This window comes from Lotus japonicus, chromosome 6, assembly GCF_012489685.1.
Source record: "Lotus japonicus ecotype B-129 chromosome 6, LjGifu_v1.2".
In the NCBI taxonomy this organism is placed as follows: Eukaryota; Viridiplantae; Streptophyta; class Magnoliopsida; order Fabales; family Fabaceae; genus Lotus; species Lotus japonicus.
Genome location: NC_080046.1, coordinates 5,802,790 through 5,873,599, shown reverse-complemented (window position 1 = coordinate 5,873,599; position 70,810 = coordinate 5,802,790). Strand labels below are relative to the sequence as shown.

At 38.2% G+C, this 70,810-nt stretch overlaps 2 protein-coding genes across 3 annotated transcripts; one reads left to right on the top strand and one right to left on the bottom strand.

Moving 5' to 3' along the window:
• Positions 1-10,334: 10,334 nt before the first annotated feature.
• LOC130722313 (mediator of RNA polymerase II transcription subunit 13) lies at positions 10,335-35,875 on the bottom strand. 2 transcript variants are annotated; one of them, XM_057572999.1, is made up of 22 exons: positions 35,481-35,875; positions 33,557-33,630; positions 33,329-33,468; positions 33,113-33,199; positions 32,896-32,983; positions 32,740-32,820; positions 23,473-23,550; positions 23,312-23,388; positions 22,664-22,742; positions 22,245-22,577; positions 21,235-21,294; positions 20,509-20,752; positions 20,044-20,304; positions 17,392-18,771; positions 15,885-16,116; positions 15,667-15,814; positions 15,266-15,353; positions 15,069-15,147; positions 14,334-14,629; positions 13,066-14,131; positions 11,946-12,317; positions 10,335-11,273 (listed from the first exon to the last, which is right to left on the bottom strand). In XM_057572999.1, exons 1-22 carry the CDS (start codon positions 35,502-35,504, stop codon positions 10,705-10,707), a joined length of 5,856 nt encoding a protein of 1,951 aa, XP_057428982.1. In that variant the 5' UTR covers positions 35,505-35,875; the 3' UTR covers positions 10,335-10,704. The 2 variants fall into 2 exon arrangements, with proteins under 2 accessions (XP_057428982.1, XP_057428983.1); XM_057573000.1 differs by having other exon boundaries at positions 22,245-22,574.
• A 9,510-nt stretch (positions 35,876-45,385) lies between these two features.
• Positions 45,386-61,019, top strand: LOC130722408 (uncharacterized). Its single transcript, XM_057573130.1, has 11 exons — positions 45,386-45,671; positions 45,771-45,801; positions 45,945-45,958; positions 46,042-46,092; positions 50,248-50,317; positions 50,874-50,943; positions 51,076-51,143; positions 51,944-52,049; positions 58,519-58,558; positions 59,681-59,748; positions 60,530-61,019. Exons 1-11 carry the CDS (start codon positions 45,447-45,449, stop codon positions 60,540-60,542), a joined length of 756 nt encoding a protein of 251 aa, XP_057429113.1. The 5' UTR covers positions 45,386-45,446; the 3' UTR covers positions 60,543-61,019.
• Positions 61,020-70,810: the final 9,791 nt, after the last annotated feature.

Sequence of the window (70,810 nt, the reverse complement as noted above, 5' to 3'; positions counted from 1 at the left end):
TAAGATTATCAAATAGCAATCACACTCCACAACTAAGTCAGTATGCATGTTGCATGAAATGATATGCAGGTTAACCCAGTCAACCAACATGCAATCCGGAAAGGGATGGACATCAAACGGATCAGCCCTAACACCAGCCACGGTGGGACCATTTCGGCCCGCGTGCCTCTTACTCCAACATCAGCGGTAGTCAGATCAGCAGTAAACCCGTAGGTCTGCCATTTCGGTCTGCTACAAGAGACGTCTACAAACGCTCTTTCACGGCATTCCGGGTCTTATGACCATTTTGGAAACCGACGAGGTCTAGAGTACGTCCTGTGTTAATACCTCATTAATGTTGCATGTATGCAGGATGATTAGTCAAACAACGTCTCCGAATCTCACTCGACACGTCGCCACGTGTTCTAGGTAAATTAAAGTCTCTAAAAGCTTACCCTAAGGTAACGGTCGATTCTGCGACCAAAAGACACACTTCACAACAACACATAGCTGCTCCAACAGCACAAGAGTATCACATACTCGGGAACTATCAGTTCCCCGGACTTATCCCCAGGATAGCCCCACAACATAGCTGCTCCAACAGCACAACCACAAACGCTGCTCCAACAGCACAACAACAAACGCTGCTCCAACAGCACAACAACGACATACTCAACACTTGGATCCGACGACACTTCTCGTTTTTCCAAAATTAAGATTTGACTTCCAATGCCTTCCTTCGAGGTTGTTATCATTACTTAAAGATTTAGAGGTTATTTAAGGTCTTATGAGTTTTCTTTATAAAATAGATTCCATTTTGTCTTATCGCAAGTCTTATACATTTTCAGGATCTCCCAATCCCAAGTCGCTTCCAGAGAATGTCTCGATCCACTAAACAAAAATAAGGCCCGAACCTCGTTCGTCCTATCAACTTTCTCAAAACTCTCAAAATAAAATCGACATGACCTGCCCGCTATTCTCACCATTCAGAATCTCAGATTCCAGTGCAAAGCATATTTAAATCATCACAATCAACAACATGTCGTATATCAATAAATCTCATCATAAACACTTAGCACTTAGCATATAAAGCATGCACCACACATCCTAGATTACCCACATAGCACATAGCATGTAAGTCAATCTCAAAAACATTCAGTAGATGAATCATCTACATTGTCAGCCGAAGCCTCAGAAAACATTTTCCAATCACACACAATCCAGTGCATAAACAGTAAACAATGTCGAAAACGTCGACCCTAAGCATTAACTAGAGATTCAGTGAGAAGCCCTCACCTGAAGATTCTCCAGGACGATCTCCTAACACTTGTTCACAATCAAAGGCTTGCTCCTCTGGAAATTCCTCAAAAGCACCTTTAAAGTAAAACCACAGAATTCTATCAAAATCTATCGGAAACTAAGCTATCAATGCTCACTAAGGTTACCCGAAGTAGTACATACTCCGAGGTACGATAATCTAGCGCGAAAGGACAAGTTTTCGGAAAAGGAAATTTTCCTCCTCCCCCTTAATAGGTTCGGCCACTTTAGGTAATTAGGGAACTCGATTTTTCTTCGATCAAACTTGGTTCCTATGCTATCATTAGCCGTAACTAAGGGTATTCTGAACTCGGAAAAATTATCGGATCAAAAACTGTCGCAGGGGTATTTTGGTCATGATTTTTAACTTAGAAATTTCAAAACTGAAATCCCAAAAACCAAATTTGACAGGGACGTCACCAACGACGTTTATAACAACTAATCCTACTAGCACTAAGCTAAGGCGATAGTTTTCAGCCTAAAGGTTGAAGCTTTACTTCAAAAACTCCAAAAATGGGTATTTTAGGCTAAAATTGATTCCGGCGGAATTCCGGCGACATAACGGAAAATCTAATCCGGCAGAAGTGATCTTGGGCACATAAGGAAGAGGTTTAGAATCAGAAATGAAATATTCAGGATAGTTTTGCAAAAACCCATAAACTATCAGCTCAGAAAAGTCTACAGAAAAGCTATGGAAAAAGCGATCAGAGGTAAGGATTAGCGACTATACCTCGAAACCTTGAAGCAGCAACTGATTAATCAACGATCAAGCAAGGATTGAAGAAAAGCTCTTCTTCCTCTTCCTTCTATGGAGCTCGCGGCCTTGGAGAGAAAATGGAGGAGTTTTTGTAATTTTTCTCACCTTTCTTGCTATATATAGAGGTTGGCAAAACGCGGTAAAATGAAAGTTTCGCGAATCTGATTTTTCCGGCTTCACTCTCCATGAATTAATAGATATGTTTTGGCAAAAGAATTCCAAAACTATAAAGAGGTCTCCTTGTATTTTTGGCGACTAATGCATAATTGGTATAAAACTATTTTACCCGATAAGTTGCTTTTTGCATCGGATGTCAGAATAGAAAACTTCCTTCTGAAGAAAGATTGAAATCATCAAGAGAAATGGGTGTACGCGTGTAGAATCTTCATTTGAAGCTCTGAATAGAAATAGCCCTCATAGTCGGGTGATTCTAGGGTTTTGAAATACCAGGGATTCGATTTCGGCAAACTTCCGATGATTGGAATCGGACGTTCGTAGATTCTATAGTTTCGCCTCGAAACGATTGTGATATATGGAAAAAGAGAAGTTCTAACATTTCTCTGAAGATTTTTGGAATTAACTTCCATCGTGCCTAAAAGTGAAAACTAGCTATATACTAGGGTTTCTGACCTAGGTTAAGCGTATAACGATCGTGCTATAACTTTTATCGAGCATAATGCAATCCTTGAACTTTTCCTGAACTTTCTCCTTCATAAATATATTTCATTTAATGAACTTTTGTTCAGGTTTCCCTTCACATTACATCAACCCTAATCGTGAATAAGAAAGTTCATTCACTTAGCATAAGCTGAAAAACTTGGGCCTTACAGTCGAAGCCTCCAGAAAACATTTTCCCAGTTCAACACAACAGTCATAATCAAATGCCAATCAATTTAAACACCTTCATCTCAAACGCATGCAGTGCGATAAAAGCATGCAAGACTCAAGACGCGCTAAAGCTGAGTTACCCTTACCTTCGTGAGTAGATGTTGTGCATGGAAGTTGCGAACCTAGAACAAGGAAACACAATCGTCAACACAAGCCCCACTAGAAACAACACTATCTAATAACACTAATCGAAACCGGAAAGAAAGCTTTTAAAGCTTCAGAGTTCCTATTTAGGCACGAATTGACAACAGAACTTCGTTTGCTAAAACGCGCATAACTTGAGCTACAGAACTCGGAATGATACGAAACCGACGCCAAAATTTCGACAATCGAAAGAGCTACGCTATAGCTCAGACCATACAGACCCAAAATTATTTTTGGACAAGGTACCATAACACTAAGTTTCGGCCACTTCTAAAAATAGGGTTTCCCGAACTTTTTCTTCGATCTAATTTAATTCCTAGGTATTCTTAGGTGATATCTAGGCCAGGGAAACTCTCAGAAAAATTACAGGATCGAGAACGCGATAAAAGAATTTTTCCTCCCTCCCCCCTTGGTGAGCTCTCGGCCTCTCCCTCAAAATAAGGGTTCCGACACTTTTCTTCGACTAAACTTGGTTCCTAGGTTATATTAGGTCGTATCTAGGATAGATTGAAGCTCGGAAAAATTATCGGATCGAAAACTAACACAAGGGTATTTTGGTCCAAGTTTTAAGTTCAAAAACTCAAAATCAGAATTTTGAAAAATAAATTGGATGAGCGTGATCCTAACGACATTTATAACAACTAATCCTACTGACGCTAAGCTCAGTCGAGATTTTTCGAACCAAAAAGAGGAACATCTGTCAGAAAATGGGTATTTCCACTAAATTTGATCTCTGCGACGATTCGGCGAGATTCGGCGAAATGTAATTCGCTAAAAGTACTCTTGGGTTAGTAGAGAATAAGTTTAGACACTGAAATCAAGTTATTTGGACAGTTTTACAAAAATCTCGAAACTTTGAGCATAGAAAGACATAGAGAAAAACGACAGAATTTACGATCAGAGGTAAGGAAAAGCATCAGTACCTCGAGGCCTACGTATAGCAATTGTCAGTGCGACGATCAGTCAAGGATTGCAAAAAGCTCTTCTCCCTCTTCTCCTCAAGCTCACCCACGGCCAAAGCATGGAAAATGATGAAGATATTTCAAATTTTGGCTATTTATAGGTTGGTCAAAAACGCGGCAAAACAAATATTTCCCGATTCCGATTTTTCCTGTGCAATACTTCGTGAATTCTGAGTGGGTTTCCGATGTCAAGTTCCCAGAACTTGAATCAAGGTTTTGGAATAAATGAAACGATCCAAAAAACGGTATGAAATAATTCAACCCGAAAAACTACTTTTTGCAGCGAATGTCAGATGTAGAAACTTCCTTCTGAAGAAAGGTTTGTATCATTGAAAGGAATAAGACAACGCGGATGGAAACTTCGTTTGAAGCTCCGAATAGAAAAAGTCTTCATCTACAGTTCGTTTTAAGGTTCTTGAGTTACCAGGAACTCGGTTTCGGCAAACTTCCGAGAATCGAAATCGATCGTTCGTACAGTCCAGGGTTTCTTGTCGAAGCACTCGTCATGGAAAGGAATAAGAGAAGTTCTTATATTCCTCTGAATATTTTTGAATTCTGCTTCTACAGTGCTTTAAGAGCAGATTAGCCTTTAACTAACGTTTTCGCCCTAAGGCGGAAGTGAATAAAACTCGTGCTATAAACTATAGCGACTATAGTACCATTCTTAGTCATTTCCTGAATTTTCTTCTTCATAATACTAATCCAAACATCAAACACAAGTCAAGTTCCCCTCACGCTTACACAGAATCCTATGCGTGAGTTGGAAATTAATTATTTATTTAATTCTAAAATCCTGGATCTTACAAATGCCATGGTGCCCCATGCATACTCCCCAACCTTTTCCAAGTCCATGAACATCCCTAAATATGCAACATCCACCCTGTTGTTTGTCTTTCCACAGAAGATCGTCATCCCCACCAAACGCAGCAAGAAGGCTCTAGCAGCTTTCTTGGTCTTCCCTTCCTTAGCCATGTCCTCAGCCACCTTCAACAACCATGTATAACGAGCATAAGGTCCTAAGGACTTCCGGATCTCCTCTTCAGCAGCTGCTTGTGTAACACCAATCTGTTTATGCAATATAGTGGCTGCTTCCTCACGAGTCAGGACTGGGAGAGTGAAGAATTTTCCCTTCACAGGAATGTGTAGCAAAGAACTAACATCATCCAGTGTGATGATCATCTCCCCAAATGGCATATGGAAAGAGGATGTCTCCGGCTGCCATCACTCCACAAACGCTGTTAGCATGGTCTTGTCAACAGAGGGTAGGTTGCATGTCAACAAAGGCAATAGACCAGCAGCCTCAACCCTTCCATTTACATAAGTCGAAAAACATTTTTTCACATCGTTATGCTTCTCCTTATCATTCCCAAGCATAGCATTCCCATGGTGGTAGGTTTTCAAGACACCCCTATCAAGCACTTCAGCAGGTTTCTTGTAATGCTTCCACACCTCCAGTGATATATGTTGCTTGAAGCTCTTCAGCAAGGTATTGTCATAAGGCCCCCCCAGGAAAGAATATGTCATCATCATCATCTTCCTCACCTTGATCCGCTTGTGTATCCCCGTCCTCCTCTTCTTCCTCCTCCTCCTCCTCAGTAGAACCCTCATCCTCTTCTTCACCAGAACTCTCCTCCTCTCCTTCACCAGAACCCTGCTCTGCATCAACCATATCATCATCTTCAGGCTCCTGTACTGGTTCAGGTTCAGGCTCAGGCTCCTGTACTGCACTGGCAGCAGTCGTTGCACTACCTGCACGCCTTTTACGGGTTACCTCGTCACGCCTTTTACATGCTTCTTCTTTCTTTCGTAGGGCGGCGACTTCACGCTCCTTACGTACCGATGTCGTGGGGGGGGGGGATTCTCATTTTGTTGGCCGGGGGAAAATTCAAATTCTTTGTTCTTGCCATATCTGAACCAACATTGGAAACATAAGACTCAAAACAGAACATCTGAACTAACATTGGAAACATAAGACTCAAAACAGAACAAAAACATAAAGACATTGAAGCTTTGACAGATAAGGGTCTATGACACACTCTCAGTGTGCGTCTGTGTCGCACCTTAAAGGTGTGTATCAAGCGCACCCTTAAGGTGCGTGCATTCTGAACACGCACCTTTAAGGTGTGACACAAACGCATCTACAAAGTGCGATCAAAACCATAACATAATGGGACGAGTCGCGTAACAAACTTGGGTTTCGGGAAGAATGTTGGGTGGTTGTGTTGAAAGATTTATTACCACTCTACCTTTGAATCTCTCAAGACTCAATTGTAGTATAGTAAAGGGTTTTGTCGTATCCACAGGGAGGTGTAACACTATGTCGTTCAATAGTTAACAAACTTAAATGATGATTACACAATGAGATTGATTGATTGTTTGAACATAAAACTAAATGAAAAGAAAATAAACTAACGGAGAAAGAACAGGTATGAGGAATTGTTGGGATTATACTTCATTGTTTGACCTTTTTACATTCTAGTGATTCAAATACATAACATGTTCAAGCATATGACTCATCTACACCAATTCAACCCTACGTCATCGATGTCTCGCATGAGTGGATATCAATAACTCTCTAATCCTAAACATTGATGTCTCACATGATTAAGAAAGAAAGTTATCATGAAGTTTGGGTGTTTGGTGACTAACAAACCTAACTCTATGTCTAGCAATTAGGATTATTAGGTGATTAACTCTAGTTCGGACTCAAACGTTGTAGCTTTCGCTCACAAGTTGAATCAAACAAAATACCATAGGTGATCAATCTAAGATATAGCATGAAGATCAAGAGAAAACCACTAATTCAACAACTAAACATGTTTTATATTGAAGAGAATCACATAGAGAGCATAAGTATCATACAACTACATCAAATCCCGACAAAAGAGAGATTAGCTATCCATTTTCATGGATAGCTTTACAAATAGAGAAGAAGAATGAGAAGAACCGAAACCGTCGCGATGTCTCTCCGCCGAATCCGACCTCTGGAGCTTCTTCTCTAGCCTCCTAAGCCTCTCTCCTTGTCTCTCAAGTGTTTCTCTATTTGGGTATGTGTAGAAATGAAGAAAAATGACCAACTTTTTGATAAAATTCGAGTGCCCTGTATTTATAGTGTTTATGGCTGTTTCAGATGCTTCAAGATTGCTCCAAGCGGCTTCAAGCATGCTTTTCTTCATGGTGAAGAATTCTCCACCGTCTTAACAATGCTTCAAGCATGCTTCAAGCAATCTTCACTGGAAAAGAACATCTTTGCTGTAAAATGATTGCTTCAAGCATGCTTGAGCAACGAAGCCATCTTCACTTCTGTATTTTCCCTGCTTCAAGCAAACAAGTCCAACACATTCTGTATTTCACTTGCTTCAAGCAAACTTCAAGCATCAAGACACCATTTCTTTCCTACACAAAAAAAATAGGGATTAAACTAGTATTTGACATGAAATCTAACCTAAAACTAGATTTATTATAAACTACTAAAATGAGGGTTAAATGATATATAAATGAAGCACACAGGTCAGATAAGTGGCCAAAATAAAGGTGAAAAGTACGTAAAATTGGCACTTATCAACTCCCCCAACTTAGCACAGGGGCATTTTAGACAATTCAACAATTTTGAGGGGTCTAAATAGCTATCGGGGGGGTCTGAATAACAATTCCCAGGCAATTGCCTTAGGCCCTTATATAGTATATAATTGAGAGAAGTATTGAAAGAATGAAAAATTAGACTATATAAATATATGTATGATAATTGATAAGCGAGAATTTCCTCCCTTTCTTAAAAACCAGTCAACCAAAAAGGGAAGTTACACCAATCTCCATTATTCATTAATGTTATTTAAAATATTTTCATTTATCCCATAAGACATTAAATATTCATTAATCTTAACTTAATCACTTCCAATTCTCTTGTCATCACTTCATCTCCTTCCCTTGAAAGCGACATGATCAATTTTGTCATGATCAATAAATACTTGACCCTTCAAATTGACATGATTTGGGTGGTCGTCGCGTCGCCCTCCCTCCCACAACTCTTTGATATATTACTAAATACTAATTGTTATATAAAAAGCTAAATTAAATAATGTCATTTAGATAAAGAAACACAAATTAATATGAGAAAAAGTCAAACATTTTTCGAGTTTCAAATTTATATTTTCTTGTGTGTGAAATTAGTTTTGTTAATTTTTTCATTAATTTGTTATTTGTTTTTAGTAAATGTAATTAGGGATAGAAGTAGGTCGGGCTGACGACACGGGTCTATGGCCTATCGCCCTATCTTACATCAGGCTTAGGCCATGTCAGACCAAGTTTATAAATAAACAAGGTCAAGGCTTTTCTAAAAGCCTATTTAGTTAAAAAGGTCAGACTTAGGCTACTTAAAAAAGTCTTATAAACCTATGAGGCCGACCTATTTAAATAAATATAAAATTATTTTATTATTTCTATTATTTTTTGCATTGGATTTTTATAATAATATCTTAAATTATATCTTTATTACTTATTTATATGGTTGAACATCTTAGATTATATAAGAATTTAACGATATAAACATCTTTAGAAATGGACATATGGTCTATTTACTTTGACTTAGACGATATAATAATTTTAATATATTTTATTTTGTTAGCTTATTAGTTTGTTAGCATGTTTACAATTAAATCTGTTACTCTACTCGAATGTTTTATTGCAAAGCAGACTTTTAAATAGGCTAACAGGTCATGCCATACTTTCAAAGGCTCAGGCTCAGACCTAAAATAAATTCTATGACAGATAACAGGCAGACTCAGACCTTAAATTTTTTAAGTAGGTCAGACCTATTTAAGCAAAGTCTAGCCTAACCTAGTCTATTTTCACCCCAAAATGTAACATAAATTTTAAATAAAATCACGGCTATAAACAAAAATGAACACCTCAATGCAACACATTAGCCACAATACTAGTGTGTGTGTGTCTATATATATATATAGAGGAGACGCATTAAGTGAGAGCAACATTTATTGTGAGAGATGAGAGCATTAAACGTGACCATAGAATTATAAGTGGATGATTGAAATTTAATGTCATTTAATGATCATGTGACTTTTTAAAAAAGTCATGTGACTTTATGCTTTAATCTTGACCATTCATGTTAGATTTACACATTGTGTTTAATAACTTTAACATAACCGCTGAATCAAAACATAATTAACTAGATCAAATATTCATAAAATTTTAACATTGTTTGACAATCTCATCAGAAAACTTTGATTTAATAGAGAAGGCTTAAATATGTTTCCCCCTCCTAAAATCAGGGTTCTTTGGTTTAGGCTCCTCCAACTTTTATTTTATTTTATGTAAAACACTTTAAATGAAAAATAATACTGAGGTTTCAGCACTTATCGTCGTCTTACGTCATTTAGAGATACCTAAACCAAAGAAGCATGATTTTAGAGGGACCTATGATCATGATAAAACTTGGGTTTAGGTCCTCTAAAATCATAGCTCTTTGGTTTAGGTACATCTAAAATTATAGTTATTTGGTTTAGGTCCCACTAAAATTATGCCACGTCAGCGTCCGTTAAGTGATTCAGTCAGGGACGGATGCATGTTGGAGTGCATGAGGGCATATGCCCTCACTTGACTTTTGAAAAAATCATTAGAAAAAAATTTAAGTAGGAAAAGTACGTTGTTTTTTTATGGTTTATTTGGTAAATAATGCCCTCACTTGTGTCTCACATTGTTAAATGCCCTCACCTGAGTAGTAAAAGTCTGGTTTTTTATTACCTCTTTGGTGAAAAATGTTTTCACTTGTGTCTGCTTTGGTAAAAAAATCCATAACTTCTAATAGTATATGTTAATTTTTTTTTACGAATTTACATGTACATATTGCCCTCACCACATTAAATTTCTGAATCCGTCACTGGATTCAGTAGATAATTGACAAAAGCTAACGACAGGAGCTGAAACTTCAATATTTTTTTCAAAAAAAAAAAAAAATTAGAGGGCCTAAATCAAATAACTCTAAGAAGGACCAAAAACATATTTAAGTCAATAAAGAATATACATTTTAAAACCTTTTGGTGTAAACTCGAGATCTTACTTCAGTGAATCAAACATGCACTACTTGAATCAACCACCCATTGTTATATACATTTTAAAATTTAAGTAAAATCAATGATATCTTGACAATGTAAATGTATGATTTAATTAAAAATTGGTGGACATGATTATCTTACATACGAACTACCAACCCATGTATCATCACACTGTATAATCATATAGCAGAATTTATCACGGCCAGGAAATCAAAATTAAGCTTAAACATAAAAATAGTTATTGGCACATTATCATCTTACAAAATATAATTACAATGGGAAAGAAAGTCCTGAGGCCTCAATACTATGTCAGAGAGAGAGAGAATATGGTATTCTGTGCTTCAATGACAACTTCTATAAATCATGCTAACCTGGGCTAAAATCAGCTGATCTAAAAAGCTCATGTACATTCTCAACTATACCTAAATCTATTTCTTCCTGGAACCATCAGCAGGCTTTACATATAATTTACATACAGTCACAGTGCTTCTTGTATGATACAGTCTCCTCAGCTAAGTTTGGCTGTCTTTCCCCTTAAAACAAATGAGCAAATATTTTAATTGCTATCATTGTATGTAAACTGCAGTCAAGATTTCTCTGACTGCTTAAAGAGCTCTTTATCAGCAAAATGAAGAAGTCTTCTTAGTCTAATAACCATGTCACAGTGGAATGGAAGTGCCGTCCGTCGCTCTAAGTACGCGGGGCTGACCGTCATCCATGACAAGGCGTGAAGCTCTGCTGCAAGGGACTCCAGAACCAAGTGGGTCTGAACTTCAAAATCTTTGGCATCCCAGCTTAAACCTCTACCACCTTGTTTGTTAATTCCTCGGATGAACTTCTCTTGCTGGATGTTAGAACCTCCATAATAATCGATGAGGTTCACGGAAAGTACTGAAGGCCATTCTTCTTTCAGGTTGCTTCTATGGTCCTTTCTCATGGAGGGTACCGCTTTTGAAACCACGAATCCTGTGGAAAGTGGAAGAGCAGAACCCTTGCTATGAAGGAGATGAGCTAGAGGTGGAGACTCAGCAGTGAGGCATGTCGGGAGCTGTAGAGCTGTTGGAGGAAGGAACCGCATACTGGGAGAAGGAATTAAAATATATGCAGAAGACGTAGAACCAAGAGACTTCACTGGTGTGAAACCTTCCACGTAACCTGAATAGACATCTCACCACCATTTAATACTTGGATGATTTACTTCATAAAGAATATCCAAATATATTCAGTGCCCGTTTGGATGCAAACCAGAAAACACTTATTGGAGCTTATTCAATGTATTTTCTAGTAGATAAGCTCCAATAAGTCCGTATCCAAACGGGCCCTAATACTATTCCTTTTTAACCAAAAACAGGTGTGAACTATAAGCAAAGTTCCATCCTTTGGTCTAATGTTTTAGCCTTATACTATACAGCATACCAAACGGGCCCTTAATATACACTTGCACACACAGTATTAGTTTTCAGTTAGTTACAATGAGCTGTTGTACAGCTGCACAGTTAGTTAGAGCTGATGTTAACTTAATCATCTTCAGTTATCATTATATATTCACTTTTGTATTACATGTAATAATCAATTCGATAAGAAATAGATTCAGAATATGAATTATTTTTTCTCTTCTCTTGAATTCTATCAGTCACTTTTTCACATGTATCACCTTAGGCACAATTCCACCATCTTTTCTTCAGAGGTGCTGCTACTACTTTCTAACAAACTCATTTCTAATCTTGTGAATTGATCCATTCTTATATGTCCACAAATCCATCACAACACTCATCTCATTAAGTGATTTAATAGGGGGACAAAATTATTGAAGTAAAGATTACTCACCAGGAGAAGATGAATCAGATGGAAGAACTAGCTTTAACGTATGGTCCATAGAAACTGCAACAAAACTAATGCTTTGTGCCCAATGAAGCAAACCCCTTGAATTGTCAACCATCGAATGTCCGCCCATAAGCTGCTTCCTTGCAGCAGGTTGCCCTAAATTTGCTTTCATATAAGCAGTTGGCTTAGCATGAGGGCTGTACAAAGGACTAGGTGAAGAAGGAAGAGTTCTTTCAGGGATCAAACTCATATCTGACTGTTGCAAAGAAGAACCATTACTAGTTGCGGACACCCCATCAGACAGAGATTTCCGCAGTTGCAGGGGCCATCTCTTCATCTCAGATCCACCAACTGAATAAAGGGCTTTCTGCCATTCTGCTCGAATAAATTTCAAAGTAAAAACGTATATATAGTGGCAAATATAAGAAGAAGCGAACTTATTTAATTAGCTATATGTACAATCTATTGACCACTATCTCACAGATAAGAACCAGAAAAAAAATTATGCGGATATAAGTATGCCAATCTAGTACATATGCCATATTACCAACAACCATGCATGCTTGATATGACTCAAAGTAATAAATCTAGAGCATAAATCTTACATGGATGATTAAGATTAAAACTAATTTAAAAGGTAACATGACCACTTAAAAAGCAAAATGGTATGTGTTAATATTAACCATTCATGGTTAGATGGAGAGCCCATTTGTCTCTGATTATTTATGAAATAATAATTTATAAAGAAATAATACTTAATTGTGTATGCTTTAGATAAATTTATAAAGAAATAATCATTCTCAAATTTGATGGGTCACGCATGAATTTCAATCAATAGGAGAGGGAGGGTAGGAAAGATAATTGTAAATAGTGTCACTCGCATTCACTTTATTAAAAAGTACCATGGTGTATAATATTTTAGAAAAATTACCGACTGACCACTTAATAACATGTTTAACCAATTAAATAACATCACCAACAGGGGCTTTGCGATAATTCTCACTTAACCAGCATCCACCCTAGCTTGATTGTTCTTCAATTAACGTTTAGAAAAAGTCATATGCCACCCAAACCCATGTTTGTACCTCACAAGATAGCTGAGAAGCAGAGGCAGAAATCTTACCAAGGTACTCAAGCTCATAGAAACCTCCAATGCGGGCTATCACAAAATCTCGAGGCTTTGCAAGGCCAGAGTCACAAGATTGAAGTATCAAACAGCCTTGCTGAAGAACTTGAACAAATAGGCACTGCAACCCCTTCGTATCCTGCCTACTGCTTATTCCACCAAAAGGGAAAATATTGCAGTCAAGCAATTCTCCTCTTGAGTCTGTCCAGATGCAAACAAGCCAACGCCAGTCTTCTGTCCATCCATAGCAGCAATGCAAGCTTGGATGAGTCTTTTGATCTGACCCAGATCCATCGATGCTTGAAGCAGAATCCCCACTTCCTGCTGTACTTGTACTCTGCACATAGTTAGCACTACTATCATCCGTCAATGCCTTGGAAGATTCTGAAGTGGGGCTACCAATAACTGAAATACCATGTTCTGGAGAACCTGGTTCTGCTAGAATGAAAAGGGGTTCAAACATGTAACGAATTTCATCATGAAGAAGAATATCCCCAGATCTACTTGGATCACAGCTCAAAACCCCAGTCCGTGTTGGTTGCCAAGAATTATCCCAATTACTAGGCCTCAAGCTAGCATCAATGTCACCCTCTCTTGGAAGAGAATGTCCCATTCGAGGACCAACACAGTCTTTCCACATCCCTGAGATGGGAGAAGGCATTTGTGTTAAAACAGACTGAGATCTACTTGAAAATGCCAATTGAGAGAAATCGTTAGAGATTCCACGTGAAATGCGACGAGCCTTGTTGTATACAGTAAAGGCAGTCTCTTTTAAAATGACAAGCTCACTCACTGATGGACTTGTGACTCTGAAAATGGCATCAACTGTAACTATCTGCAAGACCAATTTCGGAATACTAAACCCAGAAAGCACAAGGATATTAGATGCTGAAGCTTCATCAACAGTAGCCAGGCCACTTAATGCCTTCACAACCTGACTATGCAAGCTAGATCTCCTCTCTCTATCTGACTGTTGGATAACTGATCCAATGGAAACAGAAGATTCAATGACAGTTTGCAAAATCGCAGTAGGATCAGGAAACGGGCACACCACATAGATTACCTAGATGTAAGGAAAATTAGAAAACCAGGATGAGAACCAAAACATCTAGGAAGGTAGATATACCCAAAAAAGTACAGAGAGAAATACACTATAAGGTTATTTTTTGATATGAAGAGCGTCATGTTTCATTCGATTAGAATAGCAGTCAGGGATACATAATAACCATTCCATCTGCAAATCAAACCAATAACAAGGCACTTACCAAACATGAACAGTTACTTCCTTCACTGGGATTTGTGGAAAAGGAGGAACTGAGATTCAAAGCTCTAAGAGCCTTTGAAAGAGACTTGAGATAACTAGTCAGGTCCCAGCCATTTGATAAAGATAAAAAATAATCACTCACTGAACCAACAAGAGATGCATTGCTGCTCTCAATCTTCATTGATTGAGGGCAATCAAGTAAAACAAAACCACAAGATGAAGACTTCGCAGACTCTATCTCCATCTGATTCCCCAAACCTTGAGGTGAATGAGTACCTAGCTTGCATGTCTCATACACTGAAAAGAATAAAAGACAAATAAGACAGATATAACAACTCAGTGTGAATAAAATTAGATCGAACTTAAATCAGCAGTCCATGGGTAAAAATGTGGCAGCATTCCGCTAGCACAACATACAGCTATTGTTAAATTCATTTAGTACATGCAGGAAGTCCAGCAACACAAACTTCTCTAAGAATATCAAAAAGAAACTATCTCCATTAGAAAAAAGTGGCTTTGTTTCCCTAAAGACAGGAGCCAACTATAGCTTCTTCACATCTTTTTTTTTTTATCCTTTTTACTGTCAATCATCCATTCATGATAAATAATTGGACATAAATACAATTTTTTCTATAGCCACTTTGCCAGAATATAAAGGATATTATATTTCAAATATCTGATTTCTAAACATTATCAAAAAGTCTTCATAGATTAATTTTAGCATAATTACCATTACCTGTTCCTAGTTGTTGGAAAAAATCAGCAGCAGCAGAAGTAAGGGGATCGATGTCAGGACATATGACATGATATGTAATCTGCAACCAACAATGCATATATTGATTTAAATGAAATCCATCCGGTAAATATGTCAGATGATGTGGTAAAAAACAAAGTTCCAATAGTGACAGCATCTAATTAGTCACTATAACTTACAGGTTTCTGCAGAGCATAAGGTTCTAGAGGAGCCTTTTCCCAGTGCTGCAGACAGTTTGCTGATGTCTTGAGCCAATCATCCTGATACCTATTGGACATGTCATGCCACATTGGTGTTAGTGGTTAACTCAACGTCAAACTTTACAGTACCAAATGAAAGCTGTATTAACTAATCTTTCGTGTGTGATGATAACTAGCAGAAAGCAACAGATCAATCTACTGGGTTATTAGTAGTAGTACTTGAAAATAAATAACTAAAACTGTTTACAGCGGGAGTCTGAGAAACCAACTCCCAGCAGATGTACATGTATATACATAAATATATACAAGCATATCCCACAATAACAGGGAGTGCTTATGCTTTCAAACTTGTCTTTAAATAAAAATGTCAAGTCACTTACCCCACAAGTATAGAAGGAAACGGAAGAGCAACGAGAGTAGGTTTTAGCCGGGAACAGGGCTGCTGCTCTGACTCTGAATTGCACATATCTTGGCCACATCTCCTTTGGGAATTCTCATCCACCTTAGAATTATCCATCATGCTGGAAACTGCTATTAGACAAAGTTTATCAGTATTCAAACAATAACTTCTATCACTTATGTAAAAGCAAAACTCTACCTTTAATACCGGATGATGACTGGGATGGGCTCATTGGATCTGAAGAATCCCGACATTCACTAATGCTGGATTCAGCAGAAATACAATCAGCAATGCTTCCGATATCAACCGATTGATTGCGTCCTTGGCACCAATCTGTCACAGATAATGGCCCTTCCAAATTGGAAAATGCAGATTTTAAAGCCATTTTTATGTCAGACTGTAACAAGTTGATCAGGGTAGATGCATGAACCTGAAATTCAGAATACCTCCAATATAAGTATAAATAATTAATAAATTGACCAATCAACAAAACCATTGGATTTACCCCAAAAGACTACCAAAATGTAGTGAAGATGGAAACTTGTTTACATCTTTTATTCTTTTTATCACAAATTTTCCTCATATCAAAGACAGATTTCTTAATTCAAAAAAAGACAGATTTCTTAATTGCTAACAGTTACAGCAAAAGCCTTTCCCAGATGTCAACTTTAAATAGCCAGTCTCTAATGCAGATAAATGAGGGTGTTCACAGAAAATTTAAAACTTCCCTAAATTGTCATGACATGGACACTTGAGTTGCTTGTTCGCTAAACAAATCAGTAAAACCAGAATATTTAAAAGATTACAGGGAAGTGTCAATGCAAATATAGAACATAAAATTGTTATAGTGGATGGCATTATGTCCTAGGTAAGAAAGAGGATCAACTAGTTATCTGAATTCTGAAGGCATTCTATGATGAAAATTTAAATTCATGCTACTCATGTTATGAATCACAGGCTAATAAGAATAGCAATGCATGAAGAGAATCCAGGCAATATTTATGTGGGAATACAAAATTTAAATTTCAAATCATATATGTATTTTTATCAGTAGTTTCTATTCCGTAACCAATAAGTAACATGCGTATCATTGTCAGAACAATGGTAATAAATAGCAATTTTCCACCCTTAAGAATGCAGTGGAAGTTAACAATTGAAAGGAGACAGTGTATGAAGATGGTGTGAAGGAGAAAGGAGATTGACTATCTCAGATTTTTCCTAACTGAATAGTTTAGAGTACAAGTATACATTGATACAGTGACAAGTGTACAGATGGTGACTGCATGGTCACAATCGTGTAGCTATAGAACTGATTGGTTGGTTTCTAACTAACCTAACTAACAACTGATCAACTAACTAGATTCTGTTATATTCAGTTAATCCCATAGCACTGCCTATGAACAATGAATTGCATCATGTAATAGAACCAACATCTTTCCTTTAGATAATTACAATCCTTTAACACCACTGAATGCATATCCACATCAAAATAAGGATTCCTAATTTTGTTCTTGCATCTAAATATTTATATACACTTGAACAAAGATAACTTCAAAACGTCCAGCTTATCTTAACATTAGTCATTTAGTTTTAAAACTGAAGACCAAATCCTAAATCCATGCCCTTAAAGAGAGAGACAAGTGGTTCATTGATTTACATGCATAGCAGAAGGACCATTTTAGAAACATGTACAATAAAAGCTTACGTCAGAAGAAAGTGGATCCACTAACTCCAAGCCAGCAATGTCCAGAGAATGAGAGGAGGAAAGAGTTCCTCCACAACCAGCATGGACCATGGAAGGCCCACAGCAAAACCCACGCCTCCACTGTTCTTGCAATGCAAGCAAACCATAAGGACCATCACCACAATCTGCATCCAAGGCCAGATCTACAAAGGAAATAGCTTGCTGGACAAGGAATGCAATCCCATCCAGAAGCTCCTGAAGTGGTTTTCTTTGACCATAAGATAGGATACCTTCTTCATTGAATGAATTATGAGAAAAGGAAGGACCAATTTCCATGTTTGGCGAATTTGAAGGTTTTACAACTTTAGAAGCACCTACAGTACGCCAAACACCAACAGGTGCATTGAGATGCCCATCCAGTATTCCTCCATCAATATCACCTGCAATTCTAACCGGTATGTTTTCTTTCTTCTTCACTTCATACTTCCCAGATATATTATCCGTGTTGGTACTTGGGTCAATAGGAAGGTGATTCACAAATGAAACCCCAGATGACCTATTCAAACCAACAGGAATGAGGTTACTGGAAGATAAAAGAACGTGTCGTGACCTGCACATTGATGCTTGCAACATTGCACACGAGATATCAGTTGCCAACAAAGTTTTCGCCGATAGAAGGGAATGCTCTGTTTCATTTGTGCCTTCAGTCATCTTCCTCAAAACAGACTTGACAACAGCATTAGAACCAATGTTTGAGAACTGAGGTGGTCCTATCCCCTCAGATTTAGCAATGCTATTATCATTGCATGTAACTGGTTTTTTATCATTTAAGTCTTTCCTGCTCTGAACAAAAGTATAATAATTTTTTGAGTGGAGACTCATACTTGCATCATGTTTTCCAGAACCTGTTTTTGTGTTGAATACCACTCCATTCTTACTCTCTGATCCTTCAACATAGGGAGAAGAGGGTGGTGCTGCACCATACAAGTAATTGTTTGAACTTGAATATGAACTGTCCGCTTTTCGGGACTTTGGAAAATATGGGCTTCTGAATAATGTTGTGGACAACTCACTAGTAGGGGTCTCAACAGCACCAAATTCAGGAGCAAATGTCATCATTGCTTCAGCTTTCATTATATGATCAAACTCCTTTGTATACAACATTTGAGTTTGATTAGTTGGCCCAGATGACATGGAATTATTCAAGTTATCTTGACTTTTGTCAAGACATTCTTCCATGACTGATGGAGGTGGTGGGTTAAAACACTCAAAGGAAGAAAACCCAACAGGCAAAAGCATTTGATCTGAAACATCCATCATCGCACCAACTGGACTGCTGTTGACATCTCCACAATCCGGAGCAGAAAACATAAGTGTCTGAGACTCTGCAGTTCCCGGGGGCTTTGCCAGATAATTGATTGTACAATAAGAATCAAGAATATACACGAGCAAGAAGAGAGAAAGAAAGATGATGTTAGAATAATAAAAGGAGCTTATAAATTTGCAGTATTCATGAGATAAGCAATAAGATTGGGTAAACTTGGGAAATAATACAACCTATACAGTTAACCTAGGAACAATTGATGCATAGATTTGACAAAATTTTACAAATCAAAGGACAATCTATACCCAAATTTTAATCACCCAGTAATTGAGAGCATGAGAAATTGGGAGCTAGCCTTACCCTCCAAAACGAAGACAAAAAGAAAATGTTGGATTCTGTTTAATAGAGTACACTCTGTTAGGCAGTTAGTCAGTTAAGCTTCTGTTATAGTTCAGTAAGCTTTAGCTTACTCTGCAAGCTATGCTTGCTCATTATAAATAGTGTAATATCTGACAGTTGTAACTACCTTCAATAGAATATTCAATATCTCAGATCTACTTTCTCTCTCCTCTCTTCTCTCTTCTCTCTTCTCTCTCTGTTCAGTTTCTGTTCTGTTATGGTATCAGAGTGTACTCTATTACTGTTGTAAAACCCTAAGAATCAAGGATTCGATAAATACCAAAATTATTGGGGGTTTTAGCTGTAAATGTGTATTTATTAGGATAATATTTTTTTTTAATTATGAGGCAGATCAGATTATTAGCAAATGTTTAGGAGTTTATTCATCTATAGTTCGTAGCTTCCAGCTTGATTGCTAGCTAGACCTTGTGTATATATTGTAATCTTTTATGATGAATAGAAATCAGATCAGAATTATTTTTGAAAAACATCTGTTTACAGAAAGCAAACTAACCAACCTCATTTGTATAACTTGAAGCTTCAAGCCCCCTTCATATTCAAAAGGGAGGCTCATGTGGTATAGCAAACAAACTATACATATTTTTATCCAAAGGAGAACCAAATTTATACAGATCCAATTGATAAACTGCTAGAATATTATTAAACTTATTTTTATTATGTAAATAAACTGAACAAAGTTAACAGTCGGCATGTAAACGTTTCTTTCTGCTTAAAGAGAAATAGGTGCTAATAGATATTGAAAGGTTGAACTGTAATATGTTACTATTTGAAGTTTGAACGTAGAATTTGCATTTTAAGAGCTTTTAATGCGTTGTGCTACTGATTAAACAGGGAAGTCACAACTTATCGAGATATATTATCAAGAGAAAAGAGTGGAAATCAAAAAAAGGAATCATCTTCATATAGAAGATATTCAGAATTTCAGATACCTCTCCAAAAGGCAAAACATCATTTTCAAAGAAGTCTCCAAAATCACCGAACTCAGATAGAAGAGCTTGAATGTCCATTTCCATGCCTCTATCTTCATCATCCCAGTCCCAGTAAGACCCAACTGATTCATTCCCTACTCTTGTAATGGCTGAATTGTTAACTTCCATTGAACCAAAATCAGACATGTATGCATCTTGCACAGGAACATTTGTAGCTGTACTTAATGACTCTGTCATAGCCATTCGAGACCTCTTAGAACCCTGCACAGAAATAAGAGTCGCTATAAGGCTGAATTGGACAATCTAAAGAGCAGCAAACAGGAAATTATGAAGATTCCCTCTTCCTTTTTGGATAATTGATTATCCTCCAAGTTCCTTATAATTCTCTTTTATTCATCTTTATAAAATTTCTTCTCTTTTCAAAAATTAAAAGAAAGTACTTTTTCTAAAGTAATAATCGTATACCAATTTGGGGCCATCATTTTCCAACTGATCAGCAGAAGATATCGTAGACTGTCGACATGTCAAAGAATCAGCATCTGCCTCTAGCTCACTTGGTCCTGTAGTCTTGAAATCACTATCACTAGAGCTGTCACTTAAGCTACTAATACTGCTACTATTGCTATTGCTGCTGCTATCATAACTATTTTGCGTGCGGGTTCCATTGATTTCACTCCAAGGATCTTCAGTAGAATCCACATTACCAGCACTGCGAAAGGCAAAAGAAAAATAAGAGTATATGAAAATTGAGCCTTTAACTAAAACCAGAGACATGTACTCTAGCACATTTATGTGGTCAAAAAATTAATAATAATTAAAGGGGTAAGATTTGGCATAGGAACATAAGTGAGAGAAGGTTTATCCATGAACTTATTGCTACTTTGTCAACATTTTTTAAGGAAAATTAAATTTTATTAACAAAAAAAAAGTACAACTTAAGAGAGAATGAGATATGCACCGAAACAGAAAGTTCTATATAATAAGAAACACAGGAAAAAATACAAGAAGGCTGTGCGGTCTCTCTGTACGTCAGAGCTACTGACTCCCGTGAAACAGCCATCAGCAGAAGACAGGAGAGAAGTCATAAACATTAACACAAGGCTCACAATCAACCTCAACAAACAAGTATGTAAGAATGCAAGAAACGTTTCAGGGGGAAAAAACATGCATGTAGAGATCGAGAGAACAAACCAGTGAACAAACGAACAGGATCCAGGCAGGGATGGACCCATCCAATTCTGCAGCCAAAATCTGTATGTTTCACATAAATAGAGTAAGAACTAAGAATCACAGGGCTCTTTCAGGTATTGACGTGCACTAGTTCAAATGACAGGACAACCACCATGACATGTTACAAATTTATCTGACAACAAAACCAAAATTGTTGCAGTTCAAGTCGCACCAATAACAGTAGCTGAAAAAACACCATGTTTGATAACTAGAATGAGAGAAAGAATGAATTTTTCTACAACACTAAGATTTCTGTTGTTAGAATATAAGTTACATCCACACACCACAAAACCTTAAGCCACTTAAGGCAATAGGTGTGTGTGGCTGTGTGCCCTTTAACATATATACTATTGTACACTTGCTAATCTACACAATGTGGGACTTCTTTGAGTCACACTTGTTATTCTCTAATATGTGTGAAGTGAAATCTGATTACAATAAGACTTCAGAGAGCAGCTTTTATACAATGAGAGTAATAATTGGTTCAGTTAGAATCAGTTACTAATACTGCGGTCAGCAACAGAAAGCCTAATGATACAACCACCACGCCTTTTCCTCCTGGGTGCGGTCAACAACATGAATCAGTCTATGTCATAATGCTCTCATACTATATGATTTTGAATACAAATGTGATTTTCACCCAGGTAAAACATGGCAAAAATATGTACTACTAGAAGGGTATAATAGTATATTAATTTTATTTTCCCTCCCCTACTCTTGCAAACTGAGCAAGAGTGTTATTTCCCCTACCCTTCCCTCTTCTTTAACCAAAGAGAATATCTAGAATTTTCCTCCCCTCCCCTCATTTGACCCAAACACTTTCATGAACAATCCCTTACTCTAAAATTTCTCTGTAATTTTCTTCTCAGTTTTAATGAACTTCTTTTACTATAAACAGTTATATTACATCAACAAAGAATCAAACAGGAAAACAATACTTGGTTCAAGCATTAATACAAGAAAAAAAATACCTTCTCAAGGAAGATCTTGCTAATGACGTCTGTAAAACTGGTACAAGCACTGCCTCAGCTGGATAGAGAAATGTTTTCTCATAATCTGACAAATGGTCTGGTGATCCCTTGTGATCACTTCGTCCCAAAACAGGAGATTCAGCAGCGTGAAGCTTGGGTAAATTTCTGACACCATTTTTGTTTAGCTGCAATGCCTTGTCAGTTCCAGGTCTAGGGAAGCCAAGACTTACTTCAACAAAACAATTCTGCCCCCTCAGCTGGCAACCAACACCCTGGGAAACATGATATGGGAGACCTATAATTCCATTTGAAACCCTAAATTTGGCAGAACTGCTATAAAAAAGAAAATAAAATGGGATTCAGTCACGGGTGATATCTTCATATATCAAATGTATATATAAGAAGTTATAAAAAAGGACCTGAGATAGCTTTGCTTGACAAGATCACTTGGAGAACAACCAGTCAGGCTGCCACGTATTCCATGAGGAGAAACAATCACTGCCACATAATAATGTAAAATAAAATAAAACATGGTGCCCAAGAAAGCCATCTGAAGAACTAAGATGAAGTAATGAACTCAGTGTTAAGGTCTAACATTGACTAGCGATATGGCTAAATAAGTCCATATATAGGGTAGAGCAATCCTCTCCCCTGAGCTAGCTTTTGGATAGAGTTAGGCCTAACCCGAATTCTAAGATGGTATCAGATTCTATACTAGATCAATTTATTGGAGACCATAGCAAAGAAAAGAACAAACAAGTGTGTAACTCAAGCTCCTTCAAATCATCTAAACATGTTACAAAGTCTCTAACAAACAAACTGTGCAACAAAGTTCTCCAATCCCCCCATACTTCGGTAACAAACAAAAGAATATCCCAAAGAAAAGGAGTCAATAAGCCAACCCTTGAAAAACCCTACCATTACTCTCTATCATTACATGCCAAACAAAAGCCACCATAACAAAAATATTCTAAGACTACCTAAATAGATGATAGCATATCAAGGAATAAGAATTCTAAGAACTAATTTCAAACAAACAAAAATCCAACCACAAAGATCATACCAACCTGGAAGTCTGTATCTTGTCTCTGTGGAATGTTTTAACAGCCTTTCTAGATCACCTGTGGAAAGTGTCCGGACATGCCTGATAAAAGGAGGGAAAACAATAAGTAAATATTTCAATGCAAGTTAAACTATTGCGAAACTAAAAAGTCTTGCACCATCATACTTTGAAGACACTATGACATGTACAAAGATTGCCTCCTCTGTTGCAGCAAATACAAATTCAACTGAGGGTTGTCCTCTCCTGTAAATATCAGAAATATGCAATAGCAGGGTCACAGTCAAAAAGTAGTGAAGAAGCTAGATTACGCACAATGGATACCAGTCAATCATCTTTAGTGGGATATGAATTTTGCAGTTTTGTTTAAGATCAATGAAATCAAGCCTAAATCTACAAGGAACTTGAGGTCTGCTAAGAACCCTTGTATAGTACAGTTTACAGCTGGGAAACTTGTTCCAATGTTGAGTTAGTTTGTTAGCAGTACATATTATTAGTGTGTAAGTTAGTAAGGCTCACATTTAAAGCACATCAGCCAAGCTGTAGGTACTTGTGAAAGCCAAGGTAGTTAAATCGGGATTTGACCTTGAATCAGGATGGAGGTTGAAAACCGTAAGTCTCAAAATTATAAATCAAATAGTAAGATTTTACAAAATTCTCACACACAAACAGACACATGCATATGTGCATATAAAATAGCTACTCCCTCCGTTCCAAAACTATTGCAGTTTTAACTTTTTTTCTTTGTTCCAAAACCATTGTTGTTTTACATATCCAAAGCACTTTATCATGCTTTCTTCCCTTTATACCCTTTGTTAAATAAATACTCCACAATAATATCTCATGATAATTACCACCTACTTTATTGAACCAATTTCTTAGTGTTCCACCGTCTATTAATTGAGCCATCACTTCTTATGTTTTCAAGGACCAGACGTAAAGAAGAATAAGCATAGACATAAAGAAGGAATATTGATCAACATCTTATTCTCTTTGTTGTAAATTAGGAATTAATATAAGAATTATTATTAGAAGATTATATTCAGTATTAGGAGATTTATTCTCTTATTAGGAGATTGTGTACATAATTAGTTATTTCCTTATTTAGGATTAGTCTTCTTCTATATAATGTAATTACCCTTTGTATTCTGATTAAGAAGTAATAATACAATTTCTCCTACTTTCAAGTTGGTATCAGAGCTCCCGATCTTGGGAGTTCTGCTTCTGCGAAAAAAACCCTAGCCGTCTTATTACGGCCCTTTTATCTGGTAACGTTTCCTGTTTTGCCACTGTTGGCTTATACCGTTTGGAGGCCTGTGCTCTTCATCACCGGCCTGCCATCCTCTGTTCGTTACTCCGATTGCACAGAGAGGGTTCCCCGTGCCTTTTGGTCTTGTTCTGAGGGTCGTTTCCTCACTTTGTTGGTGTTTTTTCTTGAGAAGCCTTTGGTTCTTCCATTCAAGGAGAGTGCAATCTTCTCTGTTTCTGTTATTTTTCCTCTTGTTTCCCTTCTACAGTAACATCTCTCAGTATGTCTGGAGACGAGATTCCCATACCTAAGGAGAAACTCACTTCTGGAGTGAAAGTCTCTCTTCCACCTTTGACCCACAAAGATCTCCCGGTATTACAAGGTTCCTTTCGCTTGGATGGGCGCAACTACCTCCAATGGTCTGAGCTCATCCGTCACACTCTCATAAGTCGCAAGAAAATCAGTTATATTGAAGAAAAAGCCCCTGCTGAAACTGATCCACAATATGACACATGGCGTGAAGAGAATTCTCTTATTATGACCTGGTTTTGGTACTCCATGATTCCGGAAATTAGCCGGAATTATATGTTTTTCCCTACTGCTAAGGAGATTTGGAATAATCTGGCACAGGCATATTCTAAGAAACAAGATCTCTCAGCTTGTTATGAATTGGAAAATAAAGTTTTCAATTCTAAGCAAGGAACTCTCTCCGTGACAGATTACTATGGGACCTTGAATGGTCTATGGATTGAATTAGATCAGTATCAAAATCTGAAGATGAAGTGTGATGCTGACTCCACAACATTGAATAAATTTATTGAAAAAGCGCGAATCTTTAAGTTTCTCTCTGGGCTTAACTTTGAATTTGATCCGATTCGGGTCCAAGTTTTGGGTAAAGAGCAACTCCCTTCTCTCTCAGAGGTGTTCTTTATAGTTCGTGGTGAAGAAACTAGGAGGACAGTGATGGTGGAAGACAAATCAGTTGATGGTTCAGCCTTAGCCTCTGGAAAGGGTCCCATAAAAGGATCCACCTCTTCCGGACACCCTAACCGTGATGATCGCCCCAACCGTGATGATCTCTTCAACCGTGATGATCGTTGCACTTACTGTAAGAGGTCTGGTCACACCAAAGAGTACTGTTTCAAACTTTATGGAAGGGAAAACGTCCTTAGACGTATGAGGGGGTCCAAAGGTGCTCCACAGAGGCGCGCAAATCACACAACTTCTGACATGGAAAATGATGGTGAAGTCCCACCTGTACCACCAGCAGAAGATGTCCCTAGCCTTAGCAAAGCAGAATTGGAGCGTCTGAGAGCTTTTATGGACTCATTTAGTAAGCCCTCTGGTTCTTGTTCTCTCACAATGACTGGTAAGAGTTCTACCTTCTTATCTCTTAATGCTTTGAGTACTGAAAATGACTGGATTATTGACTCTGGTGCTACAGATCATATGACACCTCACCCCTCACATTTATCTTCTTATTCCACTTACCCTGAAAAACACTATATCACTGTTGCTAATGGATCCCAAAACCAGATTACGGGATGTGGTAATATTCACCTTAGTCCATCTCTTCCCTTAAAGCATGTGCTTCATGTCCCAAAGCTTTCTAACAATCTTTTGTCCATCCATAAACTCACTCGAGACTTGAACTGTGCTGTAACCTTTTTCCACTCACATGGTGTTTTTCAGGATCTTGCCACGGGACAGATAATTGGGATTGCTAAGGAACAGGACGGGTTATACTGTCTGCGGCACGAGGAAAGCAAGTGTCATCAGACGAGTTCAGAGTCCTGGAATACTTCTCAAATATGGTTGCGGCACAAGCGTCTTGGGCATCCTCCTTTTAGTATTCTTAGGACCATGTTTCCCCATTTATTTTCAAAAGTGTCAGTCGAATCTTTTCATTGTGATGTTTGTCAGTTTTCTAAGCATCATCGTTCAACTTTTCTTCCTAGTAATAATAAATGTGCTCAACCTTTTGATCTTGTTCACTCTGATGTGTGGGGACCTTCGTCCATTTCTAATGTTTCTGGTGCAAAATGGTTTGTTACTTTTATTGATGATTGTACTCGGATTACATGGGTTTTTCTTATGAAAGATAAGTCTGAGGTGTTTCAATTATTTGTTAACTTTTTCCACATGATTAGAACACAGTTTGGGAAACCTATTAAGAGGTTAAGGTCAGACAATGGGAAAGAGTATGTTAACAATAATTTTTCTGAATTTCTTACAAAAAATGGTGTGGTTCATGAGTTGACTTGTGTTGACACCCCACAACAAAATGGGGTTGCTGAAAGGAAAAATCGTCATCTTCTTGAAATCACTCGAGCTTTACTCTTTCAAATGAATGTTCCTAAGTTTTATTGGGGGGAAGCTGTCTTGACTGCTGCTTATTTAATTAATAGGTTACCTTCTAGGGTTTTATCTAGTGTTAGTCCTGTGCAGGTTATGACTAGCTTCTTTCCGTCTGTGCCCATTAAGTCAGGTCTTCAAAGTCGTGTATTTGGTTGTTCCGCCTTTGTCCATGTTCACGGTCATCATCGGGGTAAGTTAGATCCTCGGGCTATTAAGTGCATCTTTATAGGATATGCCTCAGATAAAAAGGGCTACAAGTGTTATCATCCTCCTAGTCGTCGTGTCTATATATCCATGGATGTTACTTTTCAAGAATCAGAGTCTTTTTATCCCAATCCTCAGCTTCAGGGGGGGAATACTCAGGAAGTTGAGTCTCCAGAATTGTCTGTTATTCCTCTTCTACAGGATCCCTTGATGCCTTCCTCTATTCCTATCACTGAGGACAGTGATGATGATGACAATGGTCCTGAACTAGTACCAAATCAGAATGATGACAATGGTCCTGAACTAGTACCAGATGAGAATGATGACAATGGTTCTGAAGTAGTACCAGATCAGAATAATGTTGACAGGTTCAGGATAAAGTACCAGCGGAAAGTAAAACCTGTCCTGATCCAACAACAAGTCCAACCGTCTGATCCTGAGGTAAGTGTTGCGAACCCTGAGCCTAGTAATTCCTATGAGCATAACCTTGATGACTTACCTATTGCCTTACGAAAAGGAAAACGTTCTTGTGCCAAGTACCCTATATCCCAGTTTGTGTCTACTCAAAATCTTTCTGTGCAGCATCAGAGTTTTATTTCAGCTATTGACTCTATTAGAGTCCCTACATCAGTACAAGAAGCATTAAAAGATAAGAACTGGATTCAAGCCATGAATGAAGAGATGCATGCACTGGACAAAAATGGAACTTGGGAGATTGTTGAGAAGCCAAATGACAACAGGACAGTAGGTTGCAGGTGGATTTATACCGTGAAGTACCGATCTGATGGCACACTTGACAGGTATAAGGCGAGGCTAGTTGCAAAGGGATACACCCAGACCTATGGAATTGATTATGAAGAGACATTTGCTCCGGTAGCAAAAATGAACATTGTAAGGATCATTCTTTCCTTAGCAGCTCATTTTGATTGGGAGTTGCAACAGTTTGATGTTAAAAATGCTTTCTTGCATGGAGATTTGGAGGAAGAGGTGTATATGGAGATTCCACCGGGGTATGACCCTACTTCAGGAAGAAATAAGGTGTGCAAACTGAAGAAGGCCCTATATGGGCTCAAACAGTCACCCCGAGCTTGGTTTGGGAGATTCACTAATGCTATGGTGTCTCTGGGTTATAAACAAAGCCAAGGTGATCATACCCTCTTTATCAAACATACTCAAAATGGTAAACTCACTCTTCTGTTAGTCTATGTAGACGATATGATCATTGCAGGTAATGATGAACTTGAGAAGCAGAATCTGAGGAAACAGTTGGCAGCCCAATTTGAAATGAAGGATCTTGGAAAACTGAAATATTTCCTAGGTATGGAGGTGGCATACTCGAAGCAAGGGATTTTCATATCTCAAAGAAAGTATGTCCTTGATCTTCTCAAAGAGACTGGTAAATTGGGTTGTAAGCCCATTGGAGTGCCTATAGAGCAAAACCACAAGATTGGAAGTAGTGAGGAGGACCTTAGGGTTGATAAGGCTCAATATCAGAGACTTGTGGGGAAGCTCATTTATCTATCTCACACTAGGCCTGACATAGCTTATCCTGTTAGTGTTGTCAGTCAATTCATGCATGACCCACAGGAGAGACACTTACAGGCTGTGGATAGAATCTTGCAGTATCTGAAGGCAAGTCCAGGGAGAGGTCTGCTGTTCAAGAAGAGTGAGCAGTTGTCTATGGAGGTTTATACTGATGCAGATTATGCAGGGTCAATTGTTGACAGGAGATCCACTACAGGATATTGTATGTTTTTGGGTGGAAATTTAGTTACATGGAGGAGCAAGAAGCAGAATGTAGTTGCCAGATCAAGCGCAGAGGCAGAGTTTAGAGCCATGGCTCAAGGAGTTTGTGAACTGTTGTGGATGAAGATCATACTGGATGATTTGAAAATAAAGTATGAAGCTCCCATGAGACTCTTCTGTGATAATAAATCTGCCATTAGTATTGCTCATAATCCAGTCCAACACGACAGAACAAAGCACATAGAGATAGACCGGCACTTCATCAAAGAGAAATTGGATAGTGGTCTAATATCTACACAGTATGTCCCCTCAGGACTTCAGTTGGCTGATGTGCTCACCAAAGGACTTCCCTTGGAGCGGTTTCGAGAGCTTACTTGCAAGCTGGGAATGATAGATATTCATTCACCAGCTTGAGGGGGGGTGTTGTAAATAAGGAATTAATATAAGAATTATTATTAGAAGATTATATTCAGTATTAGGAGATTTATTCTCTTATTAGGAGATTGTGTACATAATTAGTTATTTCCTTATTTAGGATTAGTCTTCTTCTATATAATGTAATTACCCTTTGTATTCTGATTAAGAAGTAATAATACAATTTCTCCTACTTTCAAGTCTCTTCAACATAAACCTCTCTCATATTATAAATTGAGTTTCTAAGGCTGGAAAGAGTAAAAAAAATGGAAAACTCCTATGAAGAAAGAGTTGAAGATTCATTTGAAGAGATAAGTGAAGATTCATGTGTTAGAATCCCTTAAATCAACATTCAAGTCTATTTCAACAATAGGTATATGGTGAACTTTTTTTGATGCCATATTTCATATGATGAATTTTTAGTATGAAGCTGATTAACATTTATAAGTAAATTTAAGAGGGAATCTAAAAATATTGAAAATTCAAGTGGGAAAATTTGAAATATTGTGAAAACTGAATTTTTAGTTAAGTTTTGGAAAATTTAAGAGGGAAACACCACATACAGGAAAACCAAGAGTTAACTCTAGCAACTTAGCAGGGAAAAACAAAAGCTGGAGTATTATCAAATGAGTATTGGAAAAACAATATGGTTTTTACGTTGACCATTTAATGGCATATATGAAGAGTCACTTTCGTTTGTGACGGTGTATGGAACAAATGAATATGTTAAATGCTTTTGTTAAATGGGTTGAGTAATTAGAGGATGTGATAGGATGAACAGTGCTCGTGAACAGTAGCAGTTAGAAAGTTATTATTTAATTATTTGTTCGGGTAGTTATTGGGTTAGTTATTATTAGTTATTTACATCAGTTTATGTTAGTTATGTTCTATCAAAACTGCCTAGGGGTGGTTATTAAATTTCTGGTTATAAATAGGAGTTGTGGCTGTTAGTTTAGACATTCAGAAATTGGGTGGTTGTCTTAGGGAGAGACTGGACTCTCAAAATTCCAGAATTTGTAGGAGAGAACTGGCTCTCGAACACCAGTACTTCCATAAATATTCTGTAATAAATTCGGTTCCTATCAATTTGGTATCAGAGCACCATCCAGGTGCTGTGGTGCAATTGAATCTTGAAGAAATGGAGGAGGAGACAGCAAGTAATAAGAGGGAAGGTAAGGCGATTCCAACCTTTGATGGTAAAGAGGCTTACTGGTGGTTGATCAAAGTGGAGCAGCACTCTGAGGCCATGGAAATGGCTGAAGAGAAGAAGTTCTCGGAGGCTGAGATGGCTTTGACCGGAGATGCTTTCTTCTGGTGGTATTTCTGGAAAAGAAGCAACCAGAATGCAAAATGGTGGGATTTTGTGAAGGCTTTACTGAAGAAATTTGTCAACAGACTGTGAAATAGAGCATTTAATGCTCTTAATTAGCAGTTATATTTTTGTTTGTATATAATTATGTTGTTTCCTGTTTGTACTTAGTTTATTTTAGGTAGTTTCTTATTTTCATTCATTCTCCCTAATTCTCTCTTTAGTCAAGGATTTCCTTCTTTGACTTTGATCAATCACATTATGTAATTCCCTCTATAAGAAGAGGAATCCCTGTACAGTTTTTCATATCAATAATATTACCAAATATTTCAACTAAATTCCAACCAGAAATGGATCCTGACATACCAGTGTATGTTCAAGATTCTGAGGAAGAAGAAAGCCCGAGAACGTATGCAGTTTTGAGGAATGGAAGAGAGGGTCATTCGATGGAAGAAAATCCAGAGATAAAAGTTGATTCTGTTAATTCAATGGATAAAGGTTTTCTTTCAAAGGAGAATCAAAAGGAACCAGGAAAGAAGGACTTCAGGGTTCCCTTTCTTGGTGAAACAGAGGTACCATTGATGGTGAATTGGTGGCCAGAGAAGAGTGATGCCCTACAATTGCAGAAAACTTGGAGCACTTCAATGGTGGAGAAAAACTTAGCCCTTGAGATGCAGAGGATCAAACTTGAAACAATACTTGCAAGAAGTGCGAGGCTAAATAACAGAGTTCGACGGACGCAACCAACCAAGGTGCTGATCAGGCGGCCACCGCCAAAGCCACCAGATTCAAGTTTCCTTTGTGTAAGAACAGTTGTGAATTTGTGGGCAGAGTGCAAGAAGCTTTTCCTGCGACCCCCGCCAAAGCCACCAGATAAAGGCTTCCTTCGTGTGAGAATAATTGGGAAAAATGTGGCCATAGTGCAAGAAACTTTTCCGGATTATCACCTTGGGGACAAGGTGGATCTTTAGGGCGGGGTATTGATAGGATGAACAGTGCTCGTGAACAGTAGCAGTTAGAAAGTTATTATTTAATTATTTGTTCGGGTAGTTATTGGGTTAGTTATTATTAGTTATTTACATCAGTTTATTTTAGTTATGTTCTATCAAAACTGCCTAGGGGTGGTTATTAAATTTCTGGTTATAAATAGGAGTTGTGGCTGTTAGTTTAGACATTCAGAAATTGGGTGGTTGTCTTAGGGAGAGACTGGACTCTCAAAATTCCAGAATTTGTAGGAGAGAACTGGCTCTCGAACACCAGTACTTCCATAAATATTCTGTAATAAATTCGGTTCCTATCAGGATGTTCATTGTGGAAAATTATGCAAGTATAAATTATGTACATAAAGATAGGGCATTTGGGTCAAAATATTTACCTAAAGATGAGTTCTTAAACTGTGTGAAAAAACCAAAACTACAATAGTTTTGGAACGGAGGGAGTATAAAATAGCATAAGTAGGGGGGGGACCTTTAAATCACTAAAAACACATGAATAAACTGCCTTCACACATCTTAAATTATGCGGGTTCTTTCACCAAGATGAATGACAAGCTCCCTGATTATAAGTTCTTCAAGTCAAGATCTATTGTAAATTAGGAAATTTATATAGCTTTTATTCTTTGTAATTATTTCCTTAATTACGAGAGTCATAGTCTATATAACGTAACCACCTATTGTTGTCACGATGTCTGCAATGTCTCTATTTATGTGTGACTGTGATGTCTCTGTTTAGAGCTCTCCTCATCCCACGACACCTTCGTCTTCCTCGGTTGATCAGAGTTTCCAAGATTACTATTATTAACACATTAGGGATTTATTTCTAGATCAAATTCTTAGATTTCTATGTTCTATAGTTAAACTTGGTCACATCTGGAGTCAGTTGATACTGAAGAAATTGTTGTGACAATTTGAAAACCAATGCCTACTAAGTTATTCAATTTTTATTTTACCTATGGTTACAATTTAAATTTATAATTTGAAGTTGAAATTAGGAATGGGAACATAACATTAGCCAACAATCATATTTTATGTGGTTACACTGACCTGTTATTACATAACTTATATATTCCTAATGTAACATGCATCATATGTTGATCTATCACTACAAGTTGGTGTTCAAGATAGCAGTGGTAAACCTAAATAAAGCTAAAACATACCTGAACAATTCTTCACTTTGAAATTGATGAAACTTTGAAAATACATCCCCAAATCTCATGTAATAAAGCCCCAGTAGTGCTCTGCCAAATTCAATAATATTAAATGACAAGCTATGACCAAGATCAATTTCACTTTCAAGAGTTGGGAGAAATAACCTTTCTATACGATTCCTTAAAGCCTGAGAGAGAGCAGCTGCAGCCTCTTCTGAATCCCCAGGAGCCAGCCAAAGCCCAGACGCAACAACTTCATTCAACAATTTTTTCCCATGTAAAAATGTAATCAGAAAACACAATAGTGGAAAAACTCCAAGTCCATTACCTTGGAAGAATGAAATTTATATGACAACAATAAAAGACTAGTTATATATGATACCTCTTAATCCAGATACTGCTGGCTGAGCAGTCTCAACAACTGATGAATGACGACCCGGAAGAAAAAGCCACAGCTTGATCTTTTCATCTGCATGTTTAGTATAGAAACCAAAAATATAGGTAACTAGAAAATGAGTAGCCATTTCCACTTTTCCTTACTGTAAAATGACCAAAATAAAGAAAATGATCACAAAATCACCAAGTCAGGAATATCTACCAGGATTATGCAAACCCTGAGATGGATCCCAGGGTCCAACAAAGGAATTGGTCCATGTGCTAAGAAATCCTTCCTTTTGCAACTGCAGGTGTGATTGAAGTACCAGTAACATTGCAGCATCCTTCTGATCAACTTTTGAACTGTTTGCACAGAAGGTGGCCTCAGTAATATTAAAACAATGAATCAAAAAAAAAAAAAGAGAAAGAGAGAAAATATATTCAATCTAACCTTTTATCAGGTAGAGGGTTCAGATCAGGTTCATGCGGAAGAAACTGAAACCATGATATCTGATGCAGACCACCCTGTAGAAATTTTCAATATATATACATATAAAGACGAACAAGTAAACCTTAACAAAATGGAGAGGTTAGGGATATATATTAATTTGGTAAAGTCTAACCAAAATGAAGCTTCAAGTTTTATCCTTCTGTTACCATTTTTAATTATGATGTTCCCACTGAAGAAGAAAGATTTCGCTTTGTGAATTGTGATATCTCCCACAAGAATAACGGGTTTTAATGATTTGTGACGTGGGTTAAGGCTGAGGTTGACTTCCATCCACCCCATTAATTGACAGGAACAAGCAATTAAACAATGTTTCCTTAGTTAGCCTAGCATTAAAAAGAGCCCATCTTTCATCTTTTTCTACTTATAGGGGTCAAAAGGAAAGGATATGGTTGGATCCAAGGTCTTGTAGGGAAAGGAAAGGGAGGTTGCAATTTTCATTTGAAGTAAACATTATCTAATTAAGTAATTTCTTCGGATGAAAGAAATAAAATGATATACTACCATGAAGTTTTATGTCTTAATCCTTTATTTGTTTCTATTAATATTATATATTCTATACAAAACTGCCAACCGCTTTCCAAGTAGGTGCAGTTGGCTACATGAATCAAACAATTTCATAATCCTCTGTCATGTATTAAGTTCACAGATAAACCATTTAACTATTAATTTCTCTTAATGATTTGACTTGTAACTTTCATTGGTCTCCCTCTACCCCTCACTACTTGACTACCCTCTATCAGGTCAACCCTTCTTACTCGTGTCTCAATCAATTTTCTCCACACATTCCCAAACCACCTAAGATGAGACTGCCATATTTTGAACAATGGAGCAATCCCAATTTTTTCTCAAATGATTTTATTCCCAATCATATCCTCTGTCATGTAAACACTTGTTCATAGTAACACACACATCCTACGACACTACGTTTACTTTCTTGCTGAATTTTTACACACTAACATCTAGTTCCATACAATATTACTGGTCTTATAGTGGCGATGTAAAAAAATTCTTTTAGCTCAAACAACACTTTTCTATGGAAGATCACACCCACAGTAGTAGGCTGCCCAATATCAGATTATTCAGATATAGGATAGACAGTGATACCATCTTAAAATTCGGGCTAGACCCCACTCAACCCTAAAAGTTATCTCAGATGTAAGGATTGTTCTACCCTTTATAAGAACTTATTTTGTCATATCTCTAGTCAATGTGGGATACTAATCAATGTGGGACCTTAACACACATACCTCCTCCCCTCACACCCAGAGCTGGACATCTGAAGCGTGAAGTATGGAGGAATGGGCATCTGCGGGTGGCCTATCTACGTGTAGCCCAATAAACGAATCTAGGAATACCATCTTGAATTTGGGCTTAGGCCAAACTCAACCCTAAAAGTTAACTCGCAAGGTGAGAATTGCCAAAGCCTTTCTACGCTCTATGTTGACTCTATCTCTAATTGATGCGCAATCTCAGCAAGTTCTATTTAGGCAAAAGACATGTGTTTCCAAGATTTGTCTCGATATCTCTAATTTTTCGATTATTTCTTCTCTCGACTCTCGAACTAAGATTACATCATCTGTAAAAAGCATGTGCTATAGCACCGTGTCGCGGATACGTTCATTAACAACTCTACATTAACCTATAATAAAATGATAAGAACTCAACATTAACCTCTATTATTCTAGGGAAAATCTATATACATAGAGAAAATCTTATACGACCGGACCTTGCATCTAATAGCTATAACTACACGATAATTTATAATCCTTTCGACAGAAATGAATGATAATCAATAATCATATTCCAATCACATCACAGAACATAAAGAAATCATAACATAAAAAAAGGGTGAAAAGACACATACGAGTTTGAAAACGTTGGTCCACATAGCTAGGAAATGGTGAATTAGGGCTTGGATTAGCTGAGTATGATGATTCGCCGATCCGTGTGTTGAGCTTGCTGAGAGGATCAAGATTCAAGAATCGGTTGAGGGTTTATGAGAGAGAGACGGTTACGAGCGAGGTTCTGCAGTTGCACAACACAGGCTAGCTGAAAATGGACCAGACCTCATTCCGAATCTGATTCAGATTGAACCACTTCGCGTGCCATCGAACACCAATCACCAGTACGAACGAACCAAGATGAAATCTAGATTAAGTGCATAATTTTGTCACCAACCATGAGGTTTTTATTTATTGAACCAATGTTTAGCTGCTAAGATGGTTCCCCTAAATTTGTTCGAGTGAAAATATGGGATTATTTTTTTGAAAGAGGAAATATTGGATTAGGATAGTCTCAATGTTAGATTTAAATACACCTCGTGTCTATCTCTCTTCATAATATTAAAAAAAATAGAATTAAATAGTTTTGTATCATATTTTGTATTTGAGGTGTTCCGGATAAATACATAATATAAAATATAAAATGAAAAATATATAATATTTTTAAATTTGATTTTTCTAAATTAATAATTTTACAAATTAATTTGTATATTATTTTTATAAATTAGTCTATTGGGATGCATTTCTAAATTATGTTAATTATAAGTTTTTAACTATCAATGATTAGATTTAACTCTCATGATTTATTCTTATTTTCTCATATAAAATGATTATTCTCATAAAATTAATTAAAATTAAATTATTTTTATTAATTAGTCTATTTAAAATTAAAATATATAAGTAACCATTTGTTTTTTTTTTTGCAAGCAACCATTTGATTTTAATTTAATAGTAGTAAGTGATAAATAATAAAATTATGAAAACTTTTTAATGTTATTTATTTTTTAAAATTTGTCTATATTTAAATTATAAATTTTTATATAAGTAAAAAATTAAGTAATTAATGATGGATGATAAGATTATTATATAAGTAAAAAAATGTCAATGATTAAATTATAAAATAATATTTATTGAGTAATAGTAAATGATAAGGAAAACTGTATATTTTTAGGAGTCATCATCTAATAACTTGTGCGACATTGCACAACTCTCTTTTGACCCCTACTATAGGTTACCTTCAGGTAAAAGATTTCTATTTTTTATAAATAACTATTAAAAAACAATATTAATAACATTTATATTAAAAAGGACCAAACTAATCTGATAAACACTAAACAAATTCCTTCTTCTCCTAAATTTCAACTTCTCCATCTCTCTTGTTCATCCCTCTTTGAATCTACAAACTGCACCACCGGTACACCACTGTACCATTATCTTCTTCCTTGTTACCACCACTGTCACCACAACCACCACCAGGCAATGCTAGTTACTATTATGTCCCATGTGGTTTTCGACTTTGAGGCGATCAAGACTCCATCAAAGCGACGCAAGAGGGATGATAGTTTGCCAAGGCCTTTGCCCTGGGAAAGGGTTTAAATACATCCAAAGCTTGTTGTGAAAGGCCCTTCCAAGGAAAAGAGTGATCCTTATAAGAAGGAGGTTGGAGCTTTTGCGTTTGGAGCAGTATCGTCTGAATGGGTTATGCCATACGGTCGTGAGAGTGGTGTTCAAAGCCTTGTTGTGGCTCTTGGAGGTGTGCAACAAGATGTCGTTCCTCTTGATAAGCCTATTTCTTGTTAGGCTTGAGGGTTGGTTCCCTCTTGTGCTCCCTTTCTCTATGGTTGTTATACGAGATTTCAGAGAATTTTCAGTTTTGTCGTGGAACATTCGAGGGGCGTCTGGTGCGTCGACTTCAAAGCCTTGTTAGGGTTCTTGGAGGTGTGCAACAAGATTGTGTTCCTCCTGATAATCCTAATGCTTGTTAAGCTTGAGGGTTGGTTCCCTCTTCCATGATCATTGCATAAGTGAAAATAATTCAAGATAACAAGAAAAAATTGCAACTATAAAATAAATCACACAATACAACTGTAAACATATAGAACTCAAGTTAACTGATAATGTGTTATATCATGGGATAACGATCAATAAATCCACACCACAAGTCAACATAACAAACAAAGAACTAAAAAGGACTATAGGAATCTCGGACTCATGCGTACAAGAACATATAGGACTACAAGAACATATTTTGCACGGGCATATAACACATGCGCGTAGGGAGGGTGTATTGTCGTGTCAGGGTATCAGTGTCGTGTCGTGTCGCAGAGTCTTGTCTGAATGGGTACTTCATAGGGAATCTGTCATTTTCTTGTACCATCAGCACAAAAGGACAACATACACGACGCCTAAGCTTAAACGGTGTCAACACACAACAATAAAAAAAAGGTAAATTGTCACACATCCACAAAAACTAACATAACAATGATACTTGCATGAGGGAGGGTGCAAGGGAATAGCCCTAAGCATAGTTGAATGATATCCACGAGCGAATAAGAGGGATGCAAACCCCCCGACATAACACAACACAACCAAGCCAGTTGTAACACCCCGGTTTCTCAACTGAGGAGTCACATTAGTAACCTAACAAAGTCTAAGGACCAATCTGCAATCCCTAAAAAAATCCAGGATATATTTTTTTTGAAAAACAACTAAGCACTTCGGCTAAAAAGTTGGAAACATATCATAACTTTATTTAGATAACTTGTTTCCCGATATACAGTAATAATAGTTTACAATACCATAAGTAAGGTTCAGAATAAACATGCGCACTTTAACAGTGGCGGAAGCAAGGCTTTAATAACAGAGTTCTCATATAGAAAAGGAGACTCAAACATAGTTCACAAGAAGAGAAGCAAAGCTGCTTCTTACACCTCTACTCCACCGCCTACAACCCGATCTCCAACTCGAGCAGCTAAGCTTCGGCGGAAGGATCTCCATCGCCTAATAGCGTTAAGCGCCCAAACAACAAGTAGCAAATAGAAAGGGTTAACTAAGGCAAAGAAACTGTCGGAACAATTTTCGGACAATCGGGTCGAAATACGACTATCCAGGGGCATTTTGGTCCAAAATAAAGGCTCAAAACTTCAAAGTTATCAGTTCGGAAAACAAATTTGACAGCATTGATCCTCATGACATCCGTGACAACAAATCCTAAAGGCACGAAGTCAGATTATAGCTTTTCGACAATAAAGTTTCGAAATGTGCGACTAAAACGGTTTTGAATCAATTTTTCAGATCTTGGACAACTGAATCGCAATCGGCGATTACTGACAGGGGTTTTAGACTCATGGGAACATAAGGAACATAACCCAACCAAGAAATCAAGGAAATCAGACAATTTTAGAAAAAGCTCAAAACTGTGAGCACAGAAACGACTTCAGAAACGCAACAGAAACAGTAAACAGAGGTAGGATTCATGCTAGTTACCTCAATACCTAGAAGTAGGGAAGAACTGCACGAAGATTGGTCAAGTTTTCGCGAAAATTTCTCCTCTCCTCCTCTCTCCTTGCTCGCGGCCTTGAATGGGTGAGAATGAAGAGATTTTGCTTTTTCGAGCTATTTATAGGCAGGTGAAATCGCGGGAAAAATGAAAATTTCGCGATTCCGATTTTTGCAGCACGTTCACCGAGGAATTCTAAGAGAGATTCTGGCGTCAGAATTCCAGAACTCAAAACAATTATCTATGATTTGGGAAAAACGATATCTAAAATCCCAAAAGCGGTGTAAGTTAATCTGTCCCGAAAAACTACTTTTTGCTGTGATGCTCAGACGACAAAACTTCCTTCTGAAGAAAGATTGGAAATGTCGAAAAAAATCTGGCAACGCGGACGGAAACTTCATTAGAAGTCCCGAATAGAAAAAGTCTTCATCCATCGCTCGAATCTAGGGTTTCGAAGCAAAGAAATTAGCGTCGTCGGACTTCCGAAAAGTGAATACTATCGTGCGTACAGTCCAGAGTTCCGAAATGAACGCTGGTCGAAGGAAAAATAAAGAAAATCTTTAAATTTTCCAAGGATTCGAAATCTCACTTAAAACGTTGCTCTAAAGCGAAATTAGCCTATTCTGGACACGCTTGCCATGAGGCGGGTGTGCAGACGACTCGCACTAATTCCTAAAACGACTACGCAACATTCCTCAAGCAATTCCTGAACTTTCTTCTTCATTAATCTTTCTCAAATATCAAACTCCTGTCACGCTTACATTGATTCTACGCGTGAGTCGGAAATTAGCTTGTTCTGAAAATCCAGGTCTTACACCAGTCCTAATTCCCAAAGTAGAATGTGGTCATCCACGTGTTGCCTTTAGCAAGCTTGATTCTTAGGCTAAGTACGACAAAACCATATATGAGGAAGCACGTTAGAGAATTGTAATGGTAGACTATCATGTCTCAGGTGACGTCGTGATTAGTCACGCATCCATCAAGCACATGCAAGTTGGCATCCGGAGCAATCAAGCCAAATAGGACCATCCAGGTAATCAACTTGAGACAATGAAAAATGTTTTCCAGTACCTTTTCATGGAAGGTATGATGTTCTTCTGAAATGGATGGAGAAGGCATTTCCTGAATCATTAGCAAACACAGAGGGATATCATGATAAATGTCATATCATGATCCTCTTCATTAGAAAAAAAACCCTAACTAATGAATGTTATATCATGATCCTCTTTATTAATTTTTTTAAATAGTATGCATCAGAGGAATATAAACCCTGCATATCAATAATGTATTCACCATCATGTACAACTTGTATCTATTTAACTCCAGTTCCATGATCATTGCAGAATTGGAAATAATTCAAAGATAACAAGGAAAGATTTGCAACTATAAAATAAATCACACAATACAGTTGTAAACATATAGAACTCAAGTTAACTGATAATGTGCTATATCAGGGGATAATGATCAATAAATCCACACCACAAATTTAATTACAGTTGGGTTTAGGCATGACATGTTTTGGAAACACTTTAAAGAGAAAAAATATATACTCGTGTTTATGAATCATTTTGGAAAACATTGGATATTTCTTTTAGCAGGTTACTATGGTTACCCCCGGAAGTCGGGGCGTTACAGTATGACATTCATTAGTTAGGGTTTTTTCTTCTAATGAAGAAGTGTAAGACCCAAGTTTTTAAGCTTAGAATAAGTGGAAGAGATTTCCATTTACGATTAGGTTTGACGTATCGTGAAGGGTGAACAAGAGTTTATCGAATGGAATAAATTTGTGAAGGAGAAATTTCAGGAAAAGTCAAAGGATTGTATCGAAGTCGATTTAAGTTATAGCACGACTAATATTCGTTTTAAAACCTAGGACAAGAACCTTAGGAAATAAGACTATGTTCCACCCTTGGAACACTGTAGGAATTTCTTCCAAAAATCTTCAGAGAAATGTTAGAACTTCTCTTTTTCCATATATCACAATCGTTTCGAGGCGAAACTCTAGAATCTACGAACGTCCGATTCCAATCATCGGAAGTTTGCCGAAACTGAAACCCTGGTATTTCAAAACCCTAGAATCAACCGACGATGAAGACTTTTTCTATTCGGAGCTTCAAATGAAGATTCCACACGCGTACACCCATTTCTCTTGATGTTTTCAATCTTTCTTCAGAAGGAAGTTTTCTATTCCGACATACGATGCAAAAAGTAACTTATCGGGTAAAATAGTTTTTACACCGACTTTGCATTAGTCACTTAAAATACAAGGAGACCTCTGTTGAGTTTTGGTATTATGTCGCCAAAACCTATCTTAGAATTCATGGAGAATGAAGCCGGAAAAATCGGAATCGCGAAACTTTCGTTTTCCCGCGTTTTGCCAACCTCTATATATAGCATTAAAAACAAGCCTCGAAAACCAAAAATCATACCGATATTTCTTTGAAGAATTAGAAGATTCAGCGGGGAGAATATCGTGTCTAAAATACGTTGGAATCAGTAGGAAGAATCGGAAATCACTCTCATATTTTTATCTTAACTCTATGAGCAAAATCCTCCGATATCTAAACAAATCTGTACCGGTTTACAAAATATCTTCTCAAAATATCTGTTCATACTCATCCAATCTTGATAAATATCTATTCATACCTATCCAATCTTGATAAATATCTATTCATACTTATCCGATCCTTGCTAAATATCTTCCATTTCATTCCCTATATATGTTGAAGCTTGAGACAAAACCTCACAAACACACACACACAACCCGCGGCTTGGAGAGAAGAAGGAGGAGGAAAGCTTTTCTTCATTTCTTGCCTGATCGTCTCACAGTTTGTTGCTACGCATAGGTATCGAGGTATAGTCGCTAATCCTTACCTCTGATCGTCGTTTCCATAGCTTTTCTTTATACTTTTCTGTGCTCTTAGTTTTGAGGTTTTTGCAAAATTATCCAAATGACTTCATCTTTCTTTCTAAACTTATTCCCTGCGTGCCCCTGAGCATGTTTAGCGGATTACATTTTGCTGATTCTCGCCGAATTGCTGCCGAGTTTCAATTCTGCTCATAATACCCATTTTTGCTAAAGTTCCAACCTTTGGGCTTAAAACCCTCTACTGAGCTTAGCGTTAGTAAGATTAGTCGTCATAATCGTCGTTAGTATCAACCCCATCTAATTTGTTTTTCGAAACTCTGACTTTGAAATTCTGAGCTGAAAATAATGACTAAAATACCCCTGCGACAGTTTTCGATTCGATAATTTTTCTGAGAGTTTCCTTGGCCTGGATATCGCCTAAGAATACCTAGGAATCGATTTAGATCGAAGAAAAAGTTCGGAAACCCTATTTTACATAGTGGCCGAAACCTATTGCTTAGGGTACCGTGTCCAAAAATAATTTTTTGGGTCTCTATGACCTGAGCCATTGCGTAGCTCTTTCGATTGTCGAAATTTTGGCGCTGGTTTCGTGTCATTCCGAGTTCTGTAGCTCGAGTTATGCTCGTTTTAGCGAACGAGGTTCTGTCGTCTATCCATGCTTAAAAAAAATTGTACTCTGAAGCTTCTTAAGCTTTGTCTAAACGCTAGTTAGTATTGTATTGACCGAATTGACTTGTTTTGATTGACCTTCGCTTCGTTTACTCAAAGATTTGTTTGGAGGAACACTTGGAGCAGGAAAAGAGGATTGTGAAGGAGCCTTGCTTGAACACACTGGACGAGTTCGAGGTTAGGGCAACTTACTTGCTAGCTAATGCTTTGTAGGCGTCGATAAATTCGACTTGAATTATTGTTTATGCATATGAATTGTCTGGATTGAAAATGTTTTCTGAAGGCTTCGGCCGACATGGGAGATTAGGATTTATCCTATTGATATGTTGATAATTGACTCGCATGCTTAATTGTTAAATGGTTAACTATAGGCTATGTGATTATTTGTTCACATGATATTTGGATTATATTGATTATAATGTGTCTTTCTATTACGCACTTGAATTGCTGACTATATTGAATATACCGTGCAATTGTGCGAATGAGTGAGGAACGTCAAGATAGTGGATAACGGGTAGTTATGCCAGACTCCTGACGAGTTTTTAGATAAAGTTTGATGGGACGGACCGAGGTTCGTACCCTATTATTGTTTTATGGATCGAGACCTTCTCAAAGGAAAATTGAGTTTGAAAATGATATTGGAAAAACCCCATTTGAATTCACGTAAGAACTTGAGTTGTTCTGTCTAAGGCAAGAAGGGCTTTTAAATGAGGCATTGTGCCCGACCAGCTTACCTGGGAACTTCTCGGGCCATTACTTGGGTGATGATGGACCTTTGGTTTTGAGACCTTCTCCAGGGAATCATTGGAATTATGGGATCTTTGAAACTAATAGGATTAGAGACGAAACTTAAACAATTTCATAATGAACCTCCATAATGTATTAAACAACCTCAAAACCCTTAATATAATGATAAAAGACTCAGACGAAAGTATAGGGCTTGAACATTAAGTTTTGAAAATGAGAAGTGTCGCCGGATCCAGGTTTTTGGGGAAACTGATAAGTTTCTGAGTATGTTGATACTCTTTTGCTCGTTGAGCAGTTTGTCTGGCCATCGAGATGGTGAGCCATGGCACGTTGAAAGGTCACCGAGTGCGAGATGCATTCTTTTGCTCGTGGAGCAGTTTGGTTGGCCATCGAGACGGTGAGCCCAAGTGACTAGGAAAGTTACCAAATGCGATTAGCACTTTCTTGTTTACCTTAGGGTATTGTAGAGACAATGTACTCTAGCTAGACACGCGTGCCTTAGTGAGGACGATTCGTTGTTTGGCTAACCATATTGCATTCATGCATACATTTCTTGGAAAGTGTGCTGCTTTCCGAAGGACGATCTCAGATCGGACATCATCGGAGCGAGATGCTTCACAGGAGCTTGCAGCTTCATAGGAGCGAGATGCTTCACAGGAGTGTGCTGCTTCATAGGAGCGTGCAGCTTCATAGGAGCGAGATGCTTCACAGGAGTGTGCTGCTTCACAGGAGCGAGATGCTTCATAAAAGCGAGATGCTTTATAGGAGCGAGATGCTTCATAAAAGCGATGCTTTAGCGGAGCGAGATGCTTCGGGTCATCGTGAAGGTGACATTCTATCCGGATCATATTTCGAGCATGACATTGCATTGGCATACCATGCATTTAACTATATTCGTTGATATATTGCTTATCGAGTTTTCGAGATATAACTTATTGAACTGTTGAGATATTGAATATTGAATTGTTATTAGAAATCTGATAACATGTTATGTATATACCTTAGGGTAGACGATACAGAACTTATATGTCTATATACAACCTATATATACCCCTTTATTCATCACATGTTGCTTGTATTATCTATTATATTCCGTGAGTTGACCCTAGCGCCTTGGCTTTGTGTGTATGGTTGTGTTTGGGCGGTCGGCCTGCTGCCAGACGTCCAACCGCTGATTCAAGATGGTTCGTCGTTCGGGGAGGATCCTGAGCACAATGACTGCTACTGAGCCTTCGACGTGGACCCGGACTTCATGCATGATCGGATGAGGGTCGATGTTAGGAGTGTATTATATGAGGGGATTGTTTTCACAACTCTGATTGTCATTTCCCATTTGGGGCTGACTTATCTTCTTGAAAACTGTATTCATAAAACTCATGGCTCTGACCATGGGATGAACTTATTCGCCTGCGGGCACTATCTCCAATCACTTTATGTTTATTATCTTTGGGTTGAGTCTTCATTATGTTAAGTCTTATATTTGAAAAGAAAACGAAAAAAAAATATTTACACATTTTCCGCACTATTGATTTAAAGTCACTAAAGTGGCACCACCGAAATCGGGGTGTTACAAGAAGATCATGATATGCCATTCTTCACGATATCTCTCTGTGTTTGGTAATGATTCAGGAAATGCCTTCTCCATCCATTTCAGAAGAACATCATACCTACCACGAAAAGGTACTGGAAAATATTTTCCAATGTCTCTCCACCCCAAACCGCCACACCCATTTGAGCTAGAACGCCCTAGCATGTAAGCATGTTGAAAGCTTATAAGCTAATTAATTGCTTAAAGCTAAAAAGTTAGCTAATTGCAAAAACAGTGTTTGGAAAAACTAGCCGTTATACAAGACGAAACCGTAAAATGACATGTATACTTATATATGAATGTTTTTATATTTAATATTATTTAATTTACACATCAATTTATTTTTTCAAAAGATCGAAAAAATATAGTGAAATATAAAGAGTTGAGAACATTAGCAATGAGTACTAAAAGTGAGTTAATTTTTTCTAATACATCAGAGAGATAAATTACACTTTTCAAGGATTGAATCCTGAACCTTCCCCTCCCCAACTCGTTTGTTAAATTAAGGATGCTTTAACAATTTTACTCTAATGAGAGACTAAATTAAAATTTCACCTATTTTAGGGGACAAAAACACAATTAACTCATAAGAAAAACCCATTAAAGGTGCGCTTACCAGTGAGTGTGTGTTTTCCAGCCAAAGTGGAGTGGGTTTGAACAAGGACGAGTGAGAAAAAATGCAAGCTCTGATGAGGCTGAGGCCGAGGCCGAGGCTCTCCAACTCCAACTGCAACTCCAACTCCAACTCCGATCATCTCTTCAGACTTTTATCCTATTTACACTCTTCTTCTTCTTACTCTCCGCGAAACCCAGCACCGTCACCGCCTTCTGCTTCCGCCAACTTGTTCACCGCTCCATGGTCCTCAATTCAAAATCGCGGAATCAAAGTCTCTGGTTCTGATGTATGCACCTTCTCACTCGTATCTATTTTCTTCCGTTTTCGATTCACACGTTCTTACATTCTTCACAATTGCCACCTCCTTGTTTCTCTTGCGGTGCAGATTAGAGTCGGAAATATGATCGGAAAACAAGGTTCATTTGCATTTTCGATTATTCAATTTTACTCTGATTGTTCAATTTTCGATGTGTGTAGTTGTTGTATTGTGTGCATTGACAATTTCACTTTGCATTCTTATTGTATCATGCGCTATTGCTCTTGCTTGCTTTGCTTCCAGGGCGCATTTACGAGGTAGTTAAATTACTGATTACTCTACCTACTTGTTGTCACATAATATTTCATTATATCTTGTAATATTTTGTAAACCTTATCAGGTTCTTAAAGTAGATCACTCTCATGAAGGAAGAGGAAAAGCCACAATCAAGGTTTATTCTGATTCTGATTTTTCCTCTTTTTCTTTTTTCATAGTCCAGTGTTGTTAATTGCGGATGGCGGAAAGCCAAATTCCTGCCATACATGAAAAATAATGGCGGGATATCGGCCGTGGCGGATATTTGATGACACTGGCTTCATACTGAACACACACACCTTATTCAAGATGAACAGTTCCATGTTGTATTTATTAGCTGCTTCTTGTTAATTACTTTTTCATTGATTACTATTTGAACTGGAATATTGTGTCTTGTGCATAGATGTACATTTGTAACTGCCTTAAATAAGGAAAAGAGAATCCCCGTTTGGAATAGCTTATCTGAGCTTAGGTGATAGCATAAGCGCTTATGCCAGTGTTTGGGAGAGCTTATACAAACAGCTTATGGCCTACCATATGCTGTTTTGAGCTTATTTTCATAAGCTACTCAGGATAGCTTATGAAAAAGAGCTTATGTTTATATATAGCTTATTTTTAATTTTTAATTTATTTCAATAAATTGTTTAAAATAGCTCATAAGCGCTTAATTAAGCTGTTTTCCCAAATGGGACCTTAGCATAAGGAATGCTGACTTTTAATTTTTCTTTTGAAAGAATTTACTATTTTATTTATTTTTAAAGGCTCTCATCTGTTGTGTGGAGAGGTTTTTGATGCCATTACATCTAGGAAAATTCTTTCTTGCGTGCATTTTCTGCATTTCTCTCTCTTTAAGATAGGTACACATTTGACACATAGAACCAATTCCTCAATGCACAATATGGTATGCCTTGCTTTTGTACTACAGCGCTTCCTCTGTTAGAGTGAATTTTTCATCAATAAGTCCGTGAATTTTCTTGTTTTCCCCCCACTCGTAAAAAGCATGATGAAGGAAATGAATAGGGAACAATGAGTTGTATATGATGTATATACAATAACTATTTACTTAAGAAGTAATAATTTCTCTCTCTGTCTCTCTCTATACACGCACTCAAACATATGTCTTTATTAGAAATTAGGAGGCCTATACTCAACCACAAAAGCTAGCTCAAGAGTTGAGGTTTGCACTACCTTTATAAAGCTTATCTTGGCTCTATCTCTAGCCAATGTGAGACTTCTAACACACCCCCTCACGTCCAGGATTGAACAGACTGGAACGTGGGATCAACAACGGGTGGCCCAAATATGGGTGGTCTCCACAACAAAGGATCTAGGATAGGCTCTGATACCAAGTTGAAATATTTTGTAATATTATTGATATGAAAAACTGTACAGGGATTCCTCTTCTTATAGAGGGAATTACATAATGTGATTGATCAAAGTCAAAGAAGGAAATCCTTGACTAAAGAGAGAATTAGGGAGAATGAATGAAAATAAGAAACTACCTAAAATAAACTAAGTACAAACAGGAAACAACATAATTATATACAAACAAAAATATAACTGCTAATTAAGAGCATTAAATGCTCTATTTCACAGTCTGTTGACACTCCCCCTCAAGCTGGCCTAAAGATATCCTCCATAGACAGCTTGCTAGTGATGTTGTCAAAGGATTTCTTGGGTAATCCTTTGGTTAGGATGTCTGCCGATTGCTCTGCAGTGGGAACATATGTAATACAAATCTGCCCACTTTCTATCTTCTCTCTGATGAAGTGTTTATCAACTTCGACATGCTTGGTCCTATCATGTAGGACCGGGTTGTGTGCAATAGATATTGCAGACTTGTTGTCACAATAAAGCTTTATTGGAGGAGAATTGAAAACCTTTAATTCCTGTAGAAGCTTTTCCACCCATAATGCCTCACAAATTCCATGAGCAACTGCTCTAAATTCAGCTTCTGCACTACTCCTTGCTACAACGGTTTGTTTTTTACTTCTCCAACTAACCAAGTTTCCTCCAACAAAGGTGCAATAGCCTGATGTTGATCTTCGGTCTGTCACACTCCCTGCCCAGTCTGCATCAGTGTAGGCTTCTACCTGAAGGTGCCCACGGTTTTTATAAAGAAGCCCCTTCCCAGGTGATCCCTTCAAGTATCTTAAGATTCTAAAAACTGCCTCCAAGTGTTCATGACCTGGTGCATGCATAAACTGGCTTACCATGCTTACAGCAAAGGCAATGTCTGGACGGGTGTGAGATAAGTATATTAGCCTTCCCACTAGTCGCTGATACCTTCCTTTGTCCACCATATTTTCTGTTTCAGCTGGTTGCAGCTTTAAGTTGGGCTCCATGGGTGTTTCTACAGCTTTGCATCCAAGTAATCCTGTTTCTTTTAAAAGATCCAGAATATACTTTCGCTGGTTCATAAAGATACCTTCCTTTGATCTTGCAAACTCAATTCCAAGGAAGTATTTCAATGGGCCAAGTTCCTTGATTTCAAAAACTTTAGCAAGTTTCTCCCTCAGATTTTTGAGTTCCAAGCTATCATCACCTGTCAGAATAATATCATCAACATATACAATCAAGATAGCAACCTTATTATCTGCTGAATGTTTATAGAACAATGTGTGATCAGCTTGGCTTTGGATATATCCAAGCCCTTTTACCACTGTTCCAAACCTCTCAAACCATGCTCTTGGAGATTGCTTCAGCCCATATAATGACTTCTTTAGTCTACACACCTTATTTCTTCCAAGTTCTTCTTCAAATCCGGGGGGAAGACTCATAAACACTTCTTCCTCTAACTCCCCATTCAGGAAAGCATTCTTTACATCCAATTGATGTAAAGGCCAGTTGTAACTTGCAGCAAGGGATATAAGAATCCGAACAGAGTTAAGTTTAGCAACTGGAGCAAACGTCTCTTGATAGTCTACTCCATAAGTTTGAGTGAACCCTTTTGCCACCAATCTCGCCTTGTACCTCTCTACACTTCCATCGGCCTTGCACTTAATGGTAAATACCCACTTACAACCCACCTGTTTTTTGTCACGTGGCAGGTCTGTTATTTCCCAAGTTTCATTCTTTTTCAGTGCACTCAACTCTTCTAAGACTGCTAAATTCCAATTGGGATCATCTAGTGCTTCCTCAATGTTTCTAGGCACAAACAGATCTGTTATTTTAGAGGTAAAAGCTTTGTGATTCGGTGAAAGATTTTGGTAGGAAACATATTGGGAAATGGGATGGTTTGTGCTAGATTTTTCTGATTTTTGGGTGCAGGTTCTGGTTCCTTTTCTAATAGCTATGGGTAATTCAATAGTAGAAGTGAAAATGTCAGTGTTACCTCGAATTTCTTGTGGTATTCTTACTTGGCCTTCTTCCGGGATTTCTGGTTGGCTTGGTGCAGAGATGATGGATTGGTCTTTGGTCCTTTTAGGATACTTCCGAGTATAAACATGGAACTCCTTTTTTGACTGTGGTATTTCTTTCTCTGTTTGGGCTTTGCTCTGATACCATATTAGAAATTAGGAGGCCTATACTCAACCACAAAAGCTAGCTCAAGAGTTGAGGTTTGCACTACCTTTATAAAGCTTATCTTGGCTCTATCTCTAGCCAATGTGAGACTTCTAACAGTCTTGTTTTTGTTGTGAGGAATGCTTGGAGACTAACAGATTCTTCTTAATAATGAAACCATATGCTTAACCAGAACTATATTTTTATTGATTTATATGGTTTGCTTGAACCCAAATGCGCTAGAGATGTATCTATGAAGATACTAGCTACAAAAATACTCACTTGGATTATATTAAAAAAATAACACAAACTGTAAATAATAGGAAAACAGTTTTCCATGGAGGCAATCTCATTGGATATGTTTGATCAACTACCAACTGATAAATTAATATTTTTCATGACCTTTACCCTTGATTTCAATATAGGATCTCAAAAGGTCATAATGTTTGATTTGATTAAGCAAAGATATTTTGTTAAGAGGGTGTTACTTTTGGTTTTATTGTATCCTAATCCTATTATTCTTATTTTGTTGTGTTTGAAAACTCTTCGAATGTTTTTACCCCAAAAAGAAATCGTTTTTAAATGTCTTTATGAAATTTGGATATTGGCACTTGTCTGTCAATTTTTATTAGCCAACTGCCTAGGGTTAATGGAAATCTCATTATGGTTGGTTTGCCCAATGACTTCATTGTGCTATTGTTATCAAATTCATTGTACGTTTTAACTGGTGGATTCTTACTTTTAACTCCACATCCTAACTGACAATTGTAGATGTTTCTAATAATAGGTGGAGCTCCGTGACATTGGCCAGGGAAACAAGGTAACGCAACGAATGGGTACTGATGAGGATATTGAAAGTATGTCCTTTATATGCAATATTTGGATGCAAATCTATGAGTAATATAACCATTATATGTTTTCAGTACTACATGAGGATAATTTTTATTTAGTTGTTAATATGGTTAGGATTCCATTTAAATCAAGTATGTTTTTCGATTACAAAGCAGAAAAAACCAAAAGTAAAAGGATTTTAAACAGGATCCTTCTCTTATTTAGTTGTTGAACTGGCCAGGATTCTTTAATTTGTTAATGTAGACTGAATTGTACTAAAGAAAACCAAATACAGAAAGACATTAAAAATGCAATCCTCTGCTTCTCAAGCCATTTTCACTTTCTCCTTTTTCGCATGCCTCTCTGAAGTATTCGAACTCTTTTTTGGGGTTTGTAACAGTGTGTGCGTTTGTTCTGCTGATCCAATCAACCTGTACGAAGGCTATGCATTTTCTAAAATTACATTTTTAATTTAATTGACATCTGACGATTTCTGCTCTTTCTGAATAATGTTGTGCTTCTCACCTGCTGTTAATTGACTTGTAGTTCTTTTCTGTGCTTATAAATCATAAATTGTTGCAGGGGTCTATGCTCAAGAAAAGACTTTCATGTTTATGTGCATGGATCATGATGGAACTGTAGTATTAATGGAGTGAGTTGTTACATTTTTCATCTTGTTTTGCTGTCAATATACTATATTATATTCATACTTTGGTGTCTGTTTACAAGAAATTCTTGGTGAGAAAAGTTATTTGATGTGGTTTCTCTATATTGTTATGGTCAGCCCTGATACCTTGGATCAAGTAGAAGTTTCCAAAGACTTGTTCGGCAAGAATAGTTTATATCTACAAGGTGAATAAAAGTAACTTCTGTTTAATCCTCGATTACTTCCCTTTTTTACTACTAGCTTATATAAAACTTTTAGGACATTTATGCTCATGCTCTAAAGATAGCATCCTTGTCTCAATAAACTATTAGTCGGCCACCCATTTTTTTTATGATTTTGTCATCAATGGTACGAAATTGCTACAGTTATTGTCAAGTCCCCTATTCTGTTTTTTTATTATAATTTTTAATGGTAGAAATCAAATCTACTATTCTAGCTTCTTAATCAATGTCATGACTTGAATTTTGTGCTACTTCAACTTTCTCATTTCCCCGGTGTTCAGTGTTGTGTTTACTTCCTATAGTTTATTAACTCTTTAGTATCCCTTCTTGCTTTCATTACCTGATCCATCCTTGATACATAACATTCCAAATTTGCATGCTTGACTACTACCATAAGTTTTCTTCTTATTTTACCATTTTCTATTGTTTGCTGCCTATGCTGTCATTCCCTTATTTTCCAAATTATCTCTTGTTATCCTTATATATGTTACAGGACAAGATTGCATTTATAGCTTCTTTATTGTTGTGCTTTCATGGAATAAGTTACTTTTCATAGTTTTGTTTCTTCACGGCTCTTCCCCCTCCCCTTCTCTCGTGTAATGTTATTATGTGTAGAAGGACTTTATCCTCCTTCCTTATTGTACTTTCTCTTCTGTTCTCTCTGATAAAATTTCTTTGTATATTTTAGCTTCTGGTAGTGATCAAATAGCAATTGTCATGCCTTCTATTACTAGTTAATTGTCATTTTGTTGCCTGTTTGACAGATGGAATGAAAGTTAAGGTACAACTTTATGATGAAAAACCTTTATCTGCATCAGTTCCAAAGCGTGTAACACGTACTGTCAAAGAAGAGATTGCAGCCACTCCTAGGTATGTGTTACCCATGATCGCATTTAGAAAATGTACTTGATCATGTACTTTCCAATTACCACTATTATATCCTTTTGTTAGTGTTACTTGGTATTCTATATGATAGGAACAAAATTTATTATCAGAGATAATGATTCAACTCTGGTTTTCGAGAGCCAGCCTCTCCTAATATTGGAATTCTAGAGTCCAGTCCCTCTCCATAAAACACACAACTTCTGAATAATCCCAACTATCTTACATAACTCCTATTTATCACCGCTTCTATATAATTTAAATTCAAACCATGGCAGTTACCTAACTGCTATGATCATAAAACTACGAGACTATCCCTGAATGATAGGTGGTAAGAGTTATGGGACATATGGGGATCAATCCCTGACGGGTGCAATTTATCTTTCCGATGTACTAAAAAAAAAACTACGAGACTAATAATAGTTAAATAATAGGCTTAAATAAGTATTTGATCCCTACCAAAGTCCCTAATTATATCCTTAATTTAAGGGAGGATTTCAGTTTAATAGTATTTACAATAATTGCGATAATTACAGTATTAATTACAACAAATACACAGCTAAGCAGCTCACAATTTGACAAAGAAGCCCGCCCAATCTCTATTATCTGATTGTTGGAAATTGTAACTCCGTTGAAGCATTCTTGTGGGGATGATCAAAGATAAAGTAAGAACTTAATCCTATTCCTATCCCCAAGAAAATTCAAGGGAAAGGAATTGCAATTAAAGGACGATTTAAAGCAAAGGAGCTGCTTGCATGGCAAGAATAAGTTTCTCATTATTGTTTGAATGGTACATACAGATCATGCATGTCAAGGGAGAGAACTGTGACAGATTTGAATCTGTATCAAGTCATTTGTGTTAAACCTATTAAGTATTGCTGTCCAATTAAAGTGCTGACCAGAGATGGAGTTCTTATTAGGATATATGTAGTCACATGCTGACATGGCATTGCTGACGTGTCAATCTGTAACAGAATTAGTTATTAGGTGTAACAGAATCAGTTACACAGTAACTGATTCTCTCTCTCTCTCTCTCTCTCTTAGTAACAGCTTGCTACGCAAGCTTCTCTGATTCTCTATAAATAGCTAAATGCTATTCATTGTAATTCAACTTTTAGAAATACAATTCAGTTAGAATCTTAACATGGTATCAAGAGCAGGGAACGATCCTTGATCTTTTTTCTCTGGTTTTTCTTCTTCTTCTTCACCATGGCTGGTGAAGCTCCAGAAGCTCCTGTGCCAGTGGCTCAACCATCGTTGAGTGCTTCTTCTCTGGTTCACAAGCTCACCTTGAAGCTTGATGATACGAACTTCCTCTCATGGAAGCAACACGTAGAAGGAATTGTGAGAACTCATCGCTTGCAGAGTTTTCTCACAGCACCGCAGATTCCTCTTTGTTTTCTCACTGATGAGGATCGTGAGAATGTGGTTGAAAATCCTGCGTATCAAGCCTGGGAACAACAGGATTCAGCGCTGTTCACTTGGCTTCTATCGTCTCTTTCACCTACTGTTCTTCCTACTGTTGTGAATTGTACTCAGTCATGGCAGGTTTGGCAAGCAGTGCTTGATTTCTTTCACACACACTCGCTTGCTCAGTCCACACAACTCAGATCTGAGTTGCGATCCATCACCAAAGGATCGAAGAGTTCTTCCGATTATCTGAAGCGTATCAAATCTATTGTGAACGCTTTGATCTCGATAGGAGATCCGGTTACGTATCGTGAGCATCTTGAAGCGATTTTCGATGGCCTTCCTGAGGAGTATAGTCATCTCATGACTATCGTGAGTAGTCGCGAGTTTCCGTGCTCGATCTCGCAAGCTGAAGCTATGGTAATCGCACACGAAGCACGTTTGGAGCGTATGCGTTCGCGCCAGACTCCTGCGACTTCTCCGTCTGCTTTCCTTGCTCAGGCAGTTGCACGTCCGTTAGCGCCACCGCAAGCGCCACCGTCTGCGCCTCTTCCTGCGCCATCGCCAGCGCTGCCTCCTCCGCCTTCATCAGTCGCATCTGAGGTTCATTACGCCTCTCGCACTGATTCAGAGGATCGTGCATATGAAGATCGCGATGATGATCGTTCTCGCTCAGGTGACAATCGCGATCGCGGAGGCTACAACAACCGTGGACGCGGTGGACGTGGTGGTTACAACAACCGTGGACGCGGTGGTGATCGATCTTCAGTTCAGTGTCAGATCTGCCATAAGTATGGTCATGATGCTAGCATCTGCTATCATCGAGGCAACTCTGCTTCACATGCACAGAATGCTCAGCCAAACGTGTCTTCCAACACACCTGTGCCTTCTCCTTATGGTTTTGGCTCATCTTATGGCATGATGCCTCAGTTTGGATACTCACCTTTTCGTGGATTTCAACCTTTTGGAGCACCTGCACAGTTTGGCATGCCTTTTGCTGGTGGATCTGGTTTTCCCTTTGCATCTGGTGCAATGTTTGCCCCTGGCTATGGATATGCTTCTCCAGCATCATCCACCTTTGGTTTTGGCTTCCATCCTCGAGCTCCACCACCACAGCCACGTGCTCCACAAGCTATGCTAACTTCTGCACCTTCCACTCTAGGAAATTGGTTTCCAGATTCAGGTGCAACTCATCATGTTACTCATGATGCTTCTGCAGTTTCAGATTGTGTGTCAGTGACTGGGAATGATCAAGTGTACATGGGAAATGGTCAAGGTTTGCCTATCACATCCATTGGTTCAGCTTCCTTTTCTTCTCCCTTTCACACACACACTACTCTTCAACTTAAAAACCTATTGTTAGTTCCTAATATTACTAAAAACCTGGTTAGTGTTAGCAAATTTGCAAAAGATAATGGTGTTTTCTTTGAGTTTCACCCTTTTCATTGCACTGTTAAATCTCAGGATACTTTTAGGACTCTTCTCCGAGGCTCTCTTGGTCCAGATGGCTTATATTCCTTTGATGGCATGCACTCTTCAACATTCAACAAGGGTTCTCCTCCAGTTTCTGCTCCCTCTGCCTTCTCAGTGTCCAAGCCTGCATCTTCTGCAGTTACTTCTTCTGTTTCAGTTTCAAATAATGTACCTAGTCCCACAGCTTATGACTTGGGGCATTCTAGATTAGGGCATCCTCATCATGAGGCTCTGCAATTAGCACTATCCACTTGTAAGATACCAGTTCCTCATAAATCAAAATATAACATTTGTCAATCTTGTTGTGTTGCACAGTCTCATAGATTGCCTTCATCTTCCTCTACTACTATATATACTGCACCTTGGAATTAATTTTTGCTGATTTATGGGGCCCTGCCTCCATTGAGTCTTCTACTGGCTATCTTTACTTTCTAACTTGTGTTGATGCCTATTCAAGGTTTACATGGATTTATCCAATTAAGAGGAAGTCTGATACCAGTTCTGTTTTTCTTCAATTTCAAGCTATGGTTGAATTGAAGTTTAGTTTAAAAATCAAATCTGTTCAAACAGATGGTGGCACTGAATTCAAACCCTTAGTCCCATATTTTCAGAAACTAGGCATTAATCATAGGCTTACTTGTCCTCATACACACCATCAAAATGGTAGTGTTGAGAGGAAGCATCGCCATATTGTAGAAACTGGTTTGTCTCTTCTAGCTTGTGCTAACATGCCTACTTCCTACTGGGACCATGCTTTTCTTACTGCTACCTTCCTCATCAATAGACTACCTACTCCTGTTTTGGATAACATCAGTCCTTACCATAAGCTTTTCAACACTCCTGCTGATTATTCTATCCTTAGAGTGTTTGGAAGTGCATGCTATCCTCATCTTAGGCCTTACAATTCCTCTAAATTGTCCTTTAGGTCTAAGGAGTGTGTGTTTCTTGGCTATTCCTCTTCTCATCAAGGTTATAAGTGCCTAGCAGCTGATGGTAGAATTTACATCTCTAAAGATGTTAAATTTAATGAGTTCAAGTTTCCATACCCACTTTATTTTCTCCTCCTTGTTCTGATTCCAATAATGCACATATTTCCTCTGTTATTCCTGTTGTTACTTCTGTGCCTCATGTGCAGCAACCAGTTCTTAGTCACCAATCTTCCCAGTCTCCTGGCAGCACATCTCAAGTATCTTCTGCACCACTTCAGTCTCCACAGCAGAGTCCAGCTTCTGCAGTCCACAGTTCTGCCACTCCAGCAGCTCCAGTTACTGGTTCTGGTTCAGCAACCACTGCATCTGAACCTTCCAATTCAGTCCCTGCCACCGAGTCTTCTCAGCCTCAACCAGTGGCTAATGTGCATCCCATGCAAACCAGGGCAAAGTCTGGCATTGTTATGCCAAGGCTTTTTCCCACTTTGCTTCTAGCACAGGCAGAACCTACAACCACTAAGCATGCTCTTAAAGACCCTAAGTGGTTGGCAGCTATGAAGTCTGAATATGAAGCTCTCATGACCAACAATACTTGGACTTTGGTGCCTCTTCCCAAGGGAAGACATCCTATAGGGTGCAAGTGGGTGTTTAGAATAAAGGAAAATGCTGATGGCTCAGTTAATAGGTATAAAGCCAGACTTGTGGCTAAGGGATATCATCAAGTGAAAGGTTTTGACTATGCAGAAACTTTTTCTCCTGTTGTTAAACCTATTACAATTCGTTTGATTCTTACCTTGGCTGTGTCTAAACAGTGGCATATTCACCAGCTTGATGTGAATAATGCCTTTCTTCATGGTGCCCTCCAAGAAGAAGTATATATGCAGTAGCCTGCTGGTTTTCAAAGTTCAGACAAGACCCTAGTTTGTAAGCTGAACAAAGCTTTATATGGGCTCAAACAGGCTCCAAGAGCTTGGTTTGATAGGTTGAAGACAGCTCTACTCAAATTTGGGTTCAGGGCAAGCTGTTGTGATCCTTCCCTCTTTACTTTCCATCATAAGTCAAGTATCATCTATATTTTGGTCTATGTAGATGACATCATTATCACAGGGAATTTTCTGCCCTTTATTCAAGAGATTGTTCAAAAGCTTAATTCAGAATTTTCTTTAAAACAATTGGGTCAGTTAGACTATTTTCTTGGTGTTCAAGTCCATCACTTGCAAGATAGGTCTCTCCTACTTACTCAGACCAAATACATTGGTGATCTTCTTGAAAGAGCAGATATGGCTGAAGCTAAAGGCATCTCTACACCTATGGTTAGTGGTGCCAAACTAAGCAAGCATGGAGCAGATTATTTTGCAGATCCTACACTCTATCGGTCCATAGTTGGGGCCTTGCAATATGCCACTCTTACCAGACCTGAAATAAGCTTTTCAGTCAACAAAGTGTGTCAATTTCTCAGTCAGCCCTTGGAGGAACATTGGAAGGCAGTTAAGAGGATATTGAGGTATCTAAAGGGTACAATTCATCATGGTTTGCATATCAAGCCTTGTTCTCTGCATTCTCCAGTAGCTCTAGTGGCATACTGTGATGCTGATTGGGGATCTGATCCTGATGACAGGAGGTCCACCTCAGGGTCATGTGTGTTCTTTGGTCCTAATCTTGTCTCTTGGACCTCTAAGAAGCAAACTTTGGTAGCCAGGTCTAGTACTGAAGCAGAATATAGGAGTCTTGCTAATACCTCAGCTGAGTTGCTATGGATTCAATCATTGTTACAAGAGCTGCATGTTCCATTCACAGTTCCCAGAATTTTCTGTGATAATATGGGAGCTGTTGCATTAACTCATAATCTAGTTTTGCATACCCGCACCAAACATATGGAGCTTGACATTTTCTTTGTTAGAGAGAAGGTGCTGAATAAGTCTTTGTTTGTTCATCATGTTCCTTCCATTGATCAGCTTGCTGACCTCTTCACCAAAGTACTTTCTCCTACTCGTTTTGAAGACCTTAGAAGCAAACTTAATGTGACTGAGAAACTAGTTTCTCACCCACCTTCAGTTTGAGGGGGTGTATTAGGATATATGTAGTCACATGCTGACATGACATTGCTGACGTGTCAATCTGTAACAGAATTAGTTATTAGGTGTAACAGAATCAGTTACTGTGTAACTGATTCTCTCTCTCTCTCTCTTAGTAACAGCTTGCTACGCAAGCTTCTCTGATTCTCTATAAATAGCTAAATGCTATTCATTGTAATTCAACTTTTAGAAATACAATTCAGTTTACAATTCAGTTAGAATCTTAACAGTTCTAGACTTCCTAAAGATTAGATTAGAGAGTAGTCTCTTGATTGTTTGCTTTCTTTCCCCTTGTAACCCATTTATTACAGTCTAAGTCATACACTAATGATATTTATTGGCATGAATAATTCTAGAATTGTCAAGAGGGTGTTGATTACTTATTAATTTGTGTCTGATTAATTTTCTGTTTCTGTATCAATAGAATTTACATTCTACTATATTGAATGTGACATTGTTATACATAAATTTAACTTCAGAGATATAGCATTTAAGCTTCTGTTTAATCTTTTTTCTTTGGCGTGTAATATTTAGAACTCTTGTACTGATTATTTTCCTCCTTGATTTAAGGAATAAAAAGGTTGTACTGGACAATGGCCTTACAGTTGAAGTAAGTCAAATGATTCTTTCCTTTTCCATCTACATTAATTTAATGCAAAAGTTATGAGCGATATTTATTTGAGATTTTCTTGTAAATGTCAGGATTCTGTATTTCTTTTTTGTTACTTATTATACATGGGGTTAGTGCGTTTTTCCCTTAAAAGTGAGGTGACAATTAATAGATGATTTTATTTGAAAATGGCATGAAAAGCCAATCCCTGAAACTTACCCCCTAATTGAGGTGGATTCCAAACTAAATCTTGATGAAATATGAAAAGTGTACAATCTCTAAACTATTTTAGTATGAATGATATAAAATTTATGCAAAATTCTTATTTCTTGTCAATCAATAAGAATATGAGTTTTGGATTTATAACTACATAATTTCCCCTCAGTTATGCAATGAACAATAGTGGACCCATCATTGTCAAAGCCTAGGGCAGTTTGTGTGTTCTACTTCTAATCACATAACCATCTGACCCGTGCCTAGTTTTCTAACTGAGGGTAAAATTACAGAAGAATTGTAATCCAATGTCAAAACTGAGCCCAATATTCATTGAAAAAATAAAGTAGGCAGCTTTTGCTTATTTAAGTCAGTCTACAACAAAAGTGGAACGTTTTACTTAATAAAATAAATATCTGCAGATGCAAATGTATGAGATTGGGAGGACCTCGGTTCCTAAATAATTATTTCAGAATTATATTCTACCAATAAAGGATAAACAAGCTGCCACTGAGCCAAGCTTTTTTTGGTGAACTTCCAAGTTGGAGTTCTTAGCTTTCATTTTTTTAAAAACTTCGAATTCTTAAGTTCCGTCTATTTTAAAGTTAAAGATGAGATGCTTTCCCATGCCTTCAAATTTGTTAAGGGAAGAGAAAATAGCGACACATGATAAAATCCATGCATCTGAATTACACAAGGAGGCTCTATAATATAATTAAATGTTATAATTACAAGAATAATGAAATCAATATAGAACTAATGAATTGGTTATTTACAAAAAATGATGTGGCCTTTCCATTGGAATTAACCACCATGAACATTGGAAGTAGAATGAGATTAATTCGATTTATGTTGCTGGTAATGCTGACGGCCTGGGTCTTGTTTATCCGCATGATCAACATCTTCCAGGTACCTCCTCACATTGTAGCCGGTGATGCTATAGTCGTTAATACAGAGGAAGACTCTTACATTGAAAGGTTTGTTGGTCTACTATAGTTCAAAACATTTGATGATGAAATTAATGACACTTTATATTTTGTTAAGCATCATCCACTAATGTATTGATTCTCGTCTTCCTCATCTTTTGTACTCCATTCTCTGTGGCTCTTTTTTTTCTTCGGTGGCTCTCCCTTTTGTCCTGTTCTCTGTTCTTAAGTAGGATATTTTGTTTTTCTCATTTTATTCTCCATTCTTCTATTACTCTCATATATATATATATATATATATTAATATGACTTCACCTGGAAGCATTCACTTTTATGAAAGCTTGAACCTAAGTAGTTGATTATAGCACTCTTGCAATTAAGTTATTTCTCAGTAGATGTGCTTCTCTAGGGAGGGGGTTGCCAATAGCGCGCAATAGCGTCGTAGCGGCCCTTGGCCGCTCCTAGTTGTTGTGTACTGTTGCCGTTTACCATTGCGGCCATTAAAGTGGCAGAAATTGCGTTATGGCAGCCCTATCTTCGGTTAACTTTAGAAATTACTGTTCCAAATGAAAATTCCTCCAAAGTTTACCTAAAAATAATTCTAAGCCACTGTTTCAAATCCTTTTGCTTTGTTTCTTCCTTTTATGTGTTAATTGTTAGGTGTGGGGCAAGGAGTTGATCCCCGTGGTCTCTGCTATTGTAGCTTACCGTGACCATTTTATTGTAGATTGGATGTTTTTAATTTATAAAATTATGATTTAATGTATCTCTTGTTTTATATTATGTAGCTGGATTTGCTAATCGAAGTTGTAATATTATCTCTTATTCTCAGGGCCAAGGCATAGTATGACTCCAGCCAGAGTTTGAGTATGACCCAAACATCCATTATTCAATTGCCATGAGTTTTTAATCAGACTGACCTTGGTAAATTGGTAATAAGCCTTTGTTGATTGTTTAATTGCTGGTTTTTCTGTATCTGCTGGCGATGAATTTGGATATACGTATTTTTGTGCGTATCCTGATTGTGAGAAGCATAGGAAAAAATTCTTAATCCTTTTGTGTTATTGAGGGAGCAAGTGTTGCAAGATAGTTTTATTCTTAGCTGCAAGTGATGGTTTCGAGCCAGATCTTCAATATAATTATTTGGAGTAACCACCTCTCTTATCAACTTAAGGGTCACTCGTTTGTGAGTAATTTTTGGACGTTGCGGAGGGAAATGAAGGGTAGAGCATATTTTTATTTTTCAGAGTAGAAGATTTACATAATATTTTTTTGTAAGAAGTTATTAGTATGTTGTGTTTATGCTAATTTATCATTTCATATATTTTATTTTAAAAAATCATCAAATTAGATACTATTATTTGAAAATTAATAATATGCACTGCATTTTCTTTCCGCCCCAAAATCTAACACAAACAATAGATAAATGTTTTGTCCAAACTCCAACAGTTTTGGTTAATTGATTTACTTTTACTCCCAATCCGAACCTAACCGATTCTTTCTTTGGAAATCCAAATATATTAAATATAATAAAGATAAAGAGGTTAAGCTCAGGAATAAGACAATGAAGATATAAAAACAAAAATCCTCAATCATTCATAGATATACACAACCATTTAACCACCCTATGAGGTATAAATAACAAGAACCTCCCTGAACAAAAGAGAAAAACTGAAAGAGCAAAAAAAAAAAAAAAAAAACGAAGACCTAAACTAAAACCGAAGACAACACCAAGAGTAGTATCAACACTCAAGGCGGCCACCACTCCTCCATTTCCTGTGTCAGGCTGCGGATAGCCGCCTCATCCCCATCGCCAAAAGTACACCCTACAAGCTTGCCAACCGTCCACGCCTTCGTAGCTCGGGTCCAATAGCGACCACCAGGAGCGTTCCTTGAATCCAACGGAGCAGGGACGAACCAAAGGCATGATCGCACTCGAGGAGAGACCTCCTCCATCAACCGCAGCCGAAGCCACACAAGTCGCCCGGGGCACCTGACGGGGCTTACGACCTCTCTTGACCTTTTTTGGACGCCCTCGCCTACGGGGAAGATCAGCAGGAACATACGACTAATCCAAACTAACTGCCATATCAACTATCTGATGTTGCGCAACTACACCATCTTCAAACGGAACCAGACACTCGGGCCAAGGAGGAAGAAAACCAAGCACATGATCCGCAACACCAGGATGAGTCGAGCCAAACCCATAACTTCCCACATCAACCGTCTCTGTTGGAGATAGAAGAGACCGAAGAGGTAGCAAATCTAGGAGACACCGACCAAGAAAGGAATCCATCAAGAAGACATCAGGGGAAGATCTCAGAAAAGACAAAGGAACCCGAATGTCGAAGGGCAAGGCCATAACAATCTTCCCTTCTCTAAAGACAAGGCTGCGCATAAGCGTTACCAAAATAGCACCCAAAGAGTTATCATTAAAGATGATACCTCTAATACCAAGCCGATTAATACTAGAAGAAAACACCGACAAGGCTTGCGGAGAATCAACTACCAACTCGCTAATAGCCTCCGAAGGGGCAATAACCGGAGAAGGCGAGCCATCTAACACCTCAACCATAGAAGAAGCATCAAAACCCTCAACATCTTCTGCCTCTCCAAAAGGACAACCAATTTATGGGAAAATAAAATAATCCTTCCCTTCGACAACAAAAGTCGAATCACCTTGCGAAATTGATCCAAAAGCCTCAGGGAAAAGGACACTGTTTGGTATACTCAACCCCAACTCACCGCATTCGCCAACAACGAAAAATCCCTCCAAATCTGACAACCATGGAGTAACAACATCCATATCAAAAGCAGAGCGTACCACCAAATCCTCAACGGAGCATAACGACGCCTGAGAATCCTTCTTTACCCCCACAACAAGGCAAGTCGATTAGCAGAGACTTTGGTGTCGAAATCCATCACAACCTTATTGGGAGGCTCAGCCAAAGACACAAAGAGAAAAGCTTTACCCATCCGAAACCCATCCAAATGTTTCATCGTCGTAGTAGCAGCCTTCAATGACGAGAAACAGACAAAAGTAAAACGAAAACGTCTCCCTGGCCTCTTAAAACGCTGGACAAAAAGTTCACCAAGCAACCGAATTGAGCGAACAAACCTCTAATTTGATGATAGGAAATTGAGTCGGAGATGCCATTCACAAAGAGAGCCACACGAGCCTTAGCAGACCCAACTTGACGCGAACCAGCGTCTGTCCTAAACCCACCATCTGCTTCGTCATTTCCATCATCGTCCTCATCACGACAATCGCTGGCTTCCCCAAAACCAGAACCCATTCACAACAGAACAGTAAAGAGGAGCAGGGGTTCGAAAACAAAACAGACGCTGAACACCAGCGGAAAAGAGACCAAAAGAATTCGTCGTCCTCGCCGTCATAGAGGCGTACAGGGAAGAAAACACGACCCAAATACGCCTCGTGAAGGAGCGTCGGTGAGACCCACAGACCGGAAGACGCGCGACCACGAAATAGAGACAGAGCAGGAGATGGTGGTCGCGAAGCCAAACAGAGGCGGAGCATGAAAGGTTGTTGTAAGATCATTAGGTAATTTAAAGTGGGATTTAATTGTGTTGTTTAAGGTTTGTATTTTTTTTTAGTTAAAAATAAAATGTTTGTGTTTTTTCAATTTCTTATAAATCAATTTCTTAAATTATTGTAACTCCTAAATTGCCATAATTTTCTTGTAACATCTTTTGTCTTAATTACTGTGTCTCATGAACGTGTTTATAATCATGTATTCATTCCTGAATCCCAACATGAACTACACTCGAGACATGGTTCTAAGAGTGATTGATCACTTAAAATGGTTGCCCCAGCCGTAGCTGAATCCCAACATGAATTCCAAAAATCCATGATGATTCTACATTCTTCATATTTTGGAAGAATTATGCTACAATATTTCTACCATTCTATTTTTGAGTTTTAACCGTGAAAAAAGAAATTCCAAATAAATTATTTGATACCAAGATTCGTGTCCAAACATATATGGCCAAAATTACAAAATTTGCGATATACTTCCAGAAAAATTCAAATAAAACCCCGTACTATTAAAAATAAGCACAATGAAAGTCCAACACTACTAAGTGGAAAATATAGAAACATTTAAAACCTTTAACATTGCAGCACATTATGCCAACAACTGAGACATGTGATGTGATAATTAGCTAGAGAAGAGTTTTACCAGTAATATGTAATTGAAGCGTCAAAGGCCAGATAACAATGATTAGAGCGATTGGTACAGTTCTACCATTAGAAAGTTTCAATATACATCACAATGCAGTTTAGTCACAAAATCTCCTCCACCAAGCTCTTCAGAAATGCCATAAGCAATGTATGTTTTGGGTCCCAAATTTAGCAGTGAGCTTTCAGGAAGTTTACTGGAAAAACTTTAAAGACCAAATGATCTACTTGTATAACTTAATCCACACCAATCCCAGCAATAAAAGCCTTTTACGCTTCTTTGAACTTTACTCTAGAACCTGATTCTCTGAGAGAACTCCACATAACCATTGGTTTCCAACTAAGATCAGATGTCTTGCTGGACTGGGCGAGATCCCGGGGGCGCTTGCCTCAGGGCGGTGAGTGAACCAGGAAGTTTGGGCCTCCCCTGAGGGGCCCAACTAGCCCATTAAGGACGATTAGGAGCGCTAGGCCCAACCCCATGAAGGTATGAAAAACGGTAGAAAGGGGGGGGGGGGGTTTGAATAACGTTTTCAAGATAAAGCTTCCACCTTAAAGATTTTGACAAATCTTTCGAGAACTTAAGTGCTAAAGATAAGAGATAGAAAAACACACAAAGATTTTTATCCTGGTTCACTTGATAAATCCCTCAAGCTAGTCCAGTCCACCCGTTAAGGTGATTTCTTCCTTCTTAGAATGAAGGCAATCCACTAATCAGGTAAGAGTTACAACTGCACTTGAAACCTACAAGTGACTAACAATTACACTGACTTAGCTCACACTAAGATTCACTCTCTTAGTTTTCTCTAGGATCCGATCAACCTTGATCTCCTAAAGGTAACTAAACAAACTGTTTAACAAAGAATGTTTAGAAGAGATTTGCTTCTGAAAAGCTAATAGTAAACACAATGAATTTCAGATGAAAGAATGCTTGAAGGTTTTTGAATATAGCTTGCGCGTGTGTAATTCTTCCAACCGCATCTTTCAATCTTCAGTCTCTATTTATACTCCAAGGATTAGGGTTTGAACGCTGCATGGAAATGCTACCGTTGGAGGGAAGATCTGGAAATTCCAGCTTTTGCTGTGCATGAGACTGTTAGGTAGGTCGTCAGGATGGTACAGTTGCTTTTGTACTTTGAAAGTGACTTGACCTTTAAACCTAGGAGACTTCTGATCAGGGGAATGCTTCATGTTGGAACTTGTGAACCCGGTTGATCAAAGTCAGAGGGAAAGCACAGATCTTCTGACCGTTGTATCTTCTGATTCTGAACTCAGAGGGAAGTACATGGTCTTCAGAGTTTCTTGCTTCTGGACATCAGAGTTTCCACTAATCAGCTTCTGGATCTTCAGATTCTTCTACACCATCAGAACATCTGAACCTTCAGAGTTTCTTGGTTGTCAGAACTTCTGGATCTTCAGAACTTCTAGTGGCTGAGTCCATATCAGAGCTTGTAAAACTTCAGATCTTCTGAAGCATTTCTACTGTTCATAGAGAACATAGATGTTGCGAAAGCGTTGCTTGAGTCACTCTTTATGCACAGTGCTTCTGATTTGTGTGAGATTGAATTGAGGTCAGAGCCTGTAAATAGCACACTCAGAAAAACACGTTAGAGTACCATAATTGTTCATACTCAAATGTTAACTTGTAATCATCAAAACATAAGAGTTGTACTACATGATCAAAACTTGATCTTACAATCTCCCCCTTTTTGATGATGACAAAACTAAGTATTTGATGAACAATTCTTAAACAATAAACTGAATTCACTCAGAGTTTAGAGATAGAGAATAAGACTTATCCTGATGTGAATAATTTATCTTGCTCATTCTGAATCCAAGTTACAGCTTGATTCTGAGCATAGCTCCCCCTGAATCTAAGACTTAATGAAAACGTTAGAAATGTCTAGATTCTAAGCTAAATAATGTAAGAGTTCAGAGTGAAAGTGTATGACATAGATGAAATAGAATTTAATCAGAGCGCATAAGTATTCAGAGTCAACGTTAAGTGGTATCAGAGTCAACTATATATCAGAGTCAAATATAATCACTTCAGAAGAAGTGAAATGTATTCCTTGTATTTGCCCAGTGACATATCTATGGTCATAAAAAAAAAGGAACTCTTAAATTCTCCAAAATAAATCACACTACTCATCAAAAACTAGGTGTACTCCCCCTTTTTGTCATAAACAAAAAGTATGGGGTGTGAAAAACTCAGCTTGAAGTACGAGGTACTCCCCCTCAGAGAAGGACTGAGTGAAAAGATGGAGAAATTAAACGCGGTAAGAATGAAAGTTACGCGAATTAAGAAAGGAGTTAATGCGAGAGAAGAACGTTTACCACCGGCCACGAGAGTAAAGAGAACTTCAGTTACTAAGGACTTATCCTCGAGAAACTGCAGGAGCAATAACTTCCAAGACGCGAACTAAGCTTATATAAAGCGAGTTAGAAAAGGTTAAGCTTCACACTCAATCAATACCAGAGAAAATAGAAAATGGCATCATACATGGGAGCACTGGAAGAACTCAGAAGGAAGGCGTTCGAGGAAGACTTGTTCCTGAACATAAGACATCCAGATGGTACAAAAACCATTCCAGAGCTAACGAGGACACTGCTTGATGAGGACCTGCATCCGGAGTTGAAGAATGACTTAAGGGAATTCCTTGCCTTCGTTGAGGAAGTGCAAGAACTCAGCCAGCTTGAACTAAAGCTGTTGGAAGAAAAAGAAGTTAAGGAGAAGAAGCTCAAGACAACAGAAGAAACTCAGGAGAGGGATGAGCTAAATGTCAGTCTCAACAACATCCAATATGCATTGGATAGGCTGGAGAAGGAGAGGTCAGAGCAGCGCCAAGAGTGCAGAAGAATGAGGAGGGATCCTCCATTCTAGAGTTTAGGGAAAAGAAATTGTATGATGTAAACATATGTTGATTATGAATAAAAAGAAAATTTTCAAACACAGAGTGACAAATATATATATATATATATATATATATATATGTGTGTGTGCATAGATAAACACCCATAGAACAAAACATAACAATTAAAGAAAAACTTAAAATGAAATAAAAAGAAGTTAATGAAAAAGACTAAGTCAAGAAATAAAACGTAGAGATCCTAAGACTAAGGTTTATCAGAGCGACGCAGAAGTTCCAGCATCATTTGCTTCATGTCCATTAGCATAGACTCATGATTATCAAGTCGTTGTTCCATGATGTCGAGTCTGGACGAGCTTGACTGTGTAGAGCTAGAAGGCATATTCTGAGCAGCTTGAAAAGCTGGAATGGAAGCAGAAGCAGCAAGAGTAAAAACCACTGGTGCAAGTGCTTGGCATCTAAGTGCTTCAGCTTCAGCTTCAAGTCTCTATGCCTCTAATCTGGCTTGTTCAGCTTGAGCTGCTGCTTGACGTGCAGCTTCTTCTGCTTGCTCTTGCTTTCTTCTGGCCTCTTCAATAGCTTCAAGAAGCTTGTGTCTCTGTTCTTGTTCATGAAGGGCCACCCTTCTTGCAAACCTCTGCTTTGCAGCCTCAATCATCTGATTCTGCAGCCAGATGCTGCATCATAATTGGAACTTGAGCTACTAGCCAAGTGCTCAGACTGTTCCACTCTTCAGCCACAGAATCAGCATTCTCACTCTGGTCAGTTTGACCTTGCACGTTGCGTAGCATCAAGGAGGCTTCACGATGAAAAACATTGATGCACTCAGAGAGAGAGGTTGGTCTGAGGTAAGTGTAGGGAACTATAGAGAGGTTAGGTTTTGGAGAGGTTGGGTGATTGCTACTATGAGCTTCAGATGCACCTTGGAGAGATACAATGTCAAAATTTTGGACATGAGGTTCAGAGGCTTCAAGGTGTGGTTCAGAAGTGTCAACCATAGGATGGGGTGATCTAACCGAGGAGTGATTAGACACAGATTGTTCTGGTTCTGGTTGAACTAGCTCTTGTTGGATAAGGTCAGGTTGAGCTTGTTGAGACAAAGGGCCTGCCTCATGTAAAGGATTAGCCAAGATAGGTTCATCTAGGTCAACTAGACGTTCAGGCCTAGGTCCAGGATATCTCCTAGGGCTTGGAACTGTGAGGTAATACTCAGGAATGACAGACACTCTTTCTTTCCTAACCTCCATGAATTTACGATTTGACTCTGAGTTATTGGAGGGTGAGGAGTCAACAACGTTTGTGGGAAATGATACAGGGGTGTATTGAGTGGAAGAGTCTGTATCAGTGGTTCTGACAACCTGACGTGCTGATGCTCTGGGGACAGAGTGATCAGACGTTCTGGGTTTAGCTTCTGGTTGGTCAGGAATGACGGGTTCAGAAGTTAGTGGGTTGTATTGGATGGTAATGGGAGAGGTTGGTTCATGTTGTCTAGATGGTTGGTTCTGAAGCATGTTCCAGAGGGGTTCTTCATTTGGAGAAGGTTGGAAAAATGAAGACCTTGGTGAGTGGGGTGGAGAAGTGGTTTGTGCAGCTGGTTGGGACTCAGGAATAGGAGTGAGTGGGTTTGAAGATTGTTTGAACAAGGCAGAGATGGGGAGTGCATCAAATGTATTCAAATCATCATCAGAATCAACAACAGACTTACTTGATGATTGCGCTGATGACCTAGTCACTCTGGAAGGAGTTTCAGTCCTTCTGATCACTTGAGCAGCTGGTTCCACCCGGGTAGGATTCGCCATGATTCGGACTTGTTTCTTCTTCTTCTTGGGAGGAGAAGGACCACCGTCATTATCACCATCATCACCATCATCTGGCTTGGTGGTTTCAGCATGTTTTCTCTTAGGCTGGTCAGCCTTCTTCCTTCTCGTCAGAGGAATATCAGACTCTTCAGAGGATTCTTCTAAGACCATCTTCCTCTGAGCTTTCCTCTTGGGAGGAGAGTCAAACTCTGGAGCTGGGGGTAGTCTTCTGAAAAATTCATCTACATCGATCTCATACCCTTGATTCTTCAGATCCTCAACGAAGCACCGAATTGCTTCAGGGTTGTCTGCCTGGGTCCACAAGGGAAAGTCGTTCAGAGAGACCCTTCTTTGTCTGATCTCAGCAGACGTATCTTCATGAGCTGGGGCAATTTTCTTCTTGACCAGACCCATCTTCTTCAAAGAATTAGCAGTGAAGACATCACTGACGATGGTGGTCAGATCCTCTGTGCATCCAGCTTTGATCATATCTTGCACCAGGTTGCTCTCAATGAAGAGATCTGACAGCAATCTCCCAAAGGGAATATACTTGATGGCAGACTTGATGGAGGCAGTAGTTCTGGACTTCTTGATACACTCCTTCAAGTAAGAAAATAGGAAGAAGGGGAGGCACATCTTCCTCTTATCTTGGATGAAAACTAACATCACTTTCTGGCAAAAGTTGATGTAGTCTGGGGAACTGCCCTTTAGCCTCTGATTGATGCAGTGCAGCAGAATCTTGTGCCAGATTCTGAGCTTGGGATGAAGATCCACCACTTTGTAATCAGTCTTGCCCGGTTTATATGTGGTGTACAGAGCCTGGTTGGTTCGATCCTTTGTCATGGGTTTCAGCTTCGATTCAGTAAGTTGAAATCAATACCCATGAGCAGTGTCTGCACCCAGCAGATTCGTGATTGACTTCTCAGTGATTATGATTCTTCTTCCAGCGATGTGGGAAACCACCTGAGTGTCATCGCAGTCGGCGTGCTTCCAGAATTCTTTGACCAATTTGTCATAGATTGGTCCTCTGAGCCTGTTGAAGTATTCTTCCCATCCCTGAGCTTGAACTTCAGGACGCAAGTCAAACCCATTTGCAGCAAGATTGTCGAGATCAAATCTCCATTCTGCCAGTACTTGAAGTTCTTCAGGAGCGTATACGCAGTGAACGGCACAGCCCCGTTCTGCGATTGGGATCATCCTCTCCGACGCTTGACCTTGAGTCGGATTCTCAGGACTCATTTGGCCTGTCGCTTGACCCACTACCATGTGAGGGAACCTGGTTGCTTCAGCGGCTTCATTTCTGGTTTGTCTCACCATTGTTGGAGTCGGTTGAAGGTTTAGGGTTGAAGATGAAGTTGAAAGATGAATAGAGAGCGAGAGAGAGATCGTGGGTAAGAAGTTTTTGAAAACTGAAGAGAGAGAGAGTATAAAACCGTAAGTGTAGGAGAACGTGTGTGTATAGTGGGTTTTGACAAATAACCGTTGTTGATTCGAAAAGCAAGTTTAAAATCAACGGTTGAAAATTAAAGATAGATAGTAACAGTGAATACACATAACACGCATAGGAGAGAAGCACATCAACACTCATTACGACAGACTGTCAGCATGGGCACAAGGAACTATGCATCAGGGAAACTGACACACGTTTACTGTCTCAGCTTCAGAGTCAGCACCAATGGGTACATAAACTCTGATTGAGTTACCTTCTGGACTAGACATCTTCTGATCAAGAAGCATCATAGTCAGAGGTTCTGATCCATCTTCATGCTGGACAAAAGTCCATATTCAGATTTTTCAGAATGAAATTAAATCTATCCTCTGCTAAGGGCTTTGTAAAGATATCTGCCCATTGATGGTCAGTATCAACAAACTTCAGAAGAAGTACGCCCTTCTGTACATAATCTCTAATGAAATGATACTTTACCTCAATGTGCTTAGCATCACAATAACCTGAAAGCTTATACTCTGATGTTTTCTTATACATCAAGCCAAGGTTAGTGGTACCTTTCAGATACCTTAGGATCCTCTTAACAGCAGTTAAGTGGGTTTCCCTTGGATCTGATTGGAAACGAGCACATAAATGAACACTAAACAATATATCTAGCCTAGATGCAGTTAAGTATAGAAGTGATCCTATCATACCACGATAGAGCTTCTGACATACTTTACCACTTTCATCTTCCTTTTCCAGAATGCATGTAGGATGCATTGGAGTCTTGGCCACTGTAGAATCCAACATATTGAAC

Bases quoted from the DNA above. Each gene is read 5' to 3' on its own strand.
- LOC130722408 (XM_057573130.1), top strand. From the start codon at position 45,447: ATGCAAGCTCTGATGAGGCTGAGGCCGAGGCCGAGGCTCTCCAACTCC. The intron at 50,318-50,873 runs GTATGTCCTTTA...AAATTGTTGCAG, and splicing joins TACTGATGAGGATATTGAAA to GGGTCTATGCTCAAGAAAAG. The intron at 58,559-59,680 runs GTAAGTCAAATG...AACATCTTCCAG, and splicing joins ACAATGGCCTTACAGTTGAA to GTACCTCCTCACATTGTAGC.
- LOC130722313 (XM_057572999.1), bottom strand. From the start codon at position 35,504: ATGTGGACCAACGTTTTCAAACTC. The intron at 18,772-20,043 runs GTATCTGAAATT...TATCTGGCAAAG, and splicing joins ATGTTTTGCCTTTTGGAGAG to CCCCCGGGAACTGCAGAGTC. The intron at 12,318-13,065 runs GTAAGATTTCTG...TTATTCGAGCAG, and splicing joins CTATGAGCTTGAGTACCTTG to AATGGCAGAAAGCCCTTTAT.